At 43.8% G+C, this 72,089-nt stretch overlaps 2 protein-coding genes across 2 annotated transcripts; one reads left to right on the top strand and one right to left on the bottom strand.

Annotated features, from left to right (window-relative positions):
- Positions 1 to 7,864: 7,864 nt before the first annotated feature.
- LOC144102502 (uncharacterized) lies at positions 7,865 to 14,731 on the bottom strand. The gene is made up of 2 exons (XM_077635763.1): positions 14,682 to 14,731; positions 7,865 to 12,126 (listed from the first exon to the last, which is right to left on the bottom strand). The coding sequence occupies exon 2, from the start codon at positions 12,005 to 12,007 to the stop codon at positions 9,197 to 9,199; it is 2,811 nt and encodes a 936-aa protein (XP_077491889.1). The 5' UTR covers positions 12,008 to 12,126; positions 14,682 to 14,731; the 3' UTR covers positions 7,865 to 9,196.
- Positions 14,732 to 30,990: 16,259 nt separating this feature from the next.
- Positions 30,991 to 46,155, top strand: LOC144102509 (uncharacterized). Its single transcript, XM_077635769.1, has 3 exons — positions 30,991 to 31,139; positions 40,309 to 40,409; positions 45,026 to 46,155. Exons 1-3 carry the CDS (start codon positions 31,060 to 31,062, stop codon positions 45,256 to 45,258), a joined length of 414 nt encoding a protein of 137 aa, XP_077491895.1. The 5' UTR covers positions 30,991 to 31,059; the 3' UTR covers positions 45,259 to 46,155.
- Positions 46,156 to 72,089: the final 25,934 nt, after the last annotated feature.

Below are 72,089 nucleotides of genomic sequence, written 5' to 3' on the forward strand. Positions count from 1 at the left end.
ATAGGTTTCTCGCGCATAAATGCCGCATTCGGAAACTGGCTAACAGGCATTGGGCCACGGTAGTAAAGCGCGAAGTCTGGGAGTCGATAGGCACTGCCACTCAATGCACTTAATAGCATGCAAGTTACTGCGTTCATTCACCTGAACTTCAGGATAGTAGGCTGATAATTGCGCAAGGAAAAAAAAGACATATGTAGCTGCACACGTACTTATCACCTTGAGCTGGAGTGCACGGAGCGCCGACAGGTTCACTCGCCCCCAAGGAATGCGTTTTTTTTGTTAATAGCACACCATGTTTAAATGGCGCGTTTTGTGACATTTAATATTTACTTGAAACTGTTTCTTGATATGACGACGTAATTATTTCATTCGAGTAGAAAGAAGTCTGGTAAGTTGTGTCAATCTTGCGCGGTCGCGTTGGTGTGCTTAGAATAGCGTACCTTAAGTGTGCTAAACGCCATATGCTTTTTCATTGCATCATGCATGTGTCATGTTTCATGAGGTAATACATGATCGCGAAGCTTGTTTGGAAAGAAGCAGCCGCAGGCGTGCTACTAACAGACACGTGGCGAGATTGAGAGGGGACGCGGCATGAAAAGTGTTTTCGTTATTCATGCATGCGATATGTAACTAAACTTGATGCAAATATGAAATTCCTACGCTAGTTTCAGTCATTCCTTTTATTTATAGCTATACCTGGTGCAGTTCTGGGTAATTATAATTAACACCGTCGTCAAGTCCCCCCAAGCTAGGTCTCAAATAATTGAGTAGATAGTGCGCAGTTTTTTATGCCAGCATGTGCATAAAGCCCTGTTCTGTATGATGACGCAATTAGTTCTTTTTCTATATTATCAGTACTTATGCATGCATAGTTACATGAACACGTTTCTTACAAAAAATAGTTAACACAATACTGCACGTGTAGGGCAAAAAATCGAGAGATTTATTACGCTCCTCAACATCTCAGGAATAGTTTGCGACAAATGGAATCATTTGATTTTCATGCGAATTACGAAGGTGAGTGATCCAGTCGCAGAAAATGTGAGAGGTCAGAAAACGAACCTTAAAGTTTATTCCCTCGTTTAAGGCATCTTCGCTTTCGCTTTTGTCAAAGAAATGCGGCACTGAAATCAAAGAAATTACCTCACAATTTTTGATGACCACACTTCTAAAAAGCGTGATTTATAAATTTGTACTCAATATTTTGCTATAATTTTTCGTCACGAAACTAGACTTCAGGGCTAGGAAAGAAAATAATTCTAGAAATCAAAAATTTTCATCAAATCGACCAGCTTAACAAGAGGACAAGTCGGCCTGGCTGGTGCGTGGTCATGCGGCTAAAACCAGCGCTAAGCGAGACAGGAGATCGGGGACAGGACGCTGTTCCCACTTTTCGCGCAGCGCGACACGTACGTATGTCAGCAGACGATGAGAGCATGTCTGCTCTGACGAAACAACGCCAGCACTTCCCCTCACTACTGTCCCGAAGTAAAATCATTCCAGCTAGTGCAGAGTGTCGAAACTTGTTTTATTCAATGCCTAGCGCATAAATAAACGGCAGGAACGCTTTCTACGTGTTTACGACTAACCATATATACAATACACAGTGGCAAACTATTTCTCTTTATAGGCCGCACGTGGACAACGCAAGCTCGTGTACTTTGACAAATTACTAAGTTGGAAGCATCGACCATTGCTATGATTAGCAGAAACTGGAAACGCGCCTACAAGCCTTGAAAACCCGCGCTCAACACCTATCCGCGACGCCACTCCCCGACCTTTTGCCTACCACGAGCTCGCTAGCGACTGCAGCGCCACCTCGTTTGTTTACAAACATGCAGGAGGTCCATATATTGGCCTGCGCTGCCAGAATAAACGTTCATTACCATTCAGCTGTGTCTGCGTCTGCTTGCCTGCAGCTGAGTTGCCGGCGATCTAACATGGGGAAGCATGTTGTCATGGTAAGAGCCATTGACTGTACTTCGTTTTCAAATTGCCTATCAGCTGCTAAAAAACCTCCAACGCACTTTATTGCATAAATTATGACTGTGATGGTCTCATTTTTGAAGTGAAATTGTGATCACAATTTCATTCAAGGTGAAGAATAAAATAGCCAATACCCCTTTGCTCGGAAACTTTACCCTTAATGCTTTTTGCAGTAATGATTCTTTATTTTAACAAAGCATACTATGTGCTTCGGCCTTTTTGATCGAATGTGAAGGAGCAGAGCTTATCACCAGTTACCATACTCTTTGAAATTTGGTGACCTTTCACAGATTTTTGAGGCAGTTCTTTGCAAATTGCACTCAAGCGTCATTCTCTTCCTCCATGAAACGCTTTCTCTCTGCCGCCACTGCGGTAACCCGCTGCTTATGACGCTCGGCTGCAGACCCAAAAGACGAGGATTCGATTCCAGCTGATGCAGTCGCACTTTGATGGAGGTAAAATGCATGTACCGTGTGGTGTGAGTGTATGTTGAGCCCCAAGTGGTCAAAATTATCGGAAGCCCTCCACTATGGTGTCCCTCATAGCCTGAGGCACTTTGAGACATTAACCAACCAACCAACATTCTCGCTGCAGTGAGGAAACTTTTTCGTGCTGTCAAGTTTTGTGGCGCAGCTAAATAGAGTCCTCTTTTTGTAATGATGATTATTTTTCCAAGGCTTTTGAGGCTGCTTTGTGAGTGTTTATTGCAGTTTTCTTGACCCGAGTAACTGCTTCAAACAAAGCTTAATGTTTACAATCATCAGAGGTAATCTCTGACTTAGCAAACCACTTGTCAGTAGTTCTTTGAGTTGGTGCTTCGTCACGAAGACAGCATGCAGCTTCATGGTGCTTTCAGCCCTCAAAAGCCTCATGGCAAATAATAAAGGATGAACACATGTTCATTGCCATCTGCAAACTGCACACTAGCGACACTAGCATCACGTTTGTGTGATCAACTAGAAATCTACAAAATTAGGGAACAAGCTGCTAGAACGTTAAGAAACACTGAAAATGAGCCATATTATTCTTAGCATCAGAGTGAATGGACCTTTGCAATTTTCTTTGTATGCAAGTGTATTTTCAAGACATGCATGCTACAAAAAAAATACCAAGTCGTAATGATGAATGACGAAAAAAACTGAAATGTCACTCCATGAAAGTCTGTGAATGCTGCAGCTAGACAAAGCCTGGCTGCACAACAGAAGTGATAAAATAAAGCAACAAGAAACATAACAGTGGAGTTCTATAGCCTTCTAGGTGGGCACTATGCAAAAAAGTTCCCCCAAAGCAATTTAAAATGTCATTTATCAGCAAGCTGTAGCAGCTTGATGTTTCATTGCTCTTGTCTTCTCTATATCTTGCTTCTGTTGAAATTGCAGAAATGCACTTCCAGAAAAGCACTGCCATATTACATTTATTTTCGAAATGACACTGCCATGACAACCTCACTCTATCCTTTCACATATTGTGTCGTGCTTATGGTTTGTTCTTTCTGCAAAGCTTGTTCTTTAGTTAAATTGACTATCATAAGCATAGGCTAGTTTCCTGATGTTCCAAACAGCTTTGACGCACAGAGGGTTATTTAAGTTTAAAGGAATGATGACATCACTTCTTATTTTGTTTGCAATTTCTGCAGTCTTGTAACTAGACCATTACAGGATATTCAAATGACACTGCCATGACAACCTCACTCTATCCTTTCACATATTGTGTCGTGCTTATGGTTTGTTCTTTCTGCAAAGCTTGTTCTTTAGTTAAATTGACTATCATAAGCATAGGCTAGTTTCCTGATGTTCCAAACAGCTTTGACGCACAGAGGGTTATTTAAGTTTAAAGGAATGATGACATCACTTCTTATTTTGTTTGCAATTTCTGCAGTCTTGTAACTAGACCATTACAGGATATTCACACTGATTTCTGGAACAAATAAGACAAGGATCAGGGCATACAATCAACAGAACAACTTTGCAGACACTAAATCCAGAAAATGGTCATTGTAGGCATGCTTAAATAGCAACATTAAGTTTGGTTTGGTTTATGGGGGTTTAATGTCCCAAAACAACTCTGGCTATGAGGGATGCCGTAGTGAAGGGCTCTGGAAATTTCGACCACCTGGTGTTCTTAACCGTGCACTGACATCGCACAGTAAACGGGCCTCTTGAATTTTGCCTCCATGCAACATTAAAAGCTGCAGTACATGTTGGTAGTAAGTTCAGTTCAAGTTTAATTAAATCATAAAATATTTGAATCTATTCTTGCAATTAATGGTACCACTGCCATTTATTGGCAATTTTGTGTGATATGGCTGGACGGTTATGCAAATAAACTTTATGTGGCCTTGAAATTAGGAAAACATTTTACTTGAAATTGGCTAGCTGATAGCAGCCAATGTATTATTTCAATGTTTCTCAGTATTCTAGCAGTAGACCACTTTGCCTGATTAAGTAATTAAATTATGGCCACGAGTTAAAAATTGTGTGCACAGCCATTTCCTCAGCTTTCTAAACAATTTGTGCATTGCAATGTGAGCTCACATTAACAGGTTCACAGCATCGTGGACACCGGTGGATCTCGTCATTTATTCATGCTGTGCAGCCACGAATACCGGGCCACACGATGAGGCCATAGGAAAATTTTACTGTCGGATAGTCCTTCTTAGGCCTCGCAATAAAATCTGGCCCATATCTTCATCCTGTGACCCAGGATGCATGGCTGCAGAGCATGAATAAATGAAGTTACCACCCGGTGACCCTCAACGCAGTAAACGTGTTAAAAACCCTAGGTGGAATATAATGCAGTAGTGGCTCTCTCTCTCCCTCCTAATTCCCTCCCCTGAGTGCAGTTTTGGTCCTCACCCTGAGTGAACCAGTCAATGCACGTTTTCTTTCCTCATAATCAATTATAACTATTATTAAACAATTTGTGCAATCCCTGCATGACACAGGAAAGTACCCTTTGATTCAGACATTCATGACCATGTCGAGTACATACTGTGCACGTTAACTGTCGTCACATGTTTATGGGCAGTTCAAGAATAATAACAGTGGGTACAACTCCTCCCCCATTACCCATATTGGTTCAGAGTTTGTTAGGTTAGACACTGGGGCTAACCAGTGTAAAAAAAATTTGAGGTTATCAAAAATAAGTGCAAAAACAGTCCACTATAGTTGGATAAAACTCAAGAACAATGCATGCGAGGCGGATTCTCAACCACTCGGCCACCGCTGCGGTGACAAGTTGCAGATCTGCAACATAACCTTGAAGGAGGCTAGGCAGAATGGCCCCTTTCTTTTATAAGTAGACTTGGTTTTTTTTTATCTAGTAAAATTGTTACTTATCATGGTTCTTAGGATGTTTGTACAAACTTTGTTCGTAAAATTCCAAGACTGAGTCCATAAAAAAATGCATTTAACATTGGAAGACCACCTGCTTGTCAGTGTTCGCTTACTCCTTGTCGCTTGTACTCAATCTAATAACACCGTGAATCGTTGTTTTTTCAGACTAAAGTGCAGACGATGCATCCATTATAGAACATTTGGAAACGTGCCTTATCGATTTTAATGATACTGATTTGAACACACTTTGGCACTGTTTTGATGATATGTGCCACTATTGTATAGATAAGTTTGTTCCGAGCAAACGTAAACCTGTTAACTTAAAGTGAAAGATAAAAAGGTTAAAGAAATGGCGCTTGCATTTAGGTCATTTAAAGGATTTAAAAAATGCTTGCACGCACAGTACACTCTTCAAAAGAGCATTATTTTAATACAGTGCTGCCAAATTTTATTGTAGAGGAACCAAGAAAGTTTTGGAATTATATAAGTGAAAAAAAGAAATTTTCTACATATCTCAGATCTCGACATCTCGGTGCACACCTCAACCCCACGAAAGCATGACCTCTGGCTCAAATTAAGCGGTCAAATTTAGTGACACGTGAAGAGTGGCTTTACCTAGCGTGGTGAAGCTTTCGGTTCAGAAGACCGCCCACATAGATGCAGCTGCCACTTTCAGCCAGCTTTCTTCAACTGCTCGAGACTTTTCTCAGGCTTAAGCACAGTCTCTGGATTCATGCATGCTTGAGTGACAAGGCACATTTGTATTTTACATTTACATGTCCTAACCAATGTTCAGTCATCTTCAATCAATTGTTTTGAAAATATTTTGGTAATGATATTTATACACATATTAACACATCCTTGTTTCCAGGTCATGCACTTTTCAATAAGCATGGAATTTTAACCAAAACTGCCCACCAACTTGGCAAACACTTCTGCATTCAATGGCCTATTTTTGGCAGAAACCACACTAGTTATATTTGCTTTTGAGACACCGAGCTGCATCTGGTCACCTTGATATCTCAAAAGCCATCGAGTGGCATAGGTGTGGAAGCTCTTGTAGTATACTAATGTTATGATACGTTAGCACAGTGCCAGGTGATGCTAAACTACTATGGCATTGTCGCTTTAGCACAGCATCATTGTGGCATAAAGTTAAAAATTGCAAAGCATTTCATGCTCACACCTACTTTTGGTAACTAGAAAAAATGGCATTGCAGGTACTAAGTAGTGTTTTACTCGCAGTGAAACCTGACAGCCCCTTTTATGCTTTTCAAGAGCAATTTGTCATTCTGATTCAAAACCGGAATTTTTCAACCTCAATAGTATATCCAGGCCTCAAGAAAACATAATTCTTCAGTTTTCCAAAGGAAAAGATCAGTAGTCAATTTTTTGCACACACATACCTTTCTTACAAACCTTCAAAATTGTTGGAAACCCTAAATAAAACAAGTTTATGAAACTAATATTGCAGGAATTGTAAAATTTTTCATTTTGAAGAAATGCATAAGGCATGAAATTCAGGAAATAGATTTAGATTAGTACTGGTGGTAAAATATGCAAGAAAATGGTAACGGATATTCTATTATGCTCACTGTTTTGAGGGATATTTGCAAAGTTTTTGTTAGATGAAAGATGCTAAATTAGCCTGAAACAGAAGTTTGTGCTAGGTAGAGCACACATACCAAGAAAGAGCTGCAAGTTTGAAGTTACACAGCTGTGTACAAACCACACCCAATTGTGCACCCAAAAACAAAGCACTGATCAAAATTTGTGTGGCAGTAGACTTTAAAGAAGTATTCAAATGGCGGCAAGGTGAGCACACTGGCAGGTTTCTTTATTCTTGCAGTTTACTGCTTCTACATTGCCTATTTGTTTATCCAGTTTTACAAATGCCTACAGACATACATGAACACAGCACACACTGCACTCCCAATAAGTCGTGCCTATTCTAAAAGGAATCTGGTGACATGACAGCCTCATGCTTGACACTACCAGTAATAGTGGCATGCACAAATGCACCAAATTTCACTGCATAGTGCATGCACAGAGCCTGTTCCTCAACAGGCTCAGTGTATTTATACCTGACGACTTATTTGCGCCCCCAGAAGTTTGCACGACAACGAAGCCATAAATAAAGCTGGATTTCCTTAGCCTATTTACACATCTTGTAGCTGAGAGGTGCATTACGCAGGTTGCGCACTGAAGTGCAGAAAGCACCCTTCGTATCCTCGCTGCATTGCTACCAGGAAAGTCAGCTTTCTTGCAGAATTCAAGCCATGAAAATTGCTGCGAGCATCTGTTCATGCATATAAATGAATGCACACTATTGAAATTGCATGCCTGTGGCCAGCTCAGATAGTGAAAAGTACTGAGCAGTTAACTGCACATCCTCCTCTAAGAAGCATGCGGCATTACCAGCAGCAAAAGTAGCAGGGTTGGCAGCAGCGCAGTAAACTCTGACCAAGCACACGAAGACATGGCATCAATGCATGCTCTCTGCAAGCTGCCTTTGTACCAAGCTACAATATTTTGCACAAAGTGACAAAAAGAAATAAGATACCTTTATTATCAATTGTGAAACACATAGTCATGACAGTTTGTGTACAATGTTTTTGGTCTTTACAAAAACTGGTTGAACCAGCTTCACCGTGAAATATTGAGCCCTTGAAAGTGACAAGGTCCTTCTTGCCACTTTGACGCTGCTCTCTAGTTTTTCATGCTATTAGATGCAAGCACAAATCCAGTCAGATAATAAATCAACAACTGTTCAATAAATCAACAAATGGTCCATGTTTCACTTGAAACACTGCTACACATATAGCCATGTACACTCACAGTGCACACAAGGCCAGTAATAACTATACATACAGTGCATGTATGATGGTGAAGCTATAATACCAACATAAAGACAGACGGCTGTGACAGTCAACATTACAGCAGAATAAGGGTGATTACATAAAGAAAACGGGAAAGGTCAGAGTCGGAATGCTTCGGGTACAAACCGTATATTAAAATGTGCACTGTGCTCCAAATGCACACATTAACACACAACCACAAGTTTCATGTCATAGTCCTGTTACTACATACCAGATATGGTCAACTTGATTAGGAAAAAACTTGCAAGCTCAAGAGGCTGAAGGTCTCCAGTCGTACTGTTGACAATTTTGTTAGGCTAAGCCATTGTACAGCACAGTGCTTTTAAAAAAGTTTTATGAAGATAAATTGGAAAAAAAAACTTGATTCAGCTTCTGCATATATGGGAGAGATGTGGCACATTGAATAACTATGAAGTGGTCCTGTAAAGAAGCACTTTGAATCGCCAAACAATAAGAAATTGGTATTCTTGCACCCTGAGCTGCTTTGCAGAACACTAGGCTCAGAGAAATCGTCGTGCACATCCTGTGTTTTAGCTTGGCTACATGTGTCGGGCTCTAAATTGTACCCTGCAGCCTCAATGTCACAATCTTTCAGCTCAAAATTATTGGGCAAATTTGATACAGCTGCTTCTTTTAGACCAACATATGGGCTGTCATCGGGAATTGTTGCTACTGGATGACCATGTGAATCAATTCTTGAGCACACAGGCTTGCTCTCTTCAAATTTCTTTACTTGAAAAGAAATATCGCTTTCAGAAGTTAAGCCTGCTTCTATTACTGCTGTAAGGCTTTTATCAGTGACCAAAGATGAAGTTGCTGTTCCAACGGGCAAATCTCCTGTCATATATTCACCTTCACACTCTACACTATGGAGAAACATGTCGTTGTGCTCTGCAGACATTGCACAATCAACTGCTTCAGTGATATCCAAATTCAATGCGCTCAGCATGCTTATTGGGAGCCTTCAGCATGGAATTAGTATCTGTTGCAAGTGCTTCAGACTATCAAATCCTCCTCCACAGTTTCACATTCAACTTCATAGGCAACATCTGGAACCTCACTGATTGTTTCATAGTACACATCCTTCTCATCTTCCAAATCTTCGCATTCCATGGGAGCAGGATTTAAAATACAATTGAACAAATCCTGTGCACTCTCCCCATCATCTGTTGAGTCAGTTTCACTTTCAGACTTGTGTTCTGCTTGTGCAACTTCTCCAACCTCATTCAACTGCTTGGTGCCATCTAAAACTGCAGTATTGACTACTTGCGTCTTGCAACCAGGAGGCATTTCGTCCTTTTTATCATTGAGCATAACAACATTGCTCACCAATTCCTCGAGCGTTTCCTTGCTTGCTAGAACCACATCATCTGTCCTGTGCTTGACAAGCTTCAAAACCGCAGGTTCAAGATCTTTATTGTTCAATTGTAGCTGAGGAGAGCAGGATGCCGTTGAAGCTGAACACGATCCAGAGGAGGCTGGTGTGGAAGCAGGGCTTGATGTGTCATCCTCACCGGCATCATCACAGTCATCAAGTTCAGGGAAATACTTTTCATCTCCATCATCTCGAAACACCACTGTCCTAGTGCCATCACTGGAAGTACTCCAAATCTCCAACGAATCGCATTTCATATAAGCCTGAGGCTTGTAGTGACACACCGGCTGAAAATGACGCCTTGTATGGTCTCCTAAAGTTGACATGTGTACTGACCGGTAATCGCAAAAAGTACAGCACAGTCCTTCTGAAGTACCATGGCGCTGAAGATGGTTCACAACAGTCTCACGCCGATGGAATGCGTACGGGCATTTGCTGCAGATGTACACATGCTTTTCTTCAACAACTGCTGGTGTGGCAGCATTTGGTGCACTGTCTGACAAAGGCACAGCAGTAGTTGGCCCAGAACCGTTTTCAGGTGGGTGAGGAGTGCTTGTAAGTGGTGCAGGAGGCTCTACTTTCAGCTGCTTTGACTCGGGCACAAGGATTTCATGAAGCTTACGATGCTTGACGAGATTTGCTGCAAACTTGACAGAGTAGTCACACTGTGAGCAACGAAATCGTTCATTGCTTCCATGAAGGGTAAGGTGACTATCAAAGCGATTGTACCTTGAAAATGATGCAGGGCATTTGTTGCAGCGAAACATCTTGGGAGGTTGTTTCTGCTTCAGTACATTTAGGTAGTGAAGGCGCTTGTGTGCACTCATATTGGCTGTGCTGTTGGCCGCATAGGTGCAGAAGGGGCAGTAATAGACAGCTGCAGTACCATGCAGACTTAGGTGATACTTCAGCGTTCTCGCGTTCAGAAAAGCTCCCGGACAGAGATGGCAGTAGTGCAACTTGACTGCCATGCTCTGAGAGCCAGCATCCACAAAGGCACGAGTCTCGGCTTTCTCCAGAAGTAACATCTGATCAGCAGCAGCTGGAGCTGCAGGAGGGGTGGCAGACTCTGGCTGCTGGCTGCGATCTTGGCTGCGAATCTCAGCTAATGTTAAGCCATTTTGGCGTTCTGCATATTTTGGTGTATGGACAAGAAGGTGCTTGTGCAGATGAGGCTTGCGTCTGGCTCTGTAGTCACATAGGTGACATGGATACAGATGAGCAGAATTGTGGTACGTCTTATGCGTGTCCAAGTCAGTGTGGCTTTTGAACATGGCAGGGCATTTGTCACAAAAGTAGCTGAATATCTTCTTGCGTGATGGTGTCTTCAGCTTGTCCTTTAATGCCGAAATCTCGGACCTCTGTGCAGCTGCTGACTCAGGAACACTCTTTTTGGCAACTGCTGGCCTGGAAGGCAGTGCATTGAGATTTTCACAAAACGTCTTCATACGGCTCAAGTCCAGCGATGGGTTATCTGCTTTGTGGAGCTTCATGTGCCTGGCGAGAACACCAGTGTTGTTGCATCGGTAGCTACAAAGAACACACTGGAATTTGGCCCCCTTTGATGCAGTATGCATGCGTTCATGAATCTTCACGTTAGCCCTGCGCTTGTTGGTCAGGGGACAGAATCGACATTTGAACATGCGGTGGGCAGTGCCATTCACCATTGTTGTCATTGTCCTGATTCCACCATACATCTCCTCCTTGTGGACGGTATTGCAGTGCTTCTTTAGGTTTTGTAGCTGTTTGGAAGCATACTCGCAAAAAGGGCATTCATGAATGCTAATGCGATCACCATGAACGTCTCTCCTATGGCTGAGAAATTCTCGTGGCCATTTGGTTACGAAGTCGCATTCAGCACAGGTATAGGTTAGTCTTCCTGTACGCCCTTTTTTGTTAGACACAGGTGGCGAACTCTCGCGAGGCCTCTTTTTTGACTGTTCAGCATTTTCATTCTGTTTTTCAGGAACACCATTTTGCAGGTAAATCTGACCACTAACATCACCAGTGACCAGTTCTGGCTGAAGGTTCTTTGCAACTGTTTTTTTAGCAGATGCATGGGCAGTTCCGCCATCTTCCATGTTCATTTTTGCAGCATACCTCGTGCAGCGCACTCCCTTGGCTTCCAGCTTCCTGAGTAGCGCATCCAAGAACTGCGGGTGTTCATTAGAGGCATGCGCCACAAGTTCATCTTGGTTGTCACACGCCTGGCCGCACATTTCACACACATTAGCACTATTAAGCTTGTGGATATTCCGTCTGTGCCGGTAGAAGTTGCTCTTGTAGCGAGTAACAAACACACAAAGGCTGCACCTATACACTCGGCTGCTGTGGTTTAAGGCTACATGGTTCGCTAGGTGTTTTCTGTTGTTTCCAACAAACGTGCAGCTTTTACACCTATAACTAGGTATGGTGAGGCATCCAGGCTTCATGTCGCTTGCTGTCCTGTCTCCAACCACAGCAATATAGGACAAAGCAGTCAACTTTACTGTTGGCGTAGCCAGGCTTGCACTTCACGATCCAACAGCCAGCAAGGATGAGTTCTGTAACCCTGTAAGGACGCCAGGTACATCAGGCACAAAATAAATGACTACAAAAATGTGCAATATGTGAAATTACAGAGCGACAAGTGGAACTGTGTGCATATTTAACCATTCAAGCAGCACTTTTTAAATGACAGAAGCAAACAAGTTTGGGCGAGTAGATTTGTAATAAGGCAGTAAGTCCCATGTACTCAACCTCGGCAGATTCCCCTAAACATTTGACCAACACTGTTCCCACTTCCGAGTTATTGATCAATTCGCTCTTGCCCTACCATAAGCTTGCCGTCCTGGTTAGCTCAGTTGGTAGAGCGACTGCTCCGGTGTAGCGGTGGTCCTGGGTTTGAACTCCGGACCAGGACGAATATTTCTTTAACGGCGAAGTTTCTGGGAGAACTGTGTAGCTTTCTTTTGTAGCCGTATGGCTGTGCTTGGGTGGATGCCAATGAGTAATTACTTCCTTATTACAAGTTTGGGTTAGTTGGCGACTCATTGTTAAGTGGAAATCCTAGTGCAGAAAATGAAAACATGATGAAAGAAATGAATGTGGAACATACACAGATTCCACCAAATGTTACTGCAAGAACAGCAGCATATAATATTCTATTTCTGCAAAACAAAAAGTAATGCTGATGTATGCAAAAACAATGAAATCGGACAGAAAAAACTTATATTACTACTTTGATTATTTTGCTGAGAGTGGATGTACATATATTCCATGTCTTGCAAAACTTTAGTTGGAATTTTCATCTTGTTTGGTGTCCCATTGTCTCCTTCAGCTTTTGTTTTGAGAGCACTTTTTTTTCTCTACAATGGATCACCAGCTCACCCAAAAAACTTTCCTTTAAATAGACATCCTAGCTGCTCTTACATAGAGATTTCACGGCAATTATATCCGGAGTCCCACAAGGTTCCCTATTGAGTCCTTTGCTATTCAATCTATACTTTAATGATCTTGCTAACAATGTGCCTGTTTTATTGTTCCGATATGCTGAAGAGGACACTGTTATTGTTTCGCGCGCAAATAATTACACTGATGTAGTTACAGCATTACAGATGGCAGCTATTCAAGCCATGGACTGCTTTCAGTCTAACCTTATCAATGTTAATACTTTTAAAATGCAACTTGCATGTTTTGAGTTAATCATGATATGAGCAAGCAAGTCAACGAAGCACACGCGAAACAAGTCAAAATGAGGGCATACAAAACATCTGTCCGCACCCAATAGCTTGAAATGATTTCATTGGTGACTGGTGCCTACTTTGCTGCAGTTAGGTTGGCCCTCGCTGCGCATTTACTCTATTGGTGGCCTTGCCACGGCTGTAGGTGAAATAGGAAGTGAAAATTGAACACCACGAAACGAAGGGCTACCTATTTTCAATCCGATATTTCGAAAGAGGTGGCTACTTCCGCAGATGAAATTTTCCGCATTTTTTTAGTAATCGCAAGAGGGGTAAACATCTGCTTCCGCAGGAATGGTTTGAAGTGACCTTACTGATAACTTGCAGTACGAAGCCGCCCTAGTAGGCGACATTCCGCTCCCGCAGAATGTTGATCGAAAAACTGAACGTCATCCATGGCTTTTAAGTAAAAAATAAAATTAGTTTCCAAATTCAAACAAGGGCCTACATATTTTAGTCCGTCATTTACGAGAGGATGACTACGTCGGCAGTTGAAATTTCTCACGGGACCGGTACAATCTTGGCATAAAGAGGAAGACAAATGTAACGCGCGAAGCACGTCAAAATAGCGGTATGCACACAAAACGGCTCTTCCATACCTCTCTATACGTCCATGCCTCTCTGTACGTCCAGCAATTCTTTTCGCAAAATGACGCAAAACTACGGAAAACGCGGTAGTTCGACACCGCGCTCTAGGCGAAACAAAGCGGCAAAACTGCCTGCATGAAGTGGAGGGCCGCGGTTGTTGCACATATGAAAGGAAATGGGCAATGGGCATTGTTTTTTGCAACCCTGTACGCCTTACACCGCACTGCGTCTGAAAGGCGTGGTAGAACAGTAGGTAGGGTCACATGTGCGTAATGGTCAAGACACAGCGATTAGAAGGAAAAGGCGAAGCAAAAGTAGCTTGGCTGAGGAGCAGTGCAGGGCATACGGATGGGACAGAAGTAGAAGAGACAACTAGGAGCAGGAACAAATTTTCGACTTCCTGACGCTCCAAGATGGCGGCGACGGGCGATGAAGCCGCGCGCCAGCAACGGCACCGCGGAGAGGAATAAATTGTCCACGGCACAGCACAGGGTGCGGTGCATCTTGTTCAGGGCACAGCGCATATGAGGGCGAATTTGTGAAATTTGAATGAAGGCGCACTGGCTACTTTTCCGTTACACAAATTTCCCGCCTTTTCGAGACCGTTGGAACCCGTCGGTACTTATGCGAAAATAATAATACGTGTACGTAACTTGCAGCACATAAAAATCCGCGCTGCAGCCGCTGAAGTACAGCAAGATCAATCTGCAAATGCGAAAAAAAAAAAACCGTTATCCCCACATGTACTATTATCGAAGGCCCGCGAGGAACAGACCTCAGCACTACCGATTCTTACCGTGTCAGGGAAGAAACATAGTAGAGTCCTCGGTCTACGCATCAACGCTGGGTAATAAAAATAAGCGTCAGGCGCGAAGTGTCGACCAAAGTGAGAATGAACCACCGACCTCCCCTAGGGGGCCTAGTGGATATCAAATGATGATGTTTCATCCTTTTTTTGGGCTTTGAGCAACAACTTTTTATTTTGTTAATGACAAAAACATGTTTTTCAAGGTCTTAGAGTGCAGCAAATGCTTAAAAAGTCTGAGCTTACTTCCACATAATACTGAAAGAGGATCATCAGTTTCGTTTTCGAAATCTGAAAGCGTGCTGTGCACGCCGTTCTATCATGCCGTTAGGACCTTTTGTCTGCTGCATAACCAGTAACTTTTGGACGGTTTACAACAAACTGAACATGTTCGAAACATCCATATTTCAACAAGTGCTTCCAGTGGCTAGAAATGCCTCAAAATAAGTATTTACACTGCATGATGCATGGTTGTATATTGTACTGTTGCCAACGGCAAGAAATCAACTACTTCGGACAAGCAAAAAGGGAAAATAATCCATGAGATTCCGGACTTCCTCCTGGACAGGAGGAAGTCCGGAATTACCGGAGCTCTCAAATGTACAGGTGACCAGTGGGAAAGGAGGACTGCATGGCACTCAATGCATGGAAGTCGGAGACGTCGCGGTAACCTGCCTGGGGAGTCGTTGGCCCGCGGGGCACATCTCTCATATCTAAAGTTCTTAAATCTTTGCGAAGCGCGCGTCTGTTACAATCTTGCTGCGGAGCATTGCGAGAGGTGTTTCGATCGGGTCAAGCAGATCTTGGAAGGCCCAGCCTGCGTTGTTTCTGGTCATTTTTCCGACGAGCTTTCGCTGAACGGTAACTCCTTGAATAACGTTAACAAATTGCAAATAAACCCATGCTTCTCTTCTCTATTTCCGCAAGAAACACAGCTCACTAGATTCCTCTGTGATGCACACGCGCACAGTGACTTTGGGAGTAACACAGCACGCCTGACTGACCAGATTTATCCAAATGACAAGCACGTGCGTTGATGAAATGAGGACTGGAACAAGGGGAGTATCAGACATGGCGAGCGACTTGTGAATATAAAAAAAAGCGCTTGAAGACACACACGCGTTCGCACTTACAAGGAAAATGGCATGCGCCTGTGCGATGAAGGCGGCGGAAATCGTTTCTTATACGTACGTACTGCAGTTTCAAGATTTTTCGGGAAAGAGCTTGTTGTACATCTTCGCAACTGCGTTCTTGTCTGTTATGTCAAGTGCATGGTTTGTTAGCAACGGTTTGATTAACTTCTTGCACGTAATATGCAGTAGTGCTTCCATGTGGCCACTATCCTTGTTCTCACAGGTCAGGACAGGAAAACCCGCGATTTTATTCACACTAGTTGTAGAGCAAGCATGTGTCCAGTGGCCTTTGAAGATGCGTTCGGTCTTTGAGCATGATATCGACGAACTTCTTGAGGCCATGTAACACTCTTCAGAGCACTGACGTCGGGTAAAAGAGTACACCCCTGTCTTGGTGGGCATGCAGTCAAACTGTCTACAGTACCATTTCCTTGGCTGGAAATGCAAGCTACAAACTGCAGACTAATTTGATGTGCATGGCTGCCAGTTTTTTTTCTCGAATTACCTGTCTTTCCCGGAGTTCTAAGTCGACAGGAATTGCATGGAACGAAACGCCGGGCTTCTTGTTTCGTTGACATGACATGCAAAACGGAACGCAACAGCAACGCATTTTCGCTCTCTACTCCCTCCAGCAACTGCAGTCATCGACGCGTCACTTGTCAAACGATAACACTAAACACACCACACTAATAATATAAGAAACAGCGCACCAGAAGGCATACTTTTTGCTGCAACGGCAGTCACAAGAAAATTATGTGCTGCCTGCGTGTCGTCTGCTAGAGGGTCATCTGACAGCGCCGCCATACGGCGGACGCGTCATCCCATCCTTTCTTTCGGTCGGCGCGACAGAAAAACCCCTGACGCTTCAGGCATGCTCTTCAGGAGGCATTGGCGAGAAACGCTCTCTCTTCGAAGATGGGGTTCATCTGCCCGCCGGAATTAATCTCAAATTTTGAGGTTTAGCTCCTCAATAGGGGGCAGGCAGATCCTCAATGACCTAGGGGAGAGCGGGAGTAAACCCCCGTATACTGCAGAGCTAATCCCCTTAGACATACGGAAGCATCTGAAAATTGCCAATATACCTAACAAGATGCACCCGGAACATAATAGAGAGAAGACAGAGCTCGAGCAATAATGAACAATCTTGCCCGGGACCCACCGGGTAACATAGCCTTCTGCGACGCAGCCTGTGCCTCCGTCATTGCCGCCGTTGATGGGAATGGGGAGAAAGTGACTGCAGCATCGATTAACACTAGGAATGCGTTAGCGGCAGAGGAGGCTGCTATTGCCCTAGCGTGCGTCAGTACCAAAGCCAAGGTCATCTTGTCTGACAGTAAGGCAGCTGTTCACAACTTTTGTAAGGAGGTGGTCTCCAGTCAAGCCGCCAAATTACTAAGATACCCCTCTAGCAGAGAGGTCTCCCTCATAAGGGTTCCTGCTCATGAGGGCATTCCGGGCAATGAGGGTGCTCACAGCTTTGCTTGAGAATTATACATGCGATCTGCTCTGGAAGTGCCCCTGAGTGGGAATAAAGACCCTCTCATAACGTATAAAGAAATAACCGAAACACCTAGACTGGATAGGAGAACACTCTCACTTCCGGATAGGTCACTCACTCCAAAGGAATGACTACAAGCCAGCTCCAAATTTTGCCTTTCAGCAAATGCAGAGTGAATATCGACGACTATGCGTCCAATGACTTCACACATGCAAGGTTGCCCATAAAAGTCTCCCCGATTGAGGCCATGAAATAGGAAGTTTTAAAATTAATTTGCTGCAAAACACCGCCCCACTGTGAACCTCGGCACAAAGGACCAAAAAACGCAACGAACGCGCTGTGAAAGGTTCATTAAAATCAGAGGAGGGCAAAAAAATGCTGAAGTTGCCATTTAAGCACAGCTCCCAGGAAGTGGTGGCTTGTAGTTTTGAAAAATAAACTGAAACAAGTTGGTGGGTGACAAAAAGTGCACGACATATTACTAGATTCTATGAAGGTAGTGAAAAATTCTGTCAACACGTAGGATCCCTTTGACAGTGCCCCAGAAAAGTCGCAAAAATTCTATGTTGCGCTTGTATTTTCCTAGCAAAATGCAGCAACTGCAACAGTTTTGCAACAAAGATCTTGCAGATTTGTGTCCGTTCAGACAAGGAAGTGTTCACAACCCATCCAAGCCTCCATTTTTTTTTATCAGAACAAAAGAAGACGATGCCACGGGCGTAGGCCAAAATCTTAATTTTACACTGTACTAGCGAGAAGCCACCATAAGCTGTATTCTTGAAGATACTGAGCTATAGGGGCTCGAGGTATAAAACAGGAATTACAAAGGCAATGTCGAACAGGCGATTTAAAGGGTCCTTGAAAAGGGGTTCAGAATGTGGCGGTTCAGATTGTGCAGAACAAATGCCTCTGAGTGTGCATGCCACATACAAGACCTCTGAAGTGAGGCGGTATTTTGCATGTAATCTAAAAAAATTCCCGCTTTCGTTCTTTTGGTGGACTGTGGTGCCGCACTTTTGTGCAAAGCCGCGCACAATGCGTCATTCAGCGGTTGTTACGTCAGCAGTAAGCGGCTTTCTGAATTGGTTTACCAAAAATGGCAGCGAAGATTGGATGCACGGTCAGCAGGAGACCACAGCATGACTTCCTTTCCACACTCTCCTGTATTGTCTAGACGTGGCCGGAGAGCGAGCAGCAAAAAAAAAAAAAGAGAGAGAGAGAAAGGTCTGGGTTGACTGGGCGACTCTTTCGTGGGTGGAGTCTGGTGCTGGTTCGTAATCTTTACTCTTTTTCTCTCTTTCTGGTGTGTGAGGTGAGAAGGAAAGCACGGAGGCTGTTTTGAATCGCCGATATCTCCTGTGTTACATATGCTAGATCAAAAATTTTTGCCAAAGGATAGGCGTTGCAACATCTTTCAGTATTTCAGCCTTTTTGTACCTCCGGTGGACACCGTTTCAATGCCCTTTTAAAGCAAATATGTTTGGTAAGCTCTTGGTTGTCAGGTGTTGCCACGAGGCTGTTGTTGAGTGAGGGATATGGCCGGTTGAGAGGCTTATGGCATATTCTCATTCCATGCGGTAGAGGGTCAGGGGCTGGCTGACAAGTCTGCTTTGGGGCGACAGAAAGGTGTATGTGTACTATAGCTGCCAATACAAAGCAGCTTGCTCTCAGCAGTGTGCGGTAACGTAGAGGGAGCATGCAGTGGTCCTGACGGCGCATGCGCAAGAAATTCCCTACTGACACGAGCTTCATGGGACGGGGAGGGACTTACATGGCGGGGTCTCTGAAACCGCTGAAGCTGGAGGGTTCTGTAGGTGCAAAATGCAACAGATTTTCACTGTCAGTTCCTCTCAGATGGATTCTGGCATATACATAGTCGATTTGCATCAATTCTTAGTTGATTTGATTTTGCATCTCTTGCCGAAAATTTCTATAGGTGGTTTTATTGAATGTTTTTTTGTTCAGGCAACACCCCCAGAACACTTTCCTTTTTGAAGAATATGAATGGGCACATTTCTTGAGAAAGCAGTAACACCGGAGAAAAATAAAAGCATCGAAAGCTGGGGAAGTACCTACACTGTCACCTTATCGAACACTGCGCAGAATGCTTAGCTTGCCGCCTTATCAAAACCAGCGGGACAGGGATCATCTGTATCAGTGCCTTTTGAATCGCTATGCGACACGCGTGGTCTTCACCGGCGCAAATCCTTTCAAGCCCAACGCCATTGATACCAGAAGCGCCTTGGGGCCATTATCATCAGCACCCATGTTTGTTGACAAATGCCAAAACCATGTATACTTCTGCCTTGCAGTATATTAAAATGGGTAAAGTGAAAATATCTCGCTTTCAACAAATTTTGCATTTTTATTTTATCTATCAATATCACACAGAAAAGCAAACAGCATAACAAGGTTGATTAAAAACCCATCTACCTCGACAATTTTTTTTTGATCCTGAACCGTTTTGAACTAGAACGGAATGTCGCTCTGGAGCCGAACTCAGAACACAATGCAAAAGGCATGAGCCAGAACACAAACCGAGGTCGAAAAAAATGCGGAAGTCACTTAAGACTACTTACGTGCTGCGAATGCGAAAAAAAATTGGCTGTGGTAATGGCGTACTACTCTAAAGCAGTGGCAAAGAGAGCTGATCTGTTCCCACCACCCGAATGGAAGCTTATGAAGACGATACCCAAACCGTGATAGTATAGCGAATGGGGTGATGTGCTGTGGTGATGGCACAATGCTGTATTGAAGTGGCCAGCGAAGCTGATCTTGTCGCGCTGGCCTGTGTTGAAAACTCACTTCGGGAGAAAGTCTATTCAGTTTGTTTTATTTTTCTTTCTTTCCTGACGATGTAGAGGCCACGTGGGAATAAGGTGGTTGCAGATGGACGACGTATTTGTGGCGTAGTGGCCATATCCAGGCAGATGTTGATGCTTGTTCAGCAACAATTACAAGACACATGTATCGCTGATGAAGTTAGATTTAAAAAGCTAATGTACGTTTTCTCATCACTCGAATAAAATGTAGGATGACAAGACGAAAAAGTACTCTGTGACCACCGCTTGGAAGAAAATAGTTGTGTTGGTTAGCTCTAGAGACCGATTTACTAAAATTGTCCTTGACATCACCGTGGTTTGCTAGCGAAAACAGCCACTGGGGGTGATGGGGTGTTTAATTTTTGTATCTCTCGATACAGCATATGTCGTGGTGGTGCACTCAAGTGCATCCCTTAACTTTCATAGCTCATTGTGCTTCATGTTAAGTTCCTACGGGCGAAAAATATACAGTGTAATCTCGGTGATACGAACCCGGCTAATACGAATTTCGGTGTGATACGAATTCGTGAAATTCCCTCGCCGAAATGCATTGTCCAATGGGCTAAAATTCGGATGTTCCGAACAGTTTTCCGCGTCGCGCCGGATGATACGAACTTCGGTACCGCGACCGTCGAGCAGCCACTGGCGCAGCGTGCGCCAGTGCCGGCTTATGATGGTGGTGGTTGTTGCTATGAGGTGGGGGAGGGGGATACTGGTCCCGACGTACGTTGGTTCGGGATTCCGCGGCAGCAGGGAGGCTGACGAGGCAAGAGAAGCTTTCTCTCTCTAGTTTTTTGGGGCGGCCTCTTCGCCTTTTTCTTTTTACATTGTTGTTGCCCGAGGCTAGAGCCGCTGCGTATTGGTCCGTTCGCCCTGCGAACCAGCCAACCCAACTGGTCGGGCGCGATTTGGCCTCTCCACATTTCTCGCGGCCCTGCGCGCCCGTTCCGACGGTCATTCGGCTGACGTTCCTGCTGCGGCGGTGGTCTGCTGACTGGGTCCCACGACCAAGGATTGCCACGGAAGCGACGGTGACAACCTCCGCCCTTCCCCCCGCCCCCCGCCCCCTTCCCCCTCCCCTGGTCCCCAAGAGTCCCCCACGGCGGGACCCCCTTCCCAGAATAATTCGTAGTACCAACCACCACCACCACTACAGCCAGCGCGCAGATCGTCACACCAGCGGAAGCTCCAGCTTCTTTGTTCCCTCGTGCGCGACAACTACGGAAGTGCAGCGTGTTGTTTGCGTGTGTCGTTTTACGAGCATCGATCGCGTCAGCCCGAAAGGTACTGCAATCAGTACGGTGTCGCGAAAGCGGAAGGTGCTGTCTTTGAAGGAAAAACTGGATATTTTAAAGAAGGTGGACGAAGAGCCCAAGAAAAGGCGCATTGACATGGCTAGAGTGAGGTAGAAGAGTGTGTCAGACGAAAGAAGGGTAATTTCCGCTAGGATCGCTGCGAACGTTATCCTTCCCTAGGTGCCTTTTTAGAGGCGGCAGAACCCGTATGCTGCGTAGTGTAGTGGTTAGTGAACTCGCTTTACACGCGGAAGAGTAGGGTTGGATTCCCGCTAAACGAACAATTTGTTTTCATTTTTTATTTTACTTTAAATCGCAGTTTGTTTTCTTGCAAACAAGCCGTGGTAGCTAAAACAAAGGCAACCGAAACTGAAGTTTGTGCAGCGCCGGCTTGCTGCTCCCGTGGATAAGAATAATAATAATAATTGGTTTTTGGGGAAAGGAAATGGCGCAGTATCTGTCTCATATATCGTTGTGGACACCTGAACCACGCCGTAAGGGAAGGGATTAAGGAGGGAGTGAAAGAAGAAAGGAAGAAGAGGTGCCGTAGTGGAGGGCTCCGGAATAATTTCGACCACCTGGGGATCTTTAACGTGCACTGACATCGCACAGCACACGGGCGCCTTAGCGTTTTTCCTCCATAAAAACACAGCCGCCGCGGTCGGGTTCGAACTCCCGTGGACTGCACCTTGTCAGAATATAACGGCCGGGATCTCCGTGCCACGCAGCGCCAATTTGGAATGCGCGTTTAGAGCACACCCGACGTTACTCTTCAAGCTCCGATCTGCGCTTTTAGCGGATGAGTAAGACAAATATGCCCTTCAAACAGTGCTGGGAATTTTCGTTCAGCTTGACGTCTGCGAGCTGCCCAGAGTGCGTCACGCAGAAGCACGCTCTCACCCTATAATGACGGCCAGCTGTGGGGCGCGAATTGATGCATGACAGAAAAAACTGCGGCGCAATGAAGACAACACACGCGCACACTACCATCTGTTTACTGGAAGAAAAAAAGGGGCACATTTATAACCCTCGATCATTCACCATGTGACACCGCTCTATCGCTCACAACGCCAATTCATTCATTCCCCGTACTATCATTGAATGGAATAGTTTACCATGAGTCATCGCCACAGAAACTGACATAAAATTTCAAGAGTTTCTTCGCTGTGACGGAAATGTGTAAAATTTGCTATTTTTTTGTTTGTTCATTTGTCCTTTCTGTGTTATGCCCTATGTTTTAATGTTTTTTTGTTGTTGTATAGCACTTGTTACTGAAGTGTATCGCGTTTATCAATGACTGTACCGCCCCCCCCCCCCCCCATGTAATATCCTCTCCTGCAGGGCCTTTAGGGGTAATATAAATTAATAAATAAATAAACAAACAAGAAATATGTAAATTACAAGAATAAAAACAAAACGCAGAATGCTTATCTACAATTCGCTTAAATCCCTAGCTTATGTAAAAATCACACAAACCACTAGGTTATAATAGACAGATAAACCAAACAAAATCGTAGCAATAGCAGTGTCACTCAATCGTAGCAAAACCAGTGTCATGCATTGGAGGCAAAAGCAGTCAAAACATTAAAATGTAAAACCAAAACAAAATAATATAACAAACAAGCAATAATAAAGGCCACAACAACAGCCCCACCCAGGTTTGGGAGTCGGACGCGGGAAAGGAATGGAGAATTCTTGGCGGCACAGGTCTTCATTAAAACGTTTCAAGATAGCAAATTCATTATGTCACAGAGCTGCAGCTATATATCACTAATGCATGTGATCCCCTTCTTTTTAATCATAAAGGCATAAAAGTGGTGTCACATGGTAAGTGAGGGTTGTACATGTGCCCCTTTTCTTCAATTACATTGCTCCTGAAACGGTAGGCAAATTTGCAATGTAGTGAAGCAAATTTGTGGTGTGGCGGCCACCACCTCTCGCCTACCCTTGGCACCATCACTGGCGAGGTGATTGTAGTGTGCTTTCTTTGAGCTTGTGAAACAGGAATATTAAAGCGAAATAGCTTTAAATTTAGTAAATTTAATTTAATAATATGGGTAACAAGCCAACTATTGCTCACTGCTCTGTCCCTGAGCATCACATTTTAATCATGATCCAAACATTCATTTGTACCTCAAAAAGGCTTTTGAGCAGATTGTATTAGGGGTAGCAGATTGACTGTAGCACATATGTTGTGCTGCACTCACTGGCTTTTCTACTTTGTAAAGGCTGTGCGCGCCTCTTTTGCCCTTTCTCTCAGAGCAGTCCTCATGTCACTAGGTCTGTAGGCATAACCTTAAATAAGCGCAGTACATAAATGCAATAAGCATGGTTGAAATCTTAAAGTTCACAAGGGTTTGTTTGCACGATTACAATTTCTGCAAATTTCAAGGGTATGCGGGTCAGTTTATGCCATGCATATTGACTGAGCAAAAATTGCGCTACAAATTGCACTAGAAGGCCCTGAGGTTCAGCGCGAAAAAGGAAGCAGCGCCAAATGGCGGGGACAGAGACTTATGACACAACTTTTAGGCTGTATTCTGAGCTTCATGAAGGTACAAGACACTTCTAATTTGCAGATTGGCTGTTTGTTTCTGCTTCTTTTTCTCAGCACTATTTCATCACATTTACTTGTATTTCATTCAAAGTGTATGAAATGTCAGCATTGGCTTGTCTCGTTATGCACGAGAGGAGTGTGCTTTCATGTCTATAGCCAAAAAAATGAAGATAATATGGTGCACTGACGTAGAATTGGCTAAGTTATGGAATAGTTGCATATGCAGCACTGGGTATGGCCCCAGAGGCAAAAATAGTCAGCAGCTAAGGAACTGATTTTATGACCCCCTCACACTAGTGTTTTGTGTGTGAGAAGGCATGAACTAGTGAAAGACTTTTCGTTTTTTTTTTCTGCATTTCACCGATGCTTATCTGTATATACATAGGGCTCTTCATTTTTGGGTTTTATTTTTCTAAAATTCAGGGGTTAAAAATCGCGAAATATTTTTTTAGCTTAAATTCGGGTAGAAATCTGGTTTCTCAATATAAAGATTCCTAATGCAGGGTTTTTCCAGCTGAGTTTTTGTAGCAGAAGACCATTTACTATAAGGGCTTGTCTTTGTACGGTGCATAAAATGGTCTTTTTTTTTTCTCATTGTTTTCATGAACAATATCGGAATTGAAATTGCACTAAAAACTGTTTACCGGTTCAAATGCTTTTTCTTCTCATTATCTGCAATAATTATTTTTTGTAGGGGTGTGCGAATATTCGAAATTTCGAATATGATTTGAATATGTTATATTCTGTTCATATTCGTATTCGAGAAATAATAATAATTAATAATTGGTTTTTGGGGAAACGAAATGGCGCAGTATCTGTCTCATATATCGTTGTGGACACCTGAACCACGCCGTAAGGGAAGGGATTAAGGAGGGAGTGAAAGAAGAAAGGAAGAAGAGGTGCCGTAGTGGAGGGCTCCGAAATAATTTCGACCACCTGGGGATCTTTAACGTGCACTGACATCGCACAGCACACGGGCGCCTTAGCGTTTTTCCTCCATAAAAACGCAGCCGCCGTGGTCGGGTTCGAACCCGGGAACTCCGGATCAGTAGTCGAGCGCCCTAACCACTGAGCCACCGCGGCGGGGATCGAGAAATGATATTCGAGAATTTCCGAATATTCGAAAATTCCCGAATAATCGGCAGCGATCGTATACCGCGCCGACTTTCGTAAATTTGATTGCGGCAAAAGCGCAATGTCTGGGCAAATTGTCTGAATATAGAGTTTAAAGTTCTAGGGAAACAATATAAAGGCCCTGTTCTCTTTTTCTCCATCGTTTATCGCGTGGACCGATCGCATTCCGATGCCGCTAGGCTTGACGTTTTGCGCTATTCCGCAAGTGGGCTTTCCCACATACCACACGTGCTGTGAACAAGATGGGGGACGACCCGCTTCTAACAATTGCAACGCGAAAGCGCGTTTATTTTTTTATTCTTCCGTAATATGTTATCTAATTATTGCCCACACACATGGCATTCGTTTTGTCACCTTAACTCTCTGAGCGTGACCGCCGTCATCTTGTTTTGGTGAACTACGCTATGCGGGAAAGCCTACTTGCGGGATTTCGCGTGAGGCTCCCGAAAAGGCGAGTCGAGGTGTCATAACAGGGCAAGCGATACTTTAAATATCCCGCCTATTTATTACATGGTGCACTGTAGCCCATGCACCTCTTAAGTGGGCGTAACGGCAGGCGCGACAACGTTCGGAGGGCCCCTGTCACTAGGTGAAAAAAATAACCTGGCCGTGTCGTTTTGGTTTCTGAGCTTCGCCACTCGCCCGTGGCAATGACAACTGTCGGCCCGCGCACTCGCCTGTAGTCCAATCTCAGCACCGTGCCGCTTTCAGACGCTGACTGACGCGTCGCTGGTCAATGTTTTTTTTTTCTTTTCAGAAGCAGTCTCGCCATTCCGACGTCAAAGAGCGTTCCCATCTCGCTTACGTTCGCAATGTCTTCCAGCACGCCGAAACTCGATCGGTGCTCGTCACGTAATTACAGGTGTTTGCACGATAGAGTCGCCTCATAAGACTACCGCATTTTCGGTAGTTTTTGTTTTTCGGGGCCGCGGGGCATTTTATTAATCGACCTTCGGATAACCTGGGCATTTCTGTCGGTTCTTTGAACTCCGAATTAATGAGGTTTTACTAGCCATCATGTTATTTTTGTTTCCAGTCTTGTCATGTTATGGATTTCATTTTGCCTGACCACATTGCAGCTTGGATACTGTTATGCTGTACAATTAAGTAGTATACATTTCTGCGCACATCGTGGTTTTTTTTTTTATACAGTGCTCAGGCAGTCTAGTTTCGTTCATTTCAGCTGCAAATGCCATACACTATTTTGAAAAAATATGAGCAGCAATGTTTGCTTGTTTATCTTTTGTGAATATATTTTTTGTGCTGACCAGATATTCGATAATCGAAGCCATTTTTTCTTCATATTCGTATTCGATTCTTATTAGAAAATTTCAATATTCGCACACCCCTATAAAAAGTACATTGCCATCTCCTGCACAGCACTTCCATGCCTTTGCAAGACGTGTCTGTCTTTGTACATTGTGAAAACATTCATTCAGCATCACAGTGACTATTCTATGCCCTTGCGCCATAAAAATCCATAATCATCAACAAGAGCCTTAGAGCAGGATGTCGCTTTAGCGATGTTGAAACAGTAACATTGATAAAGCTTCTAGTCAATATGTCTTCGACTGTCGCTCCTATAACATACTTATCAATCTTATTAACTCTTGAAGACTCTACATGGTGGTAAATAATTTCCTTGTTGCATATCTGGCACATTTCCTGACAGATTTGAACGGTTTTCATTTATCTTTTTCAGGCAAGTCCTTGCTGCTCCTGTTTAGTCGTGTATTATGGTGCTGTCTGTTTTAGTGGAGAATATATACTTTTGAACTTTGGTCTCCATACTGTCTCCTTTGGAGACAAACTCAAATTCTGAGGGTTTAGATTTTTTGCTTGCCGGGAGCTGTGACCGTGATTGTTGTGGGTTGAAATATGTGTGCGGCATGCATGCAACGAGGAGAAACTCATAGTGCTGAACCAAGTGCATTTTGTGAAAGCGGCCAGAACATGCAGGCCCAATTCTCTCCTGCATTGCTCATAGGCTTAACTTTTCTTCCAAAGGCCCTGCAAAGGCCCTGAGTGTTGGTGGTTGTCTTACCAAACTCAACTACTACATCTGCCAGGACTTGGTGCTTCCCGGGGAAGGTGATGGCGACAGCCTCGTGTATGGCAGCTTAGCAGTCATTAAATACACTGCTTGGCTCTTGACTAGTGAACACAGCCTCAAAAAGGCTAGTATAATGACATTTTCTTGTAGTGTAGTAGACAAGCCAGGTAGCAAATATTTAAGTTTTTAAGTGACCTTAAATCCCAAAACTGAGTCTAATTTAAAAGGCTGTCTTTCCACAATATCAGATGTGTAGATGTCTGCAAAAACTGTGTTTTGTAACGTAACTTGGAAGTATGTGTGGCAGCTTACAGTACACTTTCCTTCACCATGGGTGACTGTGCTTTGTAATGACCAGAGTTGAAAACTGTATGAAATAACAGTACTCTTAGCTTTGTGTAGTAAAACTGTGGTCAGTTACAAGCCATGAATGCAGCGGCATATACCCCTCAAGCGAGGCCCCCCAGCCAGTAGTGTCGGCCAATTATCGTGACGTTGTGGTTAATCCCATTTCACAGAGGCACCAGCCATTTCACGCTAAGGGATCAGTCGTGACGTCTGCAGAACTGGTCGATGCCATGGGCTGGAGGTCCTCCTTTGAGAGGCATCGACTTCTAAGCGTTCTTGAGTTGTATCAGACTATATGTACATTTTTTAGTTTGTAAATAGTGCAATTCTTTTTTTCCAGTGATGTTTGAATAAGAGTACAAAAACATGAAAAGGAGAAAAAAATGCCTTCATTAATATTTGTGTTCTTCATGGTAGCTGATGATCGAAGCTAGCAGTGCTGCAAGACAAGGTGGCGAGAGGAAAGAGCCTGGCTTTGCTCCTTTATTATGCTAGCCTCCCGCCTTGCTTGAGTTTATTTAATACAGCTTTTGGGTGATATAAACTTTTACTATCGATTTTCCTTCATTCGTGTGTTGTAAGCAAACTTTGTTCAAGCTTCCCATGTTGCATGGTTGACCTTTTCTGCTTCCTTTTTTAGTGGTGCAGTCATATCACAGATGCATAGGTGATCATGCTTGATGCCATGAATTCAGTCACTGGACAGCCAAGACACCCTTATTCCTGAGGTCATCAACAGGAAAGCACCTCTCCTTGCCAAATGAATGCCGAACTAAACTAAACTAATGCAATGCTTAAAAATTGAGTTTGAGTTCATATATCTTTCGGATGGTGTGAAAGTGGTCTTCGTTGCAATTTCAAGTGGTCTTATCAAGTATAAAGGTGCAGTTCTGCCAAGATTTGAGCGTTCATTTTTCAAATCGCTTTACAAAGCACATCGCCAGTCTATGGAGGCCTGTGCTACTTCTCTTGCACCAGTATCAAAACATTTTTTTTTGAGACATGGCTGACACCAACAAATGATGTGACATGAAGGCCATTTTTTTTCCCATTCCCCAAGGAGTAATAGTCAAAAAGAGAACTCTCAAGAGAACCTTTCTTTGAGGCTTGCGAGCGGTTGCCTGTGAAACTTCGTCCCAAATGAGCTTTCAGAGTGTCCATTTTTAGCAGGATAGATTGCTAGGCAAGTTGGACAGACACAAGAGAAGCAAAATGAGACGAGCACACTTCCTCGCTGGTCCTGTTTTGTCTCTCTCGTGAACGTCACTTATGTATAACCCATCTTGCTATACTTGTCAGTTTTTAGCCCCATTGTGTATTAGAGCTTCCTTCCTTAACTTCACCCTTGAGTTTCATCAAGCCCAGAGTGGAGTGCCATTTACCAAAGACACATTCTTTCAGTAGATAGCTGTGTGCTTTTTCATTGTTTTTTTTTTGCGATTGAAGCCGACTAGTCTGTCAGTTGCTGGCATATTCCATTCTCCTTGCATTGTAGCAGGCATGCATGCCTGACTCCTGTGCTCTTTTTCTGCTTGTGATGTCTCGGCAACTAATCCTTAGCAAGTTCACGAGAAGTTGCTTCTGGCACTATTGAGAATGATTCTCAAGGAGATGGGTATACTTGACTGGCTCAGATTAATTTGTTACCTTTGCATATCACATGCGACAGTGATAGGAGGGCGAGATAGTCGTGATTTCTCTCTGCTTTTGCAGGCATTATTTTTGACACTTGAAATGCATTCTAGGGCTCTTTCGAAAAGTAAACTTTACGCGATCAGACATTCATAGACTTTCGTGCTTGCAGTCTAAGTGCAGAATAGAGGGGACTGAGGTTTTACCCATGTTGTTTTGATGTCCATTTGAAGAATCTCTGACGTAAGCATTTGTTGTAGGCATGAAGTTTGTTATTAGAAATAACATAGTGAAGGAGTAGACAAATTTAAACTGCCAAGTGGCATTCCGTGGTGATTTTTTATTTTTGTAAGCATCACAGCCAAGTTACCTTGCAACTTTAGTCATAAAACCAGAAAGTGCCTGCTTTGATCGCTGGGGTTTCAGCTAGGGAACTTTCACAATTGATTTTACATTAGCATTTAAATGTGGAGATTTGGCTGTTGCATTTTTTTACTGTCTTTTCCAAAGGAATAATTGTAGTCATGATTATTTGTGACAGTCAGTTGCAGTACTACCACCAGCATTACCAACTTAAGAATACATTGTAACTCAACTTTTTTTTACCTTCTCTGATTACAGCTAGTGCTCTCTGTATCAATTGTTGTGACTGGTTGCTTGGAACATTTTTTTTGTGCGGCATTTTCAGGCTAGCAATATTAAGAGTGATTTATGATTGTTTTCACGTCTTTGATACAACTGACAGTGATGAGCCTTAAAAAATTAAGATTGGAAGAGGAAAACACGTGAAGGTGAAATTGTTTTCTCTTGCCTCTTTTTTTTAGTCGCAGCTGTCTGCGTGACCTTTGAATTAGTTCGATTTTTTTCAGCCTGTGTCACATAATTTTGATAACAGTTAAGGGAAAAGGATTTAACATGATGAATTTGCACCCTGGGAACAAATAACACATTTTGTCATGCTTTAACATTGCTTAACATTGTCAGCTAACATGGCTTTTAATTCGTACTGTGCCATTTCTGATGCCTTGCTTGTGTTTGCACATGATTGCCTCAGTTTTCGCTATGAAATTAATCCTCAGCTGTTACTACCGTGCAGTTGGTCCCAGAGTGAAACAGTTAGGTGTATTTGTAACTCCATTATGGTTTGGATATGCCAGTAGATCAGCTTATCTGTAACCTAGAATCAAGAATATGGTGCACCCACGCTAGCAGTGCGCCACCTGCCTACATACTCGTGGTGCGCCACTCACTGAGTCATGAAGCTGTGCCAGCTTTGCATGGAAGCCGCATCAAACGGAGTTTTGCAGCTGGTCACTGACTCCTCATAGAACTGCTGTTCTTGGTTTAAAGGTGCCAAAATGAGACAGAAGACGACAGGAAGATCTGCCACTCGCAACAAATTTTATTGTACCAGACAACATGTACATGTATAGCTTCTGCCTTCACGTATGTATTATGCACCACCCAAGCATAAAAAGAGATGCAATAACAGAATTATGAAAAATTTTCTCTCAGCCGCATACTATGAAAGTAGTTTCAGAATTCATGCGCCAGTAAGGCATGACTCACAAGTGCAGGAAATGCATGATTTATGTGCTTTGGCAGATATCCATCTTGCTTTGTGCTGCTCGTATCTGTGTTGTGCTAGTGTTGTTCAGTTCTTATTTGCCTGAGCAATTTACTTGCTTGAGTTATCCACCTGCTATGAGTCGTGTCCTCTTTTTGCATTAGCTGCATAAGCATTTGTCTACATTGATGCACCCTTTGTTGTGAGTTTGCTTCTATCTAAAGATTCTTTCTATTCTCTATTTTTTGATGCTGCAGGGCGTGGAGGAGAGCCTCCTTGGCTGCAAGAAGTATTCTCACAGGCTCCTCGTACTGCCACCCTCTTTTGGATATGGCTCAAAAGGCTTGGGGACCACAATTCCGCCAGACTCTGTTCCGGTGTACGATGTCTCAGTCAGCTCTGTCAGCAAGGTGCGCCATTTTGCCTCTGTGGTCAGCGCATGCAGTACGCCACTTTGCTTATGCATGTTGTATGAGAACTTCTCAAATCCACACCGGCCAAACCATCCAAGGTTCATTCGAATGTCTCCATAGCTTACTTGGTATTTGTGGTTGTATCTACCTCCTCCTTTTGAACCATCTGTGTTCATATAGTTTATTTGTAACCATTGGCTGCACTACATATGCCAGCACTTTCTGAGTTCGGAGCAGCAATGAGAACTTAGAAAGACAATACTGTCTGCTGTGTGTGTTCAGATGCAAAAGGAACCAAAAGCGAATGGAACGTAATTTTTATAGCAGGCCTCTTTAGGATGCAACATATAAAGAATTCAGAGTTGTTGTAGGCTCACCAAGGTTAACATTGCATATTGCGAGAAGTATGTCATTGTACTAATATGTTTGCACATGAGCATTGCCTGTTTCCCGATATCTACAGGGCTGTGGGCACACATAAATGTGGCTGCGGTTATAAATTCCAGGTTTGTATCTTATTTACTTTTGTTACTGTACTCATCGAAGCTCTGGTTCATTTTGTGAATGCTGTAGAACTCATGCTGCCATTTAATGACTGCACCTCTCAATGCAAGATTTACAGCTTCCTGAAGTGTCTAGATAGGCTCATTTTGCTTTTTGCTTTCAAAGTGTACTCTTGTTAGTTTATACTCACTTCATTTGAACTGACCTTTTGTCCCTGTTAACCATTGGGGCTTGTGAGTGTTAAGTGTATCAAGGACTTCTTTTAATTCAAACTTTTAGTCCCCTTTGAATTGTAATTATCAGGAGCCAGCTGTACTACAGAGCCAGATGCTGGTTTTATATTAGGATTATGCTTCAGTAAAAAACAGACCAGATGGGTTTTGTTACACTGTGCGATCAAACAATAAAGCACCCATAGACTCTGTATCAACCAAAGCATCCTCGTAGTGATGCATAGGTGCTGCCAAAATAATGTGGAGCATGCTTCAGCATTTGAACTTTTCTTGTGCATTCTGTATACACTAGAGTATACTGTATACAGAATGTATGCAACATATACTGCATACAGAAATTTCACAGGGTTGTGCAAAATATTTGCATTATCCAGAATTTGTTAGCAGAAGCACGGGAAATAGAATAATGCAGATCTTTTTTTGGCTGACGAGATTTATTTACGGCTGCGCACGACCGCTCTGTACTCGCGGTGCGTACTGCACCACTGGCGATCACTGAGTCAGCAATGTGAGGGGCAACACTTAGTGCCCGCTGGTGCGATTACAGCAACTTGTTCGTATTATCAATGTGGCACGGGAGGACATCTGGAACATATGGAATTTTGCTTATTGCACACAGTACACTTTGACCAGGGGATTTTACACATTCGTATCAGCTGTGATCGTATTATGAAGATTGCATGGTAGCAAACATGACAGTTTTTTAGGGATATATGTGAGCGCAAAAGTGACATTTGCTAGCATATGTATCAAGTGCCTCCTAATTTGCACTGGGTGAGAAGTTTGATCGCCAAAGCATGCTCAGTGTTGTTACGGCAGCGACTTACTTCTTGAACTGCGCGACAGCATCCAGTGTTCCAAACTCTCAAACATTGCATCTATAGGGGACATCTCTGTCTCTGTAACCCCCTGCTGATCTCTAAACACAGTCCGAGGTGGAATCTCTGAATCTGACTTTATCTATCTCAAAGAAGCCGGAATGCTTCAAGGGCTCAGCGACCAGAATGTAATCGACGTTCACCGAATCAAAATCCGCAGGGATAGCAAAGAAATAGATACCAAACACATGGTCCTCACATTTAACACCAGTACTTTGTCCAAAACGATCTAATCGAAGTTGGATACTTGAAAGTCAACGTGAGACATTATATACCCAATCCCCGCCAATGTTTCAGTTGTCAAAAGTTTGGCCACGGCTCACAAAGTTGCCGCGGCCGCAAAACCTGCGCGAAATGCACTTCGAAAGACCACCATTCTAAGGAATGTGACGCAGCACTGCGGTGCACAAACTGCGGAGGAAGCCATGCTGCGTACTCCAGGGCGTGTCCATCCTGGAAAAAAAAAAGAAATAATTGCCATAAAGACAAAGGAAAATATTTCATTTAAAGAAGCAAGGAGGCATTTTGCGCTTACCAACGCATTCTCTTTCACAGCAAAACCCAACTTCGCTGATCTGGTGCGCGGGGGTGTAACACCACACAGCACTCCGGCACCTGCCGAGGCTGCTTCCACCGAGCCGATGGCAGGGCCCTCCATGCCCCAGGCAGGGACAGCGAAGGCTGCTCTGCCACCCTCAAAGCAGGGAACGCTGGTCCATGGGTCGGCATTTTGCAGAATCTCCCCCCGTCGGGAGAGGCCTGAAACTAACACAACCGCGGCCCCTCCGCGGTCCTCTAGCACCTCTGTTGAGGTTATGGATGCAACACCCACTCCGCCTCCATTACAGCGGCGAAACAGCTCTCTTGAGCGGTAAAAAGACAGGCCCCTCATAACGGGCCAACCACATAAGTAAATCCCCCTTCATTTCCTCTCAAAAACATAAACATGGCTTTTTTAATTCAGTGGAATTGCAGAGGACTTATGCGGAATTACAGTGACATAACACATATTTTAGGGCCAATGTTATTCATAGTTTTGTCTTCAGGAGACAAATCTTGGTCCACAACATGTGCATATCCTGAAACATAAAACTTTTAGACGCGATCGAGAGCAGGCAAATCAACTCTCGGGAGGCGTCGCGATTGTTGTTCAAAGTGGTGTCCCTGCTCAAGAAATCAAGCTCAAAACAAAACTTGAGGCGGTTGTAGTCAGCATTGTGAGCTATAAAACACTAACAATCTGTTCCGTATACATTCCTCCACATTTTACATTAACAGTCCATGATCTAGAAGAATTGATAGATGAACTTCCCGAGCCATATCTGGTAGTTGGGGATTTTAACGCTCACTCCCCTTTTTGGGGAAGCGAGCGCTGCGACTCTGGGGGCAAACATTCGAAGATTTTATTCTCACCAACAATATATATCTTTTAAACACGGAAAAGGCCACATACTGCTCTCCGACCTCGGGCAATACGAGCTGTTTGGATTTGTCTTTTAGTTCTCCATCTGTCTTTAACAATTTTAAATGGGACATTATCGACAACCCATGTGGCAGCGATCACCTTCCTGTATTAATCAGTTTGATATCTGCGCCAGAAATCATCCCAACTAAACCGCGACATTGGAAGCTGCATTTAGCAGACTGGGAAATTTTTAGAGCACAAGCCAATTTAGAAGATATAGTTTTAGAAAACCTTAGCATCGATGAGATAAACGAAATGTTGACGAATTGTATAATTAATGCCGCACACTTAACTATTCCTCAGTCTTCAGGAGTGGTGCACCAAAAACACAAAGTGTGGTGGACAAAGGAATGCAAGGAAGCAAAAAACAACAAAATAGAGCTTGGGGCAAATTTTGCAGGTACCCTACACATCAGAACCTGGTACGTTTTAAAAAGGCTAGAGCAAAAGCTCAGTACGTCTGTCGCAGTGCCTAGAAAGCTTCATGGCAGAGTTACATTTCATCTATAAGCTGTCAAATAACATCAAAGAAAATGTGGGAACAGGTTCGGAAATTAAATGGAAACTTCTCACCGTTCACTTCGCTGCAGATTCTAGTTCATCTCACTATACACAGTCCTTCCTGAAATACAAAAGTATTTCCGAAAAACAAAAACTTCCAACAAGTGGAGGTGCAAACCAACAATACAACAATTTAATCACTCTCCAAGAAATCAATGCTGTACTGTCTGCTGGCAAAAAACTGCTCCAGGGCCCAACCAGATACACTATCAAATGCTTGCGCATCTTTCCCAGCCTGCCATAGAGGCACTCTTGAATTTCTTTAACGAAATATTCGCAGAAGAAAAAATACCTAAAGAGTGGAAGAAAGCCATCATAGTGCCATTCCTGAAAGCTGGAAAACCACCAACTTCCTTAAGTAGCTATAGGCCAATAGCCCTCGCAAGATGTCTCGCGGAATCTTTCGAAAGTGTTCTTAATATAAGATTAACATTTGTCCTTGAATCCCGCTAACTTCTTGATGTCCATCAATGCGGTTATAAAAAGGGATGCTCAACAACAGACCATTTAGTTCGCCTCGAAAACACAATAAGAGAAGCTTTTATACACAAACAGCACTGTCTTGCCGTTTTCTTCTATATGGAGAAAGCGTATGATACAACCTGGAGGTTTGGGATCCTCCGCGATCTGGGCGGCCTAGGTATCCGTGGTAGGATGTTAAACTGCCTCACTGACTTCCTTTCCGACCGTTCATTTCAAGTACGCCTGGGATCAACCCTGTCCAGGAGCTTCGTTCAAGAGAATGGGGTTCCTCTGGGGTGTATTTTAAGCAGGACATTGTTTATTATAGAAATGAATTCCATAAGTAAAATAATCCCAAAGTCCATCCTGTATTCAGTGTACATTGACAATCTTCGAACAGCCTGCACATCCTCAAACGTAGAAACATGCGAGAGACAAATACAGTTGACAATGAATAAACTAGTGACATGGGCAGATCAGAACGGTTTCCAGTTTTCCACACAGAAAACAGTAGCCATCCTTTTCTCGCTGAAACGAGGCATACAAGCCGACCAATTTATACATCTGAACGGAACACAGATACCCCTCAAAAATGAGCATAAATTTCTAGGGATAACTTTTGACAAAAAACTCAATTTCCTGCCTCATATAAACACATTGAAAAAGAAAGCCTCTGGATCCCTAAATATACTCAAAAGCACTGTCATGTAAACGTTGCGGTGCTGACAGGACATCTCTTTTACAAATTTATCGCTCAGTGGTACGCTCCACCTTAGACTACGGATGTATTGTTTATGGGTCAGCGAAACCTTCGTATCTGAAACGACTAGATCCAATACATAATTTAGGTTTGCGCCTTTCCTCTGGTGCTTACAGAACGTCACCCATAAATAGTCTATATGTAGAAATCAACGAACCGTCACTTACAGATAGAAAAACCATGCGCACATGCTCATACATTTTAAAAACCCGTTCACTGCCCAAATACCTAGTATGTTACCCAGTAGTCACAAAGTGCCCATCTAGAACACTTTTTAACAACAAACCGCTCGCTATCAGGCCACTCCTCCTGCGTTTTGAAGAGATGTGCCAAAACCTCAGCGTACTAGATGCATTACCTGACATTGCTCGGAGACGAGATCCACTGCCTCCATGGCACAATTTTCCTGCAGTCTGTGATCTCACTCTTGCGCAGTTTCATAAAAATGAAACTTCACAACAACATATAGTACAAGAATTCCTTGCACTCGAAGAAAAATACAGTAGTTTTACGCAGTTTTATACAAATGGTTCAAAAACAGATGCTTACGTAGGGAGCGCAGTGGTCTGAGGGAAGTCGGAGAAAGCAGTACGACTTCCACAGTGCTCATCCATATTCACTGCAGAATGTTACGCAGTCTGTGTAGCCGCAGAAAAAATAGAATACGAGAACTTTACCAACAGTATTATTTGCACAGACTCCCTCAGTATGCTTACAGCTTTGCATCCTAGAAATGCAGTTACTCCGATTTTTGGTGACATCATACACAAGATAGTAACAGCCACAGCTCGAGGACAGAACATAAAATTCTGCTGGGTTCCCAGTCATGTTGGAATAAGAGGCAACGAGAGGGCAGCTTTCTGTGCTGCTAAAGCTCGTGGCAAAGAAATAAAAAAAAGTAAATATACCTTGTAAGGATTGCATAAACTTAGTACTGCATAAATTAAACGAAAAATGGCAATCGGAATGGAACGGCGAAGTGAGTAATTAACTACATTTGGTAAAGCCAGTTAATTTAAATCATGTGCACACCAGGAACGTTTTAAGGAAGTGATTTTATGCCGTCTCCGGATAGGTGACACGCACCTTACACATAACTTCCTGCTAACAAAACAAGACAAACCTCTTTCCGAATGCGGAGATAATATTACGGTTAATGACATTTTATTTTCATGTGTGCAACTGGAAACACTAAGAAAAAAGTATTTTACTCAATTTTATAATGAATGCATTCCCTTTCATCCAGCACTGCTCTTAAATGATAATTTCATTGTTAACATAAATTCCGTTTTTAGTTTTTAAAAGAAGCAGATAGATGATAGATAGATAAAGAGGAGGAGGGAAAGGCAGGGATGTTAACCAGAAAGGGGTTCCGGTTGGCTACCCTGCACTGGGGAAGAGGGATTAGGGGACTTAAAGGAGGATGAGAGAAGGGAAAAAAAGGCATAACACACACACACGCACAACGCTGTCACAATTTGTCACTCAATCCAGTCGCTCTCAAGTAGGCAAAGAGTGCCTTGTATGCCTTGAGGGCAGTCGACTGCTGTGGTCACGGACCGAGGATCTTTTGCTCTGTTAATGGGCGAGGATTGAGCTGGTCCAGGGCACAACACAGTGTATGTCTTGCACTCGCAAATGCAGGGCACTCACAGAGAAGATGAGCGATGGTCTTCTCACAACCACAGCTCTCACATGGTGGCTGAGGCTTTTTATTTCATTGGTTGGGAACCTCAGGATCCTTGCCCAGCCAAGGATAGCTGCTGAGGCTACCTGACCTGACCTTCTCTGCAGCTTTTACCATTAGCTATTTCCAGATTTTTTCTTCTCTGTTATTACAAAGCAGTTCAATATTTTTATGCCATCTACACGATCGACGATTTTTCATATTCCTAAACATTCTACAGACAACCAATTCTATACCTTGAGCTTGGCGCATGATGGCCTTAGCTGCCTATGTGCCATAAAACCCAACACAAACACACAAACATTGGTGGTGCACATTGAAAGTTGCTGAGACTTTTTAGTACTCACCATGGTGGATGAGAGGTTGCTGTTTTGCTGCTGTGCACACGGCCACACGTATGGTGCTCAGCCATGGTAACCACAATTGGATGGAGGCAAAACAGAAACACCTATGCATATACTTAGATTTCAGAGCATGTTGGACAACTGCAAGTCCTCAAAATTTACCTTGGGCGTTTGTGTGGCATCCTTCGTAGCCTGTGTGCAACCTGGAGGTGGAGAATTTAGTAGAGTTTGACCATATCTGTGTGCAACCTGGAGATGCAGAATTTAGTAGAGTTTGACCATATCTAACATTGCCACAACTCAAGCTGATGGCAGGGCAGCATTGTTGCTGAGGAAATAGCACTGCTATCAGTGACATGGATCATTTGCTATGGCCCTTTTTGGATTGCTTTTAAATGTTGGCATACATTGCAGTTTCCTTAAAGGGACTAGGAAGTGCGTTTCGAAGATTGCTGGTAAATGTTTTATGTTTAGAACGAATGCTTTTGAGCATTCGCACAAAGTATGAGTCCTTAGAACGAAGCTGGCAATTTATAAATTTTTAAAAACTGTTTCAAGAACTCGCGGGCAAATCGATGTGCACATAGTGACTATCTTTGCCGCTATTTTTCTAAGAGTTATGCGTCACTAGTATGGTGATGTCGCTGTGAGCAACAGGGAGCTCGGCACTGCCATTTGCTGCTAGCATGACGTCACAGCTACACTTCCGTTTGGGGGACAGTCATGTGCTCTGCCATGGCGGCTTGATCGCTCGTAGCTCTGCAGTCATCTCTGTTGCTGCCGGCCGCGGTCGTACTGGAAGGGAGGGGGAACGACGGCCCTGTGTTGCCGCCTGTGCCAGCCCGCGCGCCAGGCGACGAGCCATTGCTGCTGCCGCCGGCATTCAGTAGCCGGTTTCTTTGCACGGCATACTTGTAGGGTTCGAAGCCTATCACGGTGGCCACTTGTAGAAGCTGTGCCTTGAGATCCGGGTTCAAAATACTCTCTCAATGACAGGGGTGAAATGTACGCAAACGATTCCGTCGACGGGCGGGTAAGCGGGTGCTGCCACCGGAAGTAAACAAACTGGGTGGCGACGTGTGATGGTTTCACTGGCGTAGTGCAGTACCAGCCGACTTTCTTTATTTTTTCGGGGGCACCAGAGTGCATGAGTTCAGAGGGGAGAGGAAGAAGGCCATTTTTAAACGATTCAGTGTTGAGCCATATACTCCCTTATATGGCTGACTAAAAAACCGAATCCGAAACTAGGGCAAAGTTCTTTTGCAACACACTGGGTGGTGCTACCTATTAAACAGCTGTGATAACGACTTATGCCCGTTTTGCAACATCATTCAAATTGATTAATTTGAATAGGCATAGTAAGGAAAGAGTTAGAATTGCTTGGAATTGGATACCTTTCTGGTGCTTGGTCATTTGGTGCTTGCTTTTGTTTGCAAAAAGTTTCTTTGGGCTACTTGATCTGGCATATACGGTGGGCACATGGATGCAGGAGGAAGCACAGAAAAAGTGACAAGACAGTGCACTGACCAGCAACTAATTGTTTGCTCTTATGTGCTCCTGATTGAATGCACGGAACAACCAAAATAGTGATCAAGAAAAGGAAGGTAACAAACAAAAGGTGATTACAGGACAGGACATGTATTGTGTTGGGCGAAGAAAGCATTTTGTTCGATAAAGTCTCCTGTCTGGGATATGTACTCTTGTGCTTCATCTAGGCGACCAATTGAAAAGGCTTCCAATGCAAGCGCTACCAAGTCCGGATTCCACTGGCCTCAGTTATCTCTCTTGTTACTGGCAGCTGTTATGGGCAGTTACACTGGACTTTGCAAGTCCCAGTATGCAATCACAATTTCTGCAGTGACAAAAGAAAGCTCAGGATAATCTTTTGAAACAAATATTTGTTTTTGGGTATGATGCAAGTGCATTTTAAACAAATATATACTTGATATGAACTCTAACACAAAATATCCCACTATGGCTCCTTTATAAGACAGGCAAAAGTAAAAAAAGAAAACTGGGTTCTCGTTTGATTTTACTGATTGTATTTCGTTGTCCTCATTGCTCTCATTGTATGGTTATATCTGTTTTACTAGATTTCTTTATTTTTGTTTCAACCTCTTTGCTTTGTTCCTGTGTTGTTATATGTACGTCGCCCTCCCACCTCTTATGTAATACCTTGTAAAGGGTCCTTAAGAGTTCAATAAATGATCATGATGATGAAGAAAGTTGCCATTCATTGTTTTTGCAACTTCTTTGTTTTATTCAAATACAGCCTAAGTCAGCAGCCAAGGACAGCACCCCACGGTCTGCCACTCCTGTCTCTGCTGCAGCTGTGGATGCAGACAAGAGAGAAGCAAGGAGCTCCTCACATGGGTTAGCTGTGCATCTTTTCATTCTTAATCACAGGGTTCACCCCTTTGGTCCAGTTGTGGCATGTCGCGACCGGCGACCCTTCTTATGCATCAAGCAGGAAGGCACAGTTGGTGCTGTGGTGAGGGACAAACTCATCCAACCACCGGCTTAGCCATTTGATTCCCTGTGGTCTGGATGACTGAAAACTTGACATTGTGGCAGAGATTGTCTCCAATGTGCAACTTACACTGGAGTGGCCAGCAGTGCAGCGAGCTAGTTCTTTGAGGTAGTTCGTTGACTTTACATTATGAGATCCTAAAGCATGATTACCAGTGGAAAACAAAGGAAGGATAGATAAACACGGGCACTGACCAGCAACTGAAGTTTTATTTGAAAACAGTAAAATATATTCATGTAACAATGTCTTTTAACAAAAACCTGCAACAACCACTAGATAAGAAGCAATGTCAAATTAAAATATAAAAATGGACAAACTGGCTTTACCTCTGCAGGTGAGCTGTGTGTTGTTCTTCCATGGGCATTTTTGTCTGCCAAGTCCTCAAAATAACTAGCATTGTTGACCGTGCCATTAAAAGTTGAATGTTAGAGTTGTGCTTACCATTGGTACATTTTGTGATGACTAAGTAGTTGACTGTGCATTCTCAACTGAAGCACTTACCTAGGTTATCTTTTTCTCTTTATTTTTGCATTGCCAGATTACTGGTGCACAAGTTATTTAAAAGCTGCATGCATCACAATAATGCACGGCTGAGGTTATGAAACATGGTACCAGTACCAACACCAATGGACAAGGGCTGGAGACGAGCTGTGGACTGAAGACACCACAAACGCTGTCTAGCTTCTCTTCAACCCTTATCTGTTAGTGCGGTGCCATGTTTTGTCACGCTCAAAGGAACAGAGTTGCACAGCTGTTCACAATATTTGGGGCTGAGCATCAGAGCTGTGTTGTTTTGGGTTGTACAGCTCTCAGGCCAGACATCTCATTGTTATCTCTTAGAATTGTTGCATGTGGCTGTTCTACCCTGTAATTTGTTTTATTATTGTGTACAACAGTTTTTCCGTGCCATGTGAATATGGCTTTAGATTTTTCCACACTCATTGTGAAGACCTGTTCACAGCCCTCACCATCGAGAATATTGAAATAAACAAATGATCTGGATATGTAAAGCACTGAAAAGTTGAGATATACCTTTGCATTGACACACATTATCTGCGAGGGCAGGTGGAGGGTGGGAGGGTCATTTGGTGGTTGCGCTTGTGAGAATAATGAAGCAAATTCAAAGCGAATAGTAATTTTTATCAAATAATCTTGAATCGAACATTTCGAATACTTTGGCATACAAAAAGGAGTAAAAGGCACAATAGCCATTTTCAAAACCAGTATGTATTTTTTGAACACACAAGGCTATTACATGAAAAAAGTGCATACGTTGAAGCTTTGTCATACTCATTGAAGCTGTGTCAACTTTCTGCAAAAATGGCCTCGAGAAATTGGGGGAACCAACTTACATGTGGTGCTGACATATTTTTGGGGTGTGAGAACTCTATGTGGAGCCCCCAACTGCCGCTTTTTATTGCGATTGTGTTGTTGTGCAGCTATTGTTGCTTTTAAGCGGCGACTCCATGACATCTGTAGGGCGCATGCACAGTGCACTCAGTGCCACCCCACATCATGCGTCGGAAAGCGGCAGCGATATCCACGTGTCTCAGTTTAGCTCCTCTCCATACTCGCGGCTTCGCGCATGTTTAGCGAATTTCACGTGGAGAAGAGCGATTGAAGAAGCTGCAGTCAACTAGAATGCGTTCCATGGAAATCAAGGGAGTCATGTGCCCTCCAATTAGACAGATTTAGCATAGCATGATCTACTGCCACGGTGAGCCACTCCATGTGTACAGATATATATCTGAGGACGCCACAAGGTGCCAGGCGCTGGCTATCCGTTTGCATGTCTGCCCTGTCGTGACCAATCAGCGCATGCACACTGGCGGCTTGCAGAAGCACATCGCGCTGATCGTGCTTTGCTTTGGTTATCGCGCGTGTGCACCGTGGGTGGTGCAGCCACAGACACCTGGCAGGTACAGATCTGGGCGCCGTGCTTCCGCACCAGCAATGGCATACCAGCACCGGCAGACCAACACCGGCATACTCGCGGGAGCTCAGGCATGGAGCGCAGAGTCAGAGCTTTGCTTGCGCATACACCACAGTGCTTTCCAGACGAGGTATGCTGAACCGAAACCACATGCAGCAAGAGTTCCAGAAACCCTATTCGTTGAGACAAATACTTTGAAATTTTGAAAACCATAATCAAATCAAATATTGAATACTTTACTATTCGGCCGAATATTTGAAATTGTAAAATATTTGCACATGCCCAAAGGTGATCAGTGTGAGGAGCACTTCACCGGCAAGTCTTGATTTGCCTGTGCAATTGGCAGTTGAAAAACTGGGGTAGTAGAGGGGCATACTAAATTCACTATTGGATGATGGCTGCATTCTCTATGTGGTCAGTCTATGGCATGTGTCCTCTGTGTTATGTAGCAGACAATGGAAATGTTTCCCATGATATTTCAGTTTCTACATGCAGCTCTTCCCCCTTGATTTAGGAACAGATCAAAATCGATGCCATGGCTGTTCTGGCTATGTTATGTCTGTCCAGCAACAAAAGGGTCGTTTATTGCTTAGAGATTTGGATTTAAAAATTTTCTTGCCTCTTGATTCAAAACTTGTGACTTCGAGACCAAGAAAGATTCTTGATAACCATTTCCAGATGAATAACAGTGTGACCTAGCCTCATGGATGTGCTCGCAAAAGACTGTCTTGATGCACTGCACTAGCCCAGCCTCCGGGATCTGCGCCCCAGAAATTGTCTTCACACACTGCAGTTTTCTTGTGGAGCCGGCTGGTGGTGGTGACACCTCTTTTTGATTTTTTGACAATCTTTACCTTGCAGTGCCGCCGAGTACCCAGCGGTGATACAGTGGGTACAAGCTTTCCCCGGTCTGATGCTCGGCATATTTAGAGTGAAATGTTTGGGAAGTGGGTCTTTGATGCCACCTTGAGAAGTCGAAAACACCTTGTGATATGGTGTTCTTTGGCCATAGATTCCCTTGCACCATAAAAATCTATAATCAATCAATATTTTTAGCTTGCAAAAGTTCTGTTTTCGTCAGAGTAGCACCTTTGTCTTTAGAACACTGTAATATATTTTTACCTGCCAACTTGCTTGTCCTCAGTGTCCCTTTAAGTGCACAGTGCTGTTCTATTTGCATGGTGGTTAATCCTGGTCATCAACCTCATTTCTTCAACTGGATTTTGTTGCTGCGGTATTCTTTCAGCTGCTTTTTGTACGAGGCTGCCGCACCTCATTGCAGTTCCGCACTGTGTTCCTATTTGAAGTCATACCAATCAAAGAAACAGGCTGAATACGTGCAGGTGCTATGTTTTGCTGCTGTGCATGTGTTAAAAGTTCAAATCCCTGGTTACTGCATTTACATTTGTATTGAAGGAGCTCACGCGGTGGATCGGTGGTTATGGTACTCTGCTGCTGACCTGAAAGAGGCGGGTTCGATCTCGGCCATGGCAGCAGTCACATTTCAGTGGAAACGCAATTCAGTGGAAACGCAGCGCTAGAGACCCATGAACTGTGTGATCTCAGTGCTCATTAAAGAACCCCAGGTGGTTAAAATTATCCGGAGCCCTCCACTGCGGTGTTCCTTATAGCCGAGTCACTTTGGGACGTTAAACCCCATAACCCATTACCTGTTTATATTGGAGATAAATGTTAAACAGCCATATGTTGGGACTGTAGTGTCCATTGAAAAGTCTGACAACTGAAATCTGTATAATGACTGCTTCTGTGGCTTTCACCATTGCCTAGCATTAAATTTTGATACAAAAGCCTTGTAATTCATGTTTTGGGAAAATTCTTCAGCCTCACCCATTCGATAGAACCAAGAGTTGGGTGTTTAATTTGAATTGAATGGGAAAAAAGAAGTGCAAAAGCAGCGTCCATTAAAACAGTGCTTCACTTTTCTGTTCATTTTGATTCAGTGTGTCAGTGGTCTCCAACACCTGAAATGACGAACAACTACTTGATGCCTTCCTCCCTGCCCAGATTTTTAAAAAATTTTAATGCGGGAGCGTTAAGGGTCTCATGTCGCAGGAAAGCCAGTGTTGTTGGTGTTATTGGCCGTGAGCGAAAAATCCCGATGGAAGCAAAGAATTAATAAAATTGAGCTGAAAAGAAAATTTGGTTAACTTGGGTTTGGGTGGGAATTGAACCCAGGACCTTCGTATTGCAAGATGGGCACGCTTCCAGTGGGCCATGAAGCCTCGTTGGTTCAAGCTGAATATAGGTGGACCTGGCAAATGCTATGGACTTTGACTTCGTTAAGTGTCTTAAAGACTTACTGATGTGTACATGAGTAATTATTATCATGCTAATTAGTAGGCGATGTGGACGGGACGCGATAATGCTATCACATTCTACTTTTAAAGGCGAAGCTTAAGCGTCCCTCAAGTTTTTCTTTGATTATTGCTGTGCCAGTACATACTGACTGGAATGGAGAACAGTTCCCACATTTACAGGCTTCCTTTCTTTCCCTCCTCAAAGCAGTAGTGCAGACAAACCAGCCTATTCACGAGCACCTTCTGCATCCCCAGACTGGCCCCCACAGCAGCCGGCCACTGCCCCATCTCCAGCTCCAGTGGCTGCAGCGAGTGGAGGCGAGAGTGACAAGGCACGACTGCTCACCCACATGCTGCCCATGCCCGGAGCTGTGCCTGCACAGCCTTGCAGGGACTCGGAAGTTGGAAGTAACAGACCTGTTGTGGAAAAGTGTGAACTAGAGCTCTTGACTGGGCAACACAGCTGTGCAGTGCAATTTCGCTTATAGCTAACTTTCTTTTTTTTTTTGATGGCAATATGTGTACAGTGTGGGTACCACTGGCACTGAGTGAAACCGTGACATCTCTTGCAGTTCATTCTTCATTCTTATAAGTGCTGAGCAAACTCTGGGTTTGTGCCACATACTACCAACAGGAAAGGTGCGCAAGACATGCCACTGCTGACCGAAACAGTTGCATCCCTGAATTATTTGTCAGCATGCAGCTGTTTTGAGACCCACAGTGTGCAACTGTGCATCCTTTTGCGTGTTCAGACCTGTTTTCTGAATTTTGTTGCAGGATTTTAGAACTGAAATGATAAAAGTAAACAGTCTACTGCCAGCTTGGAGTGTCTTGTTTAGGCATGTGCGAATAGTGGTTTTTTGGTTTGAAGTGAATTAGAATCGGATAGTAATTTTCGAAGTGGTCCGCAAGCCATACCATAGACTGTTTCTTGTTCTGGGAGTATTGGGGCTGGCTTGCTTCGCATATCAAGCATCGGCATCGCTCTGCTGTACCACCTCAGGGCTCCGAGAGGCGGTTGCTTCACCGGTTTGCTGCGAAATCGGAATTGGGGATTCCCGCGTGCCACCCCAGATCTTCGAATTAACAGGGCTAATGTAGGCTGCCACTTCAAATTATTCGGTCAAATTTTTATTAAAGATTATGGGATTGCAAAAATTCTTCGAATTATCTGGGATTTCAAATTAACCATGTTCGAATTATCGAGGTTTTACTGTAAGTGCTTATGTAGTATGCCTTCAGTGTTGCAAGTTCATTGGCAACTTCCTCTGTCGCTGTTGTATTCTGGCTCTCCAGTTGCCACTACTCCTCTGCCTAAGAGCACCATTAGCCTAGGTAGCGACGCACTGGGTGGCCAGGGGTGGGAAAGTGGAGAGGGCCATAAGTGTCTCGGGTAAAGCGACTGCGTAATAAATGGCCAGAACTTGAGGTGCAATTCTGAGAGGCAGCATCATCACATGTACACAAGTTATGTGCAGAACATACGTTCTGAGGTTCACCTTACCAAAAGAGGTAAAAAAAGACACTTTCATTTGAGCTGTATTCTGAGAGAATTTCATTTGAAATATGGACAGCTGCGCATGTCATGCAAGGCCACTGTAGCCAACAGTAAATCTACCCTTACCATGGGTCTTGACTTCCAGGATGAGCGGCTGCCGTCAATTCAACAAGTTCCCACGACAGTGCCTTTGCCACAGCCTGCTGTGAGGGAGGGCTCCCCCAAGCCAGTCGCGAAGCCACGGAGCTTTCCACAGTAGTCATCTGGAGACGTTTTGCAGCCCACTCGAATGCAGCCTGCGCTGCAGCCCATGGTCAGAGCTTACACCCCAGGTCAGCACAAGAGTTCTAAAGAGAATTGGTAAACAGCAGCATTCCAAGGACAAAGCTACCAGTTAAACTGACATACTAGTTCAGTTGCAAGACTAAGACTGTGGCATTACCTGATTCATCCTCACCACTCTCCACCAGCTTGCAGCACACTGCACTGCAGTCCCCGATTACACCCTGTGAAGACGGTGTGCAGCCAGGGTGCATTGTGCACCGCTGACACTGTCATTCAAGGTGATGTTTGTAAACAGAAATGAGCATTTCAAAATGGAAAGTGGTTATTTATGAATGCTTCTGCAGTGCTTTGCATTGGTATAATAACCTTTTTGTTCCAAAAATAGAATAGCATATTGTGGATAGCTCGTTGGTGCCTTTATTTACTCTGTCAAACCCAGTGCTCTCTAGGATGGTATTAAGCGGGTGGCATGTAATAAGAGTACCATGGAACCTACAAAACGCACAGGGGATCATACATTGTGATGTTACAAATCTTTGTTAGCAGTATTAGTTGTACATTTCACTTTTACACTGATCACTTTCTCATTGAATCTTGGAATTTCTTTTTGCTGTCGCTTGTTGCTTGGGGTTCTGGTGGGTGGCAGTCCTGTAAGGTGGACGTGGGTAGGTGGAGCTTCCGGAGGGTGGAAATGCACTTCTATCAGTGGGTGTTCCAGGGACGCATCTTCCAAGTCCGGAGGGTGCCCTGAAAGTGCCCCAATCTGTTCTTATCAGCTCCAGTCCACTTTGGGGCACTGGGGGCTTGCGGCCCAGCCGAACAATTGGCTGGGCCGCAAGCGATGACGCTGTGTTAGTGTCTTATTCAGCTTCGTGCATGCACCTTCATGCCATCCCGGAAAGGGGGGGGGGGGGGGGTGCACGGCCTTTCATTTAGAGTGAACTTTTTTTCGGGGGGCGGCCAGCGTGGGGTGCGGGTCCGGGTGCTGACGTATACGCAGCAACATACACTATACCTATATTGCACGTTATGACCTTTGTGGAGTTTTTAAAGTCGCGCTCGCGAAATCCCCACGTAATTTGCGCATCCCCTTCTTGGAGCCCTAAATTCTTAATAAAAAGTGCGCAAATTATGCGCGTAAATATGGCATGTCTTAGTTGCGATAGTGTTGTCACCTCTAACCAATGGCTGATATTGAATGCAGTTTCAGGTCTGCAGTCCGTCCAATGAAAATGGGCTGTCTGGGGCCGTGTGGCTCAGGTGGCCTTGGCCGCCTGGATCACATGGCTGAGTGCAGCCAGCTGTGGTCACTTTTTCATCGTTGAGGAGGATGACAAGCAGTGGTGTTCTTTTATGTTGTCCACCTGAACTGGCATGCACCGAGCGCATCAAGCCTCAACATCTAGCTGATAATGTTGCTGTTGTGTTGTGCAGCAAAGTCTGGCACAGTCTCCTTTTCTGAAATATCTCGACACCTTCATGAAATGGTTATAAGCAGCTGGTTGTTGTGGTATCTGATGCAGGTCAGTCAGTGCAGGCAGAGTTATAAGAATACACGAGTCTGAGCCCAAAATAACTTTTCTGCGGGATCATACATTTGGCAAGGGTGATGAGGGGACACTTACGCAACATATTTTTGTTGGAGGGTTTTACAGCACTAGCTTGTGAGCCATTCCAGTAAAAACAGGCTTCTCAGGCTGTATGTGGGAGAGCTTCGCAAGTGCTGTTGCAGTTGTAGAGTGATGTAGCAGCAACCGTCGTCATTGGAAAATATGTGCTTCAGAATAATGGACCTGATTAGGAGAGCAGGGTACTTTTTTTTATTAATTTGTACTGCCTCTTGTCACACGGTAAAGCCATCTGAAAGGCACACCAAATGTTCAGCTCATCCTTGCATTCAGTTGTGGGGAGAGGGATCTTACTACCACTTTCTCTCACCTCTAGTGGAATGTATTATTTGAAGCTTTTCTTTTTTTTTTGGAATGCATTAATGGGGTGGTTCAGATGCGGATATCTTGGTACATTACGACAAGAATAAGTAACCTTGCGAGTTGATCTCGTGATGGGATGTGCTTGTTTGCTTTGAGCTGCTGTGGCTTGTAAGAAAAGACATCTGCGCAGAACGGGTGTTGGGCACACTTCTGACAAAAAAAAAGAGACCAAGGCCAAAGAATGGAGCAGTCCTGCCCAAAATATAATGCCTGGTCGTGCTATTCAGATATGCTGTTGCAAATATTTTTATTTTTTACAGGCTAAATTTTGAAAAACTAAACAGTGTGGATGTTTGCATCATGACGTAGGTCGACTTGGGCACAAGATGTGAAGTTAGTCCGTAGTAGTACTGCGAGTTACTAAGCACCAGTGGAGTGTGAATGATTCTAACAACTCTTACAGTAGCATTACTTTTGTCGTCTAGTTTCTGAGAGTGTCAACATTTCAAACGTAGTGCCAGTTATTTTTGCAATCCTTTTTTTTCTCTATGGGACTTTGCTACAGCAAAGCCTTGCTAATTTGACCCCCTTTAATCCGGAAATTCACATAACTGGAACAGCTGGAGTTGCCATGCTAATGCTCATGTTAGTCTATGACATCAGACACTTGGTAATTTGGGCAATGCTCGGCTCATATGGGTTAATTTGAATGGGTTCCTGAAGTGAGACCAGGTTGAGGTATGACTGTGTGACAGGCACAGCAATTAGTCACAGAAAAACTGTCCAACTGCATAGTTTGTTTCCGAGCTTTGCTGCCAGCCCGTAGTGATGGTGGCTGTTGGCCATGCTTCGGCTTAGTGAACTATCATCAGTCAGTGCTATCATCAGTAATGCTATTATCAGTAGTGCTATCATCAGTGCCATCATCAGTAGTGACTGATGCTAGTGCACTAGCATCAGTCCGCAGTCCGCTGCCATTTTGCATGTTGGTTGACACGTCACTGGTCTTCCCTTTTCTCATAAGGCATCTTGCTGTTCCATTTGCTGCCATGTGTTTCCCTCACCTTTGTCATGTGGTTGGTTCTTTTGTTCTTCCAGTTCACTGAAATTGTGCATTGTCACGTGCTGTTAACTGCTGTATGATGGAGCCTGGGAGGGGGGGGTCATTTGATAATTTGATCATCCGATAATAAGAATGTTTATTCTGGCTGCCTAAAGTTTGAATGTATGAATTAAGGTTTTGCTGTTCATTAGTCTGTTATATTAAAAATAGTGTTCTGTTGGTAATCATATTAATGCCCAGTCTTGTGAAGTCACTTTTGAGCTGTGTAGAGGATAACTTGCTACCATAACCTATGTTTCAGAAAGGAAAAAAAAAAAAGCTGATCACATTATTAAGGTCGCATCTATTCGGAATTTCATTGCTGGAGAATTGCAAGAGCAGCTGCTGCTGTTTGCTTTGTCCTCATTATCTTTCCGCATGTTGAAACTAAAGTTGCGGAGGAAACCTCAATAGGGCAAAATTTCACTTGTGTTATGACATACTTTGGCATACTTCTTGTTTTTTATGCTGACATCCAAATTTTCTGTACGTACATTATGGCACGTTGATCTAGTTTACCTGAAGAAAGCAGAATTGAAATTTTTTGCAGTAGTGTACTGCTGTGGTGCCACACCTGGATAGCTTTGTTTTAATTTTTAAGAGCACTGGGATTTTCTAATAATTTAACAAAGCATCACCTGGCTCCAGTGTCTTATCATGACACAGAGCCACAAAACCAGCGAGTACTTGCCTATGTTGAGCTCATGTCATCACGAGCGTCATCTGGTAGGCTGTTTCAAGTACAACACAACCCCTGGCTCACTGTTTGCCCTTTATTATAGCATAAACTCTGAGGCACATTCGTTACTAAGCACATGAATCTAGTTTGCGCCCTGTGCAGCTCAACATGTTTTTGCTGTCGCTGGTTGGCAGAGAAGAGCACCAATGTGTGCATGGGTAGTGCATGCGTATGAAAATAGCCCAGCAAGTGACACCCTTACTGTCATGAGCTCTGCATGCATGAGTGCTGTCTCCTCTGCTTGTTGCTCCATACCTAAAGAAGGTGATGACATACTGGCCAGTCAAAGCGTGCCAGATGCTGTTTAGAAATTGCCTAGTTGTACCTCTCAAAAGTTGAGTGAATCTGATGCTTTTAATTGTTGGGCCTCTTTCTGTAGTATACTGCCTTCACACTTTTTGTACCCAATCTTAGTTTGCAGGCATTAGTTTATTTCTCATGTTTACATACCTCCAAGGTGTTTAATCCTTGAGAAATTGTGCATTCAGGAGTGTATTATCTTTCGATTAGTTTTCATGCAGTTGGTGTTTAGCAGACCACATCGTGCTCGGTTATCAAAGCAGATGTGCAAGAAAGTTTAATGGTTCCTAGCTTAGCAGCCCGTCTTAATTTAAGGATTATTAGCATTGAATGCGAAAGGGGGCAGACTGGCTTTTCCTGTGCAAGTGATCATTTCAAGTGTTATTCTGTTGTGGGCATTTTGGCCTGCCAAATCCTCATGGCAGGGTCATAAAAGCTGATTAAATTGAGAGGTGGAATGCTAGAAGTCTGCAAACCATTGTTTCTGTTTACGATGTGACAAAATGCAAAGATATAGTTGACTGTCCTTGTAATCTGATGCACTCGCCAAGGTTGTCCTTTTCTTTTTTAACGTTCATGATTAGCTGGCCTGGGAGGCTGTGGCAAGTGGTTACTTCCTCATATTCAGTTACTGCGTTGTAAGTACTTGATGGGTTGAATTGTTCAGCAGTGTTTCTATGTAGTTAGCGTGGGCTTGCAATGATGCAACAGCTTCTTGGGAACAGTCTTTTGAGTGTGGTTATATTGGGAGGCATTGTGCATCTAGCAAAGTTATTTTTGACCTTGGAAGTGCTGAAGGGATTATCTTCCTTCACGCATAGGCAAGCAGCCTCTATCAGTTTTTGTGGTTGGCATGTGCATGTTTGTTCTGTGTGCCAGATAAAAACATTCTGTCACTGGTCAACCTGCTTCCAGGACTCTCTCCTGCAGCTGCTGACATGCCTGCAGCCCAGCACATGGCTCTGTACCAAGCACAGACACAGCTGGCATTGAGATTCCAAGTACCGTTTGAATACATTTTGTCACACAGTAAATATTTGAGCTAGAGATGCTGTGCGAATTGGAGCTTCAGTGGGTTTTTTCCCTGGCTTTATTTTTGTGCTAATATTTATTTGAAAGTAGGTCGATTTACAGCCATCATATGTACATCTTGTAGCTGAAGTGAAGTTTTCTGCAAAGTTATCTAATAAGAGCCAAATAAGCTGAAAAACAACAGGACAGAGACAAGGCTTATTCCATTCTTCACACAGTTGGTTGAATGCTTCAACTGCAGTGTAAATTTTGCCCAGTTTTAGTTTTGACGGTTTTTCCATTGAGTTGGACATGCCTGCTTGAAAAATTAGAATAGATAATTAAAAGACTCTTACTCTCTATGGATTGTTGTAATTCTGCTATGTTGCCACTTAATTTGGGGAAATCACAAGCTTCAAACTGCGAGCCTGTCTATGCTAGACAATTGCTTAATGGAATGTGCTTAGTGGAACTCGTAGAATTCATAGTAACACAACAGGCCACTATTGTTGCTGTGCTGTATGCAGTTTAAAAGAACTTCTATTTGGGCTAGATGGTTCATTTCGATCCAGAATGAAAAACGGTAGCGCCGAAAAAACACACACACAGTAGAAGAACGGTGTAGGACAAGCGGTAACTTCATCTGACTTTATTCCTTTAAAAGCGAGCCAATATACAGAAAATCTATTCATGCCCAGACAGTAATCTCGCGTGCAATCAACAAAAGTGTTCAAGATATGAAATCTCAGCTTTAACAAGGTTCACAGATGTATCGCTGACACACCCTTTCCCTCTTTTTCTGATGTAGTACGCCTCTAAAACCTCTCGTGCCTTACTATCACTGCTCCTGCCCAGAATCTTTATCTCATCAAGTCGTGGTTCGCACTTTCTGCAACGATTGCAATTTTCCCCCGCCGAATGTACAGCAGCTCGGTGACACACCTTGCACTCTGCGCAGTGTTTAGGTAGATGTGCCCCTCTTACTTCTTTGAGCGAGTGCACATGCTCTGCTGCATGATCATTGATGCATTTGCCCATTTGGCCTACATAGGCCTTCCCGCAGGTCAGTGGTATCTCGTAGACCACAATGGTGAAGCACTTTACAAAGTGCTTTCTTTGTTTTTTGGTGCAACCATACGTCTTTTCATCGCTGGCTACATGTGCGCAGAGCTGAGCAAGCTTCCGTGGAGCCGAAAAGACGACTGGCACGCCATGCCTATTTGCCACCTTTTTTACGTTGTGGGTGACCCTGTGCACATACAGAACAACTTCAGGTTTCGCAGCTTGCTTCTTTCACTCCGATTGCCGCTTAAACATGGCGCCCTTGACTTTTTGTAGGAGGGCTTCTGCAACGCCTGTGATTACCGAGCTTGGGAACCCGGCTTCCACCAATCAAGCCACTTGCGTATCAAAGCTCCCTTGCATACCATGCTGACACGACTTCACGAGTGCCGACTCTAGGAAAAGATTAGCAACAGCGCGTTTAACTGTCTTTGAATGATCCGATGCATACGCTCGAGGGGCGTACTTCCAACATACATGTCCTTCTCCAAGAGTAAGCGTCAGGTCTAGAAACTGTATACATCCCTGCAAGGGCATCTCATGCGTGAAAACCAACTCCTTTCCGTTCTCTTTAAAGATATCTAAAACATTGCTTACAGCATCGGTGTAGGACACGTCGTTCAGTTTTTTAAAAACTATCAAAAAATCGTCAACATATCTAAAAACTTTTAATACCCCCTTCCATATGCAGCCAGTCGAACTTTTGAATATAATTCAGTCACTCTAATGCTGCTTGCAGTTCTTTGTTTTGCGTGGCTTCTGATATGCCGTGGTGAGTGGCAGCAACCATGGGACAAGCATACATTGGATACTTCAGGGTACACCAAGGGCAAGATGAGCAGCATTTCTGATCAAACAGGTGCATTCCTCAGTCAGATGCCATATGGCCAGTAAGCGCATGTGGCAACTTTTCACTTGGCGAAAGGAAAAAGTGCATAACAATTAGTGCCACTAGGTGCTAGTTGACATGCAGGTGTGGTACCATGGCCTTTTACATTTGAGACAGGGCAAACATTTTTTGACAGCTGTGTTGGTGCAGCTAACCATTTGGAGCTTGACAAATTCGTGGCTCCAGTTGCTAGGCATCTGAAAATAGAATAATTCAACTTGCTAATTCAACCGGAAATTGAGTGTTCACACTTGCCTAGAAGCCATATACAGATCAAATGGAAGTGGTCACTAGTGTGCGATCTGTTGATTGGGGAGTTTTTTTTTCTTCCCTATATTCAGAAGGTGTTTCAGCAAAGTAAAAAAGATCTTAGGCTCGTCTTCATGGCACTCATCATTGCGTGTCTTGTATGTTATTCCACTCATTCCCAATTTGAAGATAAGGCCTTCCTTGCTGCCCGTCCACTATCAGCAGAGTGCACTGGCTGGCTACCCATACCAGCAGCAAGGGATCCTGCTGCCACCACCACATGCGTACCCTCCTGTGCCCACTTCAGTGAGCAGAGCACTCGATGTCCAACTGCCTGTGCTGCTCTCGGAAACACGCTCGCAGGGTACAGAAGTCAGACTCAACATTTCCAAGCTGACAGACAAGGTGGGCTACGTCATTGGAAAGGTTGGTACCTGAAAGATGCTAATTCTGCAGTAACTTGTGAAGGAAACTTCTCAGTTTACTACTTTCAATTAGGCATGTTTGTCTTTGCCCATGCAGAGTGAGCAACCTAACCTTCATAATTACCCTCGTGAAAAAGTGCTGGAGAAGTCTGTTTAAAAACAAAAAAAGAGCAAAGCTTGTGCAGTGTAGATTAGCATAGCAGCAAAGTGTTCTGCCACTTTGCTCAAAATCAAGTAGCATCCAGAAATTAAAAAAGAAATAAGCGGTGGCGCTCCAGCTGCGCCATTTGCGCCATTCTGATACATTTACATTTTTAAGCTCCAGTCTGCTCCAAAAAAGGCAAATTGATCAATACTGCACCTTAGCTGCACCAAAAAGAAGACACTGTCAAGGGAAAACAGCTGTTTCTGGAACCATGCAGGTTGTCAATTGGCACCCTACTAAAATGTTTCCGCAGTTGGCAATCCAGGTGGGCTGGCTCGTGGTAGAATTTAGCAACCTGTTCGTTCGCGCACATAGAGCAAGGAAACACATAGCACATAGCACATAGAGCCCCATTTTTTGAAGCCAGCCTCCTCCTCCTCCCCCCTTTCCCCACTTTGCCACTTTCTCAGCGCGCTTGTGCATGCGCAGCAGGCCTTCCAGCAGACGAAGCCGCTGCTGACAGCGTTACTATTGGCTGCGCTTTCAGCCAGACTCCCAGTAGCCCTTACGAAAGTGCATTACTTCCGGCACACTTTTTGGAGTGAGCTCGGATAGCGAGGTCCTCTTCCGAGTTTTCCTTCCTGTATGTTCGCCAATCATGTCGGTTGCATCATGTCAGTCATCCCTGAAGCGGGCTGGAGAAGTCACATCTGGGTTGAAGAACAAAAGCTTCGAGCCGGTCCAGCGAGGTCAAGCATTGTTGGAACAAGGGAATTTCAGCCTTGCTGATTCACTTTGAGAGCTTGATGAATTTGTAAAAAATTCCAAAAAGCGTTGAGATGTTTGAATGGTTCAAGTGATCGTGTCCATTGGACTTTTAGTCAAGCATGCTTGGTTGAACTTGTGTGCAAGACAGTGCCAGCGCTGATACAATGTCACTGTTTTTTGTGAGCACCTTTCTTCCATTTTTTTTCTTTTAGCTACACATGGCTGAACTTGATCTCGTTAGTAACAAAATATTCTGGGTGACTTTTTTAATCCATTCGTGCAGCTCCATGGTTGCTCCAGAATTATCGTTCTGATGCAAAGGTGCTCCAAAATAAATATTTACTGCTCCAAAAATTGCTCCAGAACTTGATATGGCTGGAGCACCACTGAATAAGCACTGAGTGTTACCACTTAACACTGGAAAGAGTAATCACTGCAGAGATGTGGCAGGCTTCGGCAGTTGTCATGCACAAACTTGTGCCTTAAAATAGCCTGCACTGAATGCTGTCACCTGACCTGGGCAGCAAGAAATTGGTTTACTGTGTGGAAAAACAAAGTATTGCATGGCAGAGGCTTTATACTTTTGCAGGCTCATTGTACCCTGTTCAGCATAGCTCTCTCTTCTGCATGCATCGGGCACAACACCGCTGCAGGAATGGCGCACTCACCTTTAATAATGTTTCAGGTGGCCGTGCTGACGATTGTGCCCGTGGCTGCGTGCCCGGCAGCTTCAATGACTGCTACTGCATGCACTGCGGATGCATCAACAAGCTGGCCTCCCCCGGATCTTTTCGACTATTGGACGCCACCAGTGGTTTTTGGCCAGACTTCCCACGTTAGCTGGCAACCTCTGTCTACATCTACCGCTTCCGCTATCAATCGTGGCCTCAGTCTACATAAGGATTCCTCGGCAACCACTTCACTGGGGCAAACACCGCTGCAGGAATGGCGCACTCACCTTTTATAATGTTTCAGGTGGCCGTGCTGACGATTGTGCCCATGGCTGCGTGCTTGGCAGCTTCAATGACTGCTACTGCATGCACTGCGGATGCATCAACAAGCTGGCCTCCCCCGGATCTTTTCGACTATTGGACGCCACCAGTGGTTTTTGGCCGGACTTCCCACGTTAGCTGGCAACCTCTGTCTACATCTACCGCTTCCGCTATCAATCGTGGCCTCAGTCTACATAAGGATTCCTCGGCAACCACTTCACTGGGGCACAACACCGCCGCAGGAATGGCGCACTCACCTTTAATAATGTTTCAGGTTAGATACCTTGATTGTTTTTCCGTTCGGAGTAGCAACCGTTGCCTATTCGTGGTGTTGTGCCCCACTGAGCTCTCTAACTTGTGTAAGCGTTGTAGCAGCTGTGTAGCAATGTGTGTTAAAATAATGGCTCTGCTTCTATCTGGCGATGTCGAGACAAATCCAGGACCTTCTACCGAAGAATTGTTAACTACTGTTTTGGAAACCGTAACAAGGATTGAAAGCAGGCAGGCAGATATGCGTAGTGATTTACACGCACTTGAGCACTGGCAAGCATCTGTCAACGAGGAACTGCAACAGCTATCTTCAAGAATACGTGTTCTTGAGGTTGACACATCATCGCTGAAAAAAAACCAAAGTACATTGCCACTCCGCTCGCCTGAAGCTATTAATTCAACATCTGAGCAAATTAAGACTATTGAATCAAGATGCCATGACACGGAAAATCGGCTAAGGCGATGTAATCTCCTCTTTTTTGGCATCCCCAACAATTCCAATGAAACATGGTCAGTGTCAGAAGGCAGAGTCATTGATATTTGTTCAAAAGAGCTTGGCGTTATAATCGAATCTTCGCAACTCGACTGTGCGCATCGTCTTGGCAAATACCAAGTGGGTAAATGTAGACCGATTATTACTAAATTCACCTTCTTCAAGGATAAGCAAAGAGTAATAGAAAAAGGTTATAAGTTCAAAAATACAAATTTTGCTGTGCGCGAAGACTTTTCATTGCAAACACGAGTAGCCAGAAGAAAGTTAATAGAATTTGCGAAGTCCAAAAATGTGCCGTTTAAACTAGCCGTGGATAAACTGCGCATAGAAAATACCGTGTTCACTTACTGCGCTGACACTGACAGTGTTATTCAATCATCTAGATAGCAGTTTCAAAGGCCGGCAGTCTCATCTGATTGTGATCCACCTCCTAATCCAAGTGTCCATAATGATGTAGCGCAGATTTCGGTATCGTTCACGAATATGCGCAGTTTACTCCCAAAACGTGTCGAAGTTTGCTCGCATCTGGAAAACAGCAATTGTGACATTCTACTAGTCACAGAAACATGGCTCCACTCCGATATCACTGATGACGAAGTCCGACAACCATCAGTTGACTACAGCATATATCGTAAAGACGGGGACAGAAGAAGGGGCGGCGTGGTATTGATAGCCGTAAAAAAAGACATTACTGCCTTTCCCCTTGAAGTTTCAAGCCCACTTGAAATAACCTGGGTCTGCATTCCATCTTCGTATTCAAAGAACGTGTTTGGAATATGTTATCGACCACCAGAGAGTACAGAAATGTTCACGTCTTATTTGTATGAAAATCTTTGCGAAATTACTATGAAATTTCCTAAAGCTAACATATTCTTATTTGGCGATTTTAATTACCCAGAAATTGACTGGGCTAACCTAACGTCACCCTGCCAACACTCCAGCGATTTCGTAGCGCTTGCACTAGATTTTTCTCTAGTGCAAATGATTCAGAAACCCACCCGTGGCAATAATGTTCTTGACCTCGTTTTCACATCCATCCCTGAAGCAGTTGCATCAGTTTCTTTGATGCCTGGCTTTAGTGATCATCTACTCGTTAACCTCACAATAGAACTACCCTTATACAAACGCACTACGACACCTAAGCGCATATTTAATTATAAGAAGGCTGATTTCACTGCCATCAACATAGGTTTGGAGAATTTCTACAGCTCGTTCTTACGTAATTTTGTTTCCTGATCTGTTGAGGAAAACTGGAAGCTCTTTAAGGAAACACTAATGCAGCTTACACATGCTCATATTCCACTAATTCACTTCCGGGTAAATAGTTCAAAACCATGGTATCACAGGACGCTACGCTCATTAAAAAATAAAAAGAAACGCCTGTTCAGAATTGCTAAGCGGCGAGGAACCGCAGTGGCGTGGTTAAAACATAGAGTCCGAAAAAGATTATTGCTGTAACATTCGTAGCGCTAAGCACAAATTCTTTTCACATGACCTCCAATCCATGATGCAAAATAACCCTAAAAAATTCTGGGCAGTGATTTCCCCTCGAAAAGACTCGAGCCGAATTTCACTCCAAGACAATACCGGAGCACCTATTTCAGAAGAATCCTCAGTTGCTTTTAATAACTTTTTTATCTCGATGTTTACACGCGAGGATTACTCTACCATTCCCGCAATCGCAGACGTAAACTACAGGTATATGGCACCAATAAAGATTGATGCCTCTGGCATCTCATCCCTAATTAAGAAACTAAAGGTCTCTACCTCAGCCGGCGTTGATGGTATAAATAATAAAATTTTGAAGCATACATCCACATATACAGCCCCCATTCTATCACGCATTTTTGAGCAATCCTTATCCACAGGGGAACTGCCATGTTACTGGAAAATCGGTTAAATCATTTCCATCTTTAAGTCGGGCAATAAAAGTAAGATAAGTAATTACCGACCCATATCATTAACAAGCATTCCATGTAAATTGCTAGAGCATGTGATAGCATCAAATATTATGCAGCACTTAGAAACTAACAATTTCTTCTATCCGAAGCAACACGGTTTTAGGAAAGCGCTTTCCTGTGAGACTCAACTAATCGAATTCACTAATGAGCTATTCACATACATAGACAATGGTTTCCAGATTGATAGTATCTTTATTGACTTTGCCAAAGCCTTTGATCGCGTTCCACACTCTAGATTAATAGCCAAATTATCATCATTACATTTAGACAGCCTTACAATATCGTGGATAAGAAACTTCCTCACATTCCGCAAACAGTTTACGTTTACTGACAATCATTCTTCTTCCTTGGCCGATGTCTCATCCGGTGTACCTCAAGGTAGCGTGTTGGGTCCGCTATTGTTTCTCATCTACATAAATGGTTTGCCATCCAGCATAACATCAGCAATCAGATTATTTGCTGACGATTGCGTAGTTTATCACCAAATTAAGACACCCGACGACCACATCGCTCTTCAAAAAGATCTAGATAAGATTACAAACTGGTGCACGCTATGGCAAATGTCACTAAATACAGAAAAATGCAAATTAATGACTGTCAGCCAAAAGAAAACTAACTCTCTTTACACTTACTCGTTTAATAACAGTGCTGTCACTGTCACCCCTTTGTACAAATATCTCGGTATTCATATTACAACAAACTTATCATGGAAGGCGCATATAAAACATGTTACAGCAAAAGCATCTAGCACACTTGGTTACCTAAAATGAAACCTACGTGAAGCCCCTTCAGCCACTCGTGAAATAGCGTACAGAACCTTTGTTCGTCCTCAGCTCGAATTCGCTTCCGCCATCTGGTCGCCACATCAGGAATATTTAATAAATTCTCTCGAATCTGTTCAAAACCGTGCTGCGCGTTTCATCGCGAAAGATTACAGTAGGCATTCTAGCGTAACTGCTATAAAGAAATCACTATCACTCCCATCTCTTGAATCTAGAAGGACGATAGCTCTGCTTTGCTTACTGCACAAAATCACTCACAGTGAACACGCAACTACATTACCCCTTTCCCGCCCATTTCGCACATCTCGCCGCTTATATAACGCACACAGTTTCACACGTGTTTTTGGCCACACAAATGCATTTAACAAATCTGCATTGCCTCTGGCAATAGCAGCTTGGAACGATCTTCCAAGCCACATTGTTCAAATTAATAATCTAGACACGTTTAGAGAAACATTAAAAAAATTGATTCCGTAGTGATGCGCACACGTTTCATTTGCACCATGCGACTTGGCTGTCATTCTCTATCCTTGCAAGCAGTTTATAAATATACATGCGTTTCCAGTTCTTTGCAGGAATTCGATGAGCCATGCGCGTTTCTGATCGTCCAGAGTGTTGTTGTTCTTCTTCGTTTGCTTGATGTTGTTCGGCGTCTTTCGATTCAATTTTCTGTTTCTTTTGATTCTTTGATTTGTTGTTAGCTATGTTTTTTGCTCCTGTTTTCGCTATATGTTGTTTGTCTTACCCCCCTCATGCAATACTCCAGTTGGAGCCTGTGAGGTATGTGTATAAATAAATAAATAAATAATGCTGGAAGAAAAGCCCCATATTAAAAATGTATTTACAGTAATCTCTCATTATAAAGAAGTCAGCGGGATGGCGAAAAAAATACGTTATAAGCGGTAATTCGATATAAGCGACCACCCGAGAAAATCTAAAGCAGCCGTGCTTTAATTGCAGCGCAGTAGCGAGGAAGTTAAAAACAATGTATTCAGTGAAGCAGAATTTTATTCTGGTGCAAAAAAGGCAGTGAGCTTTGGCTGTTTCAAGTTCTTACCGGGCGCATGCAACCCCTGCTCTAATCTGACCAAGCACTGCACGAGGCCGTGGTCGCCGCTCATGCATTCAACCTTCAGAGTATTTCGAATCGCGAAGGCAGTGGCCGCTTTCATGCGGTGGGGGGGGTGTCACGGAAATGCCATGACTTGAGTCTGAGGTTGTGTTTGTTGTGCTCAAAAAAACGATTAGCCGCTCATTGTAGGTACGCAGCGCGATTGTGAAAACTGAAAGGTTTTGCAGTAGGAGCTTCACATGATTACCCAACCAACCAAGTTATGTCCAGTGGATATTCAAATAATATCCTCCACAAGATATCAGATGTCCATACGATGTTCACAAATGCTCATAGTACATCCATGAAATGTCCATACAATGTTCATTTTGATCATAGTGGATGTCCATATAATGCTCATATTATGCCCACATGCGACGATTCCTAGACATTCAGAGGATGCTAACCAGATATTCTGCCAATCTATTTTCAGGTTGGGGGCTGGATGCTGTACTATTTATTTTTTTTTATTTGTGTGCTGTACAGCTTACAACAAAACCAATATGATGCAAGATATGACAGAGAGATACAAAGCAAAAACCAACAGTTGCTCATTACACAGGAAACTTCAATATTTTGTACATGATCTAGGAATAACATTTCAAATAACAGGTGCATTATGAGAAAATTACACACTGGGCTCTGATCAATGCAATAACGTAAACATGTCATAAAGAAGTGTCATTTTCTGGTATGCAAGTTACTTGAAATGTCATTTCCAGTACGTGCAAGATAGAACATTCATGTGTAGTGAAGTCATTAGTTTGTGCTCTCTGTGACTTTGTGATCTTTCATCATACTCATTCTGTTCTTGTAAGCTGTACAGCGCATAAAATAACAAAGGGTAATCAAACAGCTGCAGTTCTCGTTTCTTCAGAATATTGAATCTCGAGGCAGTACGCGGGCAAGGAATATGCACAGCACAGGCTTCGAGTACAGAAGAACGTCAAGGAATTCAACCACTTGTTTTGCCCTCAGCTATATTTTATTGCCCAGTAGCCATAATGATCAGCGTCTGTTGCTGCGCATTCTTTTACTCCAGGTCCTCGGAGGCCTGCGAATATAACAGTGCATTGTGTTGAACAGTAGTAATGACACAGCAGGAAATATGGACAAAAAATGGGTGCACAAGATAATGCAAAAGCTAATATTTCATCCAACTGGCTTAGTACCTTTTCTTAAAAGTAATGAGGAAAAAGCATGCGGTAGAAGCCAAGTACACAAACGTGCATCCACTATAACATCTAGCCTTACCAGAGGTAAGACTAAATCCAGACAGTGGTTTTAGAGTAAAAAGATCACATGCAATAGGCTGAATGCTTAACATGAAGAAAGAAACCCAAGCCTCAGCAAACAAACACAAGGATGACAACCAAGAATTTCAAGTACATATATGCAACCATACTTTTGCAATGAAGTTAGAATGTGCACAGCAATAGTGAATAATGTTGGCTGGCGACTGCATTCGAATAAAACTCAAGAATGAAGTGGCAAATGCCTTCTCAAAGCAGGCCCTCCATCCACTAGCATCAACAGAGTCTCATGACATGGGTGTTACCCCATTTGCACCAGCTAGTGTGACGTCGTAGCTGAAAGGGGATTAACCACTATGGCATGATAATCGATCCCCGCCTTTGGATAGAGGAACATCTGTCGCTTTGTTCTTAATCCGTATCCAAAAATACTGCAGTGGGACAGTGGTGCCAATCACAGCAGGCTTTCAGCAGGAATGAGCATGCGTATATCACCATATTGGGTGACGTATGCTGATTTCATGTGTGGTTGATGCATGCAAGTATGAAGTAGCAGGTATAACAAAGTGCGATCAGAGCCAGTTGTGGTGTATTGAAAAAGACAGAAGACACCTTATGGCAAAGAGTGAGGGAGGATATTTGGTTTTTTCATGTCTATGATGTTTGCAGTAAGCAGGCAGGATGAAATGCACTGAGCAGGTGTGCACATTCTTGAGGGAATTTATAAGACCAGCCATGGCCCACATAGGACAAGGATATCGTAGATTAAGCCAGATATAGGTAGGCCTTTTCAGTTTCACTGGAAAAATTGTGTAATAAATACAGCAGCATGCAACTAGATTTTCATGCTAGGTAGTCAATATTAGACTTCCATTAATTTTTGTTAAAGGTTGTAATATCTATGTCAAAGTACTTGTATGCTAGGGAGAAGTCATGGTGACTATATTTTGAAAATAATAGGGACAGGGTGACTGGTTATGAGAAATGCTCAAATTTATAAAGTAAAGCTCCATACTCTAGCGAAACCATTACACAGTGTTATTAAATTAAGTCCGAAGTGATGCAATGTTAGAACTATCAGAACAATTAGCAGCAAAAAATAGTAGAACTAGAAACAACACTGAATGAACTGCTAATGCAGGTCAGAAACAATAAACATGCTAAAGCACATTATTGACGCATGCCTGAAAGGGTGGGAAAACCATGAGCTGGTTGCATTAGCAGTCATATGTTGTGTAGTTAAAAAGGAAGTCCGTGATCCTGTAGAGAACCAAGTAGTCAATGTTGCGGTGCCTTAGTTTTATTTCAGAAACCTGGAGCTTAACAGTGAGAAATGTCTTGAAGACATCTAAGAACAAAGCTCTTTCCAAACCCAGAAGCTCAGAATGTATGTTAATCATTGTTGAACATTAGAGGTTGTTTTTCATGAAAGAATTTACGGAATCGAAGTTGGGACAAGTGGGAAAACAGGTTTAAATGAAGCGAGTCAATGAGGCCAAAGAAAAGTGATTGACTGAATTTTTTGTGTGTTATGTGAGGAAGAAAGATGCGGCAGTAGTTGGTAATTGGCCTGTAATTAATGAACTAGAAAATATTCGGTGAAAGCTATTTGCTTTCTGTAGTCATGACTATACCTGCCTAAAAATGAAGTACGAACTTTCATTCTACGCACTGTAATAAAATAGAAAATTTCAGAAAAAGCAGTCAAAGCCACGAGCTGAAACAAAAAGTATTCAGTAGCCAATTATCTTGAAATGTGCTGCTGAAATAAAAGGAAATTACAAGAAGTGAGAATAGACCAAGTTCCCACAAAAGTTTAAAAGCACAAAGATGAAAAAAAAACAATTCCGGGTACAAAAAAATGCAGAGTTAGACACAAGGGCTTGACTAAACGAAGGCAGATAAGAGTGTATTTGGCGCTGTTAGCAAATTTTACAGCAACACAAGATCTGCAAAAACTCTGTCTTCTTGAGCCGCCGGAGAAAGGAAACTGTCCCCTCCCCACCCCTTCCCCTGTAGTAAAGGCCATAGTATGCCGGACGGCCGGAATATGCAGTGGAATGTGCGCCATCAAAGTGCAGGCTATTCCAACAATTGTTAGAGGGCACAACTAACTGCCAACAACTTTGTGTGCCTTACAACTGAGCACTGAAGTATCATGCGTGCAGGCTGTTAAGGCAGAGAAGTGGCACAGAGCGCAGCCATTCCCGCGAAACTACTTCGGGGACAAATCGAGCCACAACTGAACACCACAGATTTTAAATCCATGTCTGCACTCCATGAACTGATAAACCGGATGATGAAATTGCCAGCATGAAAATTGCACAATGCCACAAACGAACACTAACACTTTGTTTGACAGAACAGTGTCATAAACACTCCCCATTATTGCTGTTATCCGCGTAATCCTCCAGTACTTCCACCAGTGAGGGCTCAGGACCATGTACAACATGCACAACAAGCTTGCCGCCACAACGAAGAAAATGTGAACTCGCGAAAAAACAAATAAAAACTTGCGAAGAAACGCTGAAGGAAATCACGAAAACGTTGCGGCCGTCGCAACCACGACCGGTCGCAACAAAACTGGTAATGGCGCTTGGATTGGATTGGATGTGAAGCTAGCGTCGCGGCTAATGACGGTGCCCATGGCCGTAAGGCTGCCTAGTGTCAAGAGAGTTCTAATTATTGTTCTGGTTTTGAAATCGCGTCGTTTGTGGCTGTCGGTCTAACTTGAGCAATTTCTTTAAATAATCATACCGTACATGCATTCGCACGCATAAAATAAAATCAGGGCGTGCAATAGTCGACTGCTTGAAATAATTAGTTCCTGAAAATGTAAGACTGCGAAAGCAGGAATGATTAAAATCTAAAGGTAGCATAATTTCAGCATGTTCATGCCTTCCATAACAATAATATCTAGTTCTGGTAAGTTGTTAGCACATTTGCAAAACTTTAAATGTGCTGAAAGAACATCATGCATATTCGAATATCCTCTGAATATCCACTAACTGATATCTGAATCCAATAGTCCCCTCAACATGCAGAGGATATTAATACATGGACATTGGACGTTATGACCATTTGTGGATATCCTCTGCATATCTATGGTTTACTGGGTACGGGCAGTTTTTTTTCTCGAGGCGTACAGCTGTGAAGTTTGCAATTGTGTTTTTAGGCGAGTTTTTCGGTGCACCGTTGTCGACGACACTGTGCTAATAATACGGTTCGATTGGCAGTGTCCGTGCAGTGTCGTGTCCGCGCCGTTGACAGATGTCTAAGAACAAAATTAAATGACCCTACCACGCATTTAGACCGTTTGTCTAGTCGGATGGTGCGAATCAAGCATGATCTGGCTCGAGAAAATCGCCGGGGAAACTCGCCATGCTGACAGCCCTACTCGCTGCTGGCGACACTCAGATTTTTCGTGTTTTCGGCAAGTTATCGGTTGATTTGCACCGTCAAAAGTGCAATGAAGCTAGGGGCGGTGTTTTATTGCGACGCAGGCCGATTATGACAAGCGGCAAGCAAATTTCTAGGCCGGCTTCCCCAATGTTGTCTTCCCGATTTGTTAACGCAGCTCCTCGCGTCGACCAGCAGTTGCTTGTGAGCAGGCAGCAGCTCGACAACACCGTTGTTCATGCTTGCAAGCCTGGTCTGTGGGTCGCCTTCTTGTTTGAAGCAAAAACTCCCGGAAATGACGTTCGCGCGCTTTCGAGGGTTTCGTCTGCTTTGGCCGATGTGAAATAGTTAGGCTCAGCGGCGACTACGGCAGCCAGGGAGTAGCTCAGTTCGCTGCCGAAAGCTCCCCTCGCTCGCGACTCGGAACCGTTAATGGGCTCATAATTGGAGGGAAACTTCTTTTGTGCTTTTTGGCACGTTTCAGTGCCAGAAATGTTCTTTAGAGCGGTAAAATTTTGCTCACCGAACGCACGCCTTGGAATCCTACGGTGCAAGTCTGCCTGCGGTCTTTTGGCCACTTTTCGGAATCCACGAGACTGCGGTTTTCTGTCATCGCAAAGCGTCACGAAAATTTTATTTTCGTTTGGATTCTATCACTGGAGACACCAGTGATGCGACTGTGACCGATTCGGGCGCGCTTCCGTTTGCATCCACTGTAAACAGCAGGGGGCACTGGCACTCGCTTGGTACCCGTTACTAGGCAGGTCATCGGTCGTAGGTTTGGTACTTTTGTGGCCTGTTCTATGGCTGCCTGAGAATAATTCGTTGGCAGTATTACTGTAAAAGCCGGACTATACGTCGGACCGGAATATAACTCGATCCCCTAACTAACCAATTCTAAAAATGAAAAAAATCTTTTTCAATGGGAAAAGTACCAAAAGACACCCTTACCTTGAAACAAATGCGACTGAACAGGTTGCACAATGGTGACAGTATTTATTTTCATTTAAATGCTTCTCATATGTACACCTGGCAAATCTTTTAACAATATCGTGCACCCATCGACCCGCGTGTTTGTTTTTGGCACACGCAAGCACGGGGCAGTAGAGTGAAGCCCTTCCTCTTCATGAATCGTCGTACCCAGGATGGCGAGCCTTTGAATTGCACCCTCGTGAATCTAGAGGCATGCACGATCTCTACCGATTTCATGTGGATGCATTCGGCAGTCACAGGCAGCGATCTTGCACGCAGGGTGACCTTTCCTTCCAATTCTGGATATGCTGCGGTCCGCCCGCGGAATGATGTTTTCTTCTGGTTGCTGCAAGTTGTAATACGTGGCTTCTGCCTCCGCCAGTACTGAATGCTCTTTTCGGATACTCCAAATTCGTGCTGTGCCACCAGGCCGTCGGCTTCCGCTTTGCACCTACAGAAACACAAAATGGCGGCACTGCTGCTGATGACGATGGTAGACTGAACTAGAAGATAGAGTGTTTCAAATGAAAGCTGAAAAGCGAGGCAAAAGAAGGGTAATTTCTGCTAGGATCTCTGCGAATGTTATCCTTCCTTGGTGCCTTTTTAGAGGCGGCAGAACCCGTGTGCTGCGTAATGTAGTGGTTAGTGAACTCGCTTCACACGCGGAAGAGTAGGGTTGGATTCTCGCTAAACGAACAATTTGTTTTTCTTTTTTATTTCATTTTAGATCGCAGTTTGTTTTCTTGCAAACAAGCCGTGGTAGATGAAAAAAGGCTACCGAAACCGAAACTGAAGTTGTGCAGCGCTGCTTTGCTGCTCCCGGCCGGAATCTCCGTGCCATGCAGTGCCAATTTTGAATGCGCATTTAGAGCACACCCGACGTTACTGTCCAAGCTCCGATCTGTGCTTTTAGCGGATGAGTAAGACAAACACTCCTTTCAAACAGTGCTGGGAATTGTTTCGTTCAGCTTGACGTCTGCAAGTTGCACAGAGTGCGCCACGCAGACGTGTGCTGTCACTGAACGAAGTTTTCGTCTGCGAGGTGACTGTAGTGCTTTCTTTCAGCTTGTGAAGGAGGGAAAGTAAAGCACAGCTGGATCAGCTCAGACTTGGCGGTGGCGCACTGCACACAATGCAGCAAACGCTGCGTTGTCAAGGGTCCTACAGCTACCGGTTAGACATGTATGTCAGCAGATGGATGTGCGAGCTGCATGATTGCGAAGCATGGACGGCTAGGTCATCGACAAAGTGGGCACACTTCGTTCTAGTCACTGTGGAAGTATGAGTGAACTCAGAAGTACAATCAAGCCGCCTTACCAAACTGCAACGCAGCGTATCCAACAATGATAGCTTTATTCAAAAACATGGGCGTAGTTATACACTTAACTGCATGAAAAAAAATGCAGTAATGAAGACATAAGAGCACCTTCGCACATCAGGCTATAATGAGAGTGTATACATGTGTGCAGTAGAAATGGAAGAAAACGCGGCTAAAGTAGATATTGTTCATGATTTGAACAGCGCGAACTACAAGGGACAATGAATATCTACCAACTCGCCCAAATCAACGTTTTGCTAAACCATAGATATTGTTCATTATTGTCAACTCGAAAATGTTGTACATAAATAATCTATTTCCTTTCAGTGTACAGTGTACGGCCGGCTGCAATAGCGTTTGTTCTATGCGTTTGTCTCCTGCCTCCGGGTCTCTGGTAAGCGGCATGTTGCTGTTTGCTCTATGCGTGTCTGGTCTCGGGCGAGCGATGTGTTCCGTCCCACTGCGGCATGACCCTCGAAAAGAGTGATATGCACCACCCTTCATTTGGCGTTTGCGTCTTCCGATGGCTGTTGCAACAAGGCTATTGCATTGATTTCTACCTTTTTGCTGTACTAGGCATACTAAGACAAGACATACGTTAGGATGGGCTAGAAAAAGAATTAATGCTGCCCTGCGCTCGCGTGCCCCCCCCCCCCCCCCCCCTTTTTTTTGCGGAAAGTGCGGAGAAAACTCTATCGCTGTTATGAAAGGTGTGCTTGAGAGATAATGTTTGATACCTGCTGGTACAGTTTCTTTGTTCATTTTGTGTTTCTTTATGTTGGACCCTTCTCCTTTCCAGGTGATATCTTGGACCGGTGGTGAGCACAAACTAAGATTTGAACAGCTTTTTTTGAGTGTAAGGTGGTGTGTTCTCTAGCGGTATGGCTTTAATCCAGATATGGTGTGTGTTTGAGGTGCTTGTTTGTGGTTACGCTTGTCTAAGTTTAGCATTGCATGTTCGAGGCACATTTTAGTGCACGTCTCAGCTGCCCACACGTTGCTGTGGTACTGTACTGTCGTACGTAGTACGTACATGCATGGTGCTACAGTATGCAGTACATGTGTAAGGTCGGTGACGCCTTTGAGAGGGCCTGCACTGCCAGACTGCATTAACAACATCCTGTCATTAATGATGCACACTTTTAGTGACACGAGAGCAGTGACTCTGTGGTCCCCTTGCTTGTATTACAACCATTTCATGTGCACCATAGCAGGCAAACATGCCTGTCTTGGCATCATTACCAGGATGCTTACATGAGGTCCATAAACGAAAAGCCGTTGCTTGAAACTTCTACTGACTACAGATCAGAAGTGAGGAAGAAGAAATGGATTGCTAACTTTATGTCATTAATGATTAATTTATGCCCTTGTTGTCCACAGTTCGTTACACAAGTCCTGTGCGTACATTTTATCCTAGCTGCATGGAACTTTGCATAAATAGCATGGGAGCATGCGAGCCACCGCAGTGGCCGAGTGGTTATGGCACTCAGCTGCTGGCCCAAAAGACGTGGGTTCGATTCCGGCCGCGCCGGTCGAGTTTCGATGGAGGCGAAATTCTAGAGGCTGATGTACTATGCTATGTCAGTGCACGTTGAAGAACGCCAGGTGGTCGAAGTTTCCGGAGCCCTTCACTACCGCGTCCCTCATAGCCTGAGTTGCTTTTGGACGTTAAAAAACCCATAAACCCTAAATGCATGCGAGGCTGCCTACGTGCACCAGTTTTTTTTAGTGTGTGTAGCAGCGTAATCATGTGAAAAATGAATATACATAGCCAGGCTCGCGTGTTGTTGCAGCTCTAGTGATGTGTAGCTGCACACTGTGCGAAAAAAATTTTACATGTCATGAGCAGAGCGAGGCTATTTTGAATCCTGTGGTCTTGCATGATCAAAGGGCAGGGACAGATGGATGAAGGACAGGAACAGATGTACAGCAACAAACTTTATGGTCAACTGATAACTGCATAGAGCAAAATACAAGATAGAAGAGCACTTATAGTCCATGCGTGCACAAACAGATTTTGAACTCGGTTCCCATTGACATGGCCTAAATGTCTTCGCAAGGTGTTCAGTGAACATCGAAATGTCTTCGTCGTTTGTACATTGCGTATTGGGTGAAACAGCTCAACTGGATCAAAGATTGAAAGAAAAAGAAAACACACAAATGAGTTGTTTCACCCAATCGGTACCCATACCAGCTCGCCCAAGTTTCCATCCTTGTACATTGTTCTTTTTGTCTTGGTGGAAGCCTTCGGACCACTGCTATCTGTATGAGTGAATGTACTATCACCAGCAGAAGTTTACGGGATGTGAGTGTGCGGAAAAAAATTTCTTCCTGCTCAGTCACTCAAGCCATTTGCATAAAATGCATGAAAATAGTTGGGGCCTACAGGTTCCTTCCTCTTGTAACAATATAAGGCGACTGGGTAGCGAGGTGGAGCTACAATAAACGTTTTTCCAAGAAATCTCGTCCCGTAAACTTTTGCTGCCGGTAGTACACTGTTGCCTAACTTTAAGTTGGAGAATTGGAAATGTTCAGGGGTGAAGTGCAGTCCCACCTCACCAACAGTGGTGATCCACCACTTTGTTTTGTTCATGGTAATTTAAGAATGGCCTCAGTTTCTTAGTCCCCTGGTTGTTTGCTATGTTGTCTGTACCAACTGTTGCACCTTCCTTGGTCCCTGTTCCATCTCATCCTCACTGTTGTCCTGCCCATGCACACCATGCTTGTTTTCTTTTCACTTCAAATCACTTCCATTATACAGTTCCCTCAGTCTAGTCCTCGGGGACATCTTGCACCATCCTGGCACACAAACTTATCCAATTGAGCAATGAAAAATGTTGCATACCTCTGTCACACGGGCACTGCAAAGGCCTTAGAGAATCATATCCTTCCGTTTAAAGGTGCACAGCACACATTTAAGTGCCATAAGTGTTGCACCTTTGCCGCAGAGAGCCTTGGAGGCAAAGGTGGCCGTCAGAGACATTTGAAGCCCAAAGAAGCGGCCTTCGAGAAGCTGCAATCATAACGCCATCCATTGTAGAAGCAGCTAAAGGTACCTGAAACCATCATACTGATACATAAAAATGTCTGTCTGGATCTAGTTTTTTTGCTTGTCTTTAAACTGTGCTATAATCTCGTATGGAGCAGCAACACCAGCCACCCATAATGGCCAGGGCAATAAAGACCTGCTATTGCTGACAAGCAAAGCTCTCAGTAATTCTTTCATGAATGAAGTATGCTTAAATAAGTTTGCAAGCTCAACAAATGAATAAATTACTCCACTTCAGTTTTGAAGCTCTCGCTTCTGCCTCTTCATGCAATGCTAGGGGCTCTGAAGTCCGACTGTCCCATTATTGAGTTGCACGTGTAGCGGCATCGCTACTCCTTTCAGGTCTTCTTCCTTTGGAGAAACGATACTCCTTTGCTGAAAATGCCTTTGAGGACTGCCGTATGACAATGGTATTGGTAACTGCACAGGAAGTCATAAATTTCACAAAGTAAACACAGTATAATTCTCCACACAAGATTCCTCGTGCAACAATGAAAAATGTTGATTCATTGGAAGCCTGGAAGTGTATGTCGGGGTGGCCGATGTTGTTGTCCCTCATTATATTATATAAATCCTGCCTTGTTAACAGATGAATCCTGTTGAGCGATCCATCCATTTGGTCTCACACACCATCCAGTGTGACTCCTTCTCTGAGTTTGGCTTGCAAGAATGAAGGAAATGATGACAATGTATTAAAAAAGTTAGGAGAACTGCTTCATTTAGCTATTTACTGAAATGTAATGAGACCAGAATTCTAACATGAGGGTCACCTTTGTGGCTGCAAAATGGGGGGAAAAAAAACATGAAATTGTAACATGAGGGTTGAGTTAGTGCATAAAGGAAAAGAAAACAAACAGGAGCGCAATTTGAGGAATGATGCTGCGGTGTATGGAAACGTAAGTTGAAGTTTCAGAATTACATTAACAAATGGCTTGCATGTGCCATTTCTGTTTCAAGAGAGCTATGCAAAAGACTATCAGAGAAGGCTGATACGAAGAGAAGTACAGAGTCCCAACACGCCATCACTGCATTGACCATGTACTTCAGATGCCTCATCGTAAACTGCTCCCGGTCTCGACCATGGCGAGTCATGCCTCTGGAACGGCTGTGGCTGTTCTCGGCAGCATTTCAAGGGACCAAGAAATGGTATATACTCAGGTTAAAAGCGTACGACCGATCGGTATCCCAGCACTCATCAGAGGATCATAAAAATGATTAAGCTAGCTTCATTAACACCCAAGTTATCGGTGATTAATAATGATGCTCCT

The sequence above is a fragment of the Amblyomma americanum genome, chromosome 1, assembly GCF_052857255.1.
Source record: "Amblyomma americanum isolate KBUSLIRL-KWMA chromosome 1, ASM5285725v1, whole genome shotgun sequence".
Lineage (NCBI taxonomy): Eukaryota > Metazoa > Arthropoda > Arachnida > Ixodida > Ixodidae > Amblyomma > Amblyomma americanum.

What these genes read in the sequence shown, in the direction of transcription:
- LOC144102502 (XM_077635763.1), bottom strand. Translation starts at nt 12,007, where the DNA reads ATGAAGCCTGGATGCCTCACCATACCTAGTTATAGGTGTAAAAGCTGC.
- LOC144102509 (XM_077635769.1), top strand. Translation starts at nt 31,060, where the DNA reads ATGGCTCAAAAGGCTTGGGGACCACAATTCCGCCAGACTCTGTTCCGG. An exon ending in CAGTCAGCTCTGTCAGCAAG is followed by an intron (nt 31,140 to 40,308) that starts GTGCGCCATTTT and finishes ATTCAAATACAG; the next exon opens with CCTAAGTCAGCAGCCAAGGA. An exon ending in GCAAGGAGCTCCTCACATGG is followed by an intron (nt 40,410 to 45,025) that starts GTTAGCTGTGCA and finishes TCCTCAAAGCAG; the next exon opens with TAGTGCAGACAAACCAGCCT.